Source organism: Miscanthus floridulus, chromosome 9, assembly GCF_019320115.1.
Source record: "Miscanthus floridulus cultivar M001 chromosome 9, ASM1932011v1, whole genome shotgun sequence".
NCBI classification, from domain to species: Eukaryota; Viridiplantae; Streptophyta; class Magnoliopsida; order Poales; family Poaceae; genus Miscanthus; species Miscanthus floridulus.
The window spans coordinates 56,537,532-56,609,620 of record NC_089588.1 but is presented as its reverse complement, the minus strand read 5'-3'; positions in this window follow the sequence as shown (position 1 = coordinate 56,609,620).

Below are 72,089 nucleotides of genomic sequence, written 5' to 3'. Positions count from 1 at the left end.
AGAAGTAGCTCGCCTCACCAAGGACTTGACACAAGTAAAAGGCAAGGCAAAGCAAACCCAACTTCATCAAGATAACACCATCAAGGGAGTGAAGAAGCTTGATGAAGGACAAACTGTGGTTTGTTACGTGTGCCATAAGGAAGGTCACAAGTCCTATGAGTGCAAGGTGAAGAATGGGGGAGGAGCAAAGAAGAAGGAGAAAAAGCAAACAAGCAAGCTCTCCAACACCTACACCAACAAGGTGGACAAGAAGGCCTCCACACCTTATCTCTTGAAGAAGAAGAAAAATGACAAGGTGGTGGCCATCAAGGTGAACAAGCAAGCCAACAATGGGGTCAAACGCTTTTGGGTGCTAAAGGAAATCATTTCCAACATGAAGAGCACCAAGAAGGTTTGGATCCCAAAAGGGAAGTGAGAAGTCCATCAGACTTCGGGGAATTTGGAGACTTGGCAAAGTGTGGGTGCATTTCATGGGGTGCATCATGATGGACAAAATCATTGCCAAGTGGGTTAGTGAATACTATGGACCCAAATTCCCCTTCCCATGTTAGGGTAACTAAATGTTATTACTTTTTAATTGGTACATCTTGCAATTAGATTTTCCTACAATTGGTATCTTTAAGCATCTAGTTACTCTTCATACCTAGGTTTGCTTTTCTATGCTTATATCTTTTGTTATGCATAAACTAGGTATTTCATATGGTAGGCTTGCTCGATTACATTCTTAACCCTTGGAGCAAACCTACATGGTGTTAAAATTGCTTAGAAGCACGACACATAGCTTGTCTTACTATTGTTCATCTAATATGTGCCAAAGTCCAAATTGTAGATAATCTCTCCCGGATATCTTTTTGAAAATGATTCTCACATTCATGAGATGTCATCTTTCAAGTGGTATCTTTAATTCTAAAATCAATGTGCATGATTTCTACAAAGTATTCTACATTTGTGTGCACAAATTTAGGGAGGAGTAATTCTACAACTTGGATGCTTTGAGACTAACACTTTTTCAAATGGTATCATTTTTTCAAACCTATGTGTAGTAGTCTCATTGTAAGGAAATTGGAGTCCCCGGAGTTAAGCATCATTCTTTAATTGGCATCATCATGTTGATTTCATTTCATATTTATATGCTTTCTCCATGCATTATATAGATTAAACTCTCTTGTGCAATAAATTGCTATTTATGCATATGCTTTGCTTTCTACCATATGTATGCATACATTTAGGGGGAGCTTAGTCTATATAATGTGAGAGTCAAATTTTGTGATCCATTTCATTCTATACACAAAGGATCACGAAATTTGACCCTCCCTTGTGCTACTAATGTCTTCCTTTTCGGTGTTTGATGCCAAAGGGGGAGAATTTGAAGGACCAAAGGCAAGAATCAAGTTGATGTCTACAAGTGGTAATGGTCCAAGAAAGGGAGGAAAGTGGATTATGGATTAGACTAAGTAATGGTAAAATTTGTAGGAATCCATAATGACACATAGGGATTTTTGTAAGGGCAAGATGGTCTTCGATTGGTATCTAAGTAGGATTTTCTAGCATCATATAACCTTGCCCTTTGTATTGCATCCTAGCAAGTAGGTAGTTTTTTAAATTTCAAAATCTCTATCATTTGCTTGATTTGGTCGTGTTGTCATCAATCACCAAAAAGGGGGAGATTGTAAGGAAAATGGACCCTAAGCCCATTTACTTTGGATTTTGGTGTTTGATGACCAACACAACCAAATTGGACTAATGAATTTGCAAGTGTTTGTTTTGTAGTCCAACAGGGTGCAAGACGTGACTTGGACAAAGGCAACGTGATGATCCGATGATCAACACCTTAAGCAAGACCTTAGGAGCACAAGAAAAGACCCAAGATATCAAGCAAAGTCCAAGCATGAAGGTAGGAACCAAGCCATACGCAAGATCATGAAGAAACGAGCTCGCAGAGGCGACCGGACGCAAGGACCGGACGCTGGAAGCGCGACCGGATGCTGGACCGGTGGCTCGGCAGATAGGCGATCGGACATGAAGACCGGACACTGGCAGCAATCGACCGAACGTTGGAACGCAGCGTCCGATCGAGTACAGAAAGGTTCTAGAGCGGCATATCTGCGACCGGACGCGTCCGGTGGTAGGTGACCGGACGCTAGCCAGCGTCCGATCAGTGTTTTGCCGGCTCAACGGTCGGTACGACCGGACGCGTCCGGTTAGGATGATTCAGCGTCCGGTCAGTAGCAGTTTCGCGGGAATTCGACCCCAATGGCTACTTTCTCAGTGGGGCTTATAAATACAACCCCCAACCGGCCATTTGAGTCAAGTGGAGCTGAGGAAACATACCAAGGGTGTTGATACACCATTTTAGTGATCTCCACATGCATAGTGCTTAGTGTTTTATTAGGTGATTAGCATAAGTGCTTTGCGAAGTGCTTAGGTTGATTAGACCACCGCTTATGCGCTTGCTCTAGGTGTTTGCCTAGTGTTTAGTGAGGTTTGCATACCTCTTGCCACCCCATGCTTGTGAGCACAAGTGTTGTACATCGGAGGGGCTTGAAGTCTTGTGAGATCACACCAACCGCGTTTGTGGTGTGGCCGCCACCGTGTACTGGAGGGAACAAGGCCCACGGCGTTTCGGCCAGAAGCTTGATAGTGAAGACGGCGGAGAGCATCCAGGAGAGGCTTGCCGAGAGGCACGTCGGAGACCCACTTGCGTGTGGGGAAGGCCCGAGGCTATCCACGGAGTTACCTAACCGAGAGCTTGGCCCTTGCGAGGGATTCCTTGCGAGGGGCTCCAACGAGGACTAGGGGGAAGCTTGCGCGCTTCTCGATACCTCGGTAAAAATACCGGAGTCGTCGATGGGAGTTTGCACATCTCTACCTTGCTCTTTAGCTTCCGTATTTACATTGATTACTTTACTATGTTTGCGGTAGAGATAGCAACACACTAGCAAAACCATAGTTGCACATCTAGATAGCTTATCTATTGCATAGGTTTTGCTAGGGTTAGAACAAGAGGCCATAGTTTAGAGTTAGAATTTTAAGTCACCTAATTCACCCCCCCCCCCCCCCGCTCTTAGGCGTCACGGTCCGTACAAGTGGAGAGGTAAGGCACCTTTGGTTTGCTTTGAGCATAGATGGGATGAATCCTTTTGTCCAGGTTAGAAGCAATCATAGCACCTGGCCAGTGATGCTCTGTATATACAACCTTCCACCTTGGGTCTGTATGAAGCGGTCGTACATCCAGATGCCACTACTGATCCAAGGGCCAAGACAACCTAGGAATGACATCGATGTGTTTCTGGAAGCAGTGATTGATGAACTAGTGGAGATGTTTGAAAAGGGTGTGCCGGATGTTTGGGACAAGTACAAAAAGGAACATGTCACGATCAAGGGAGTACCTATCGCTACAATCACTGACCTGCCAGGTCGAGGTTCATTGTCTGGAGAGAAGACAAAAGGCTATACTGGATGTGTCGAGTACTTGGACGACACCGATGCGGTAAATCTGCCAAATAACTCAAAGGCAGTTTATATGGGACACTGTAGGTTCCTACCTAAGGATCACCCTTACCACAGGAACAGAAAAGATTTCAACGGTACTATTGAGAAACACTTAGCTCCAAAATATCGAGACGGGCCTACGATACTTCGAGAACTCAACAAACTAGAGGTTGTCCTTGGGAAGGGGGACAATGTAGTAGTAGTGCCTGATGGGAGCATTTGGAAGAAAAAAATGGTTTTCTAGAAACTACCTTACTGGCCATTTATGAGTGTATGCCACTGTCTTGATCCCATGCACATCACTAAAAACATGTGCGCTAACACTCTTAACACCTTGATGGACACCGGGGGGACATCGAAGGATTCACTAGCCACATGCCTAGACATGCAACACTTGGGAATCAGGAAGGAGCTGCATCCCGTGGAGCTAGAGAATGGCTAGTTCAAACTTCCGGTTGCGTCATGGACATTGAAGAAGGAAGAAAAGCGTGCGCTTATTTCTTTCTTCAATGAACTCAAAGTCCCAATGGGCTACTGTGCGAACCCAAAGAGGCTAGTGAACATGAGAGAACTCAAGTTCAACTATGGCCCTATGAAGGCCCATGACTGTCATGTCATTATGACTCAGTTGCTCCCTGTTGCCCTACATGGTATCCTCCCCCTAAAAGTCCGCGCCCCAATCATAAAGCTTTGCTCGTTCTTCAACGTGATCTCAAAAAAGGTCATTGATGTGTCCACACTAGAGTAGCTATAGCGGGACATAGCCAAAACTCTCGTTAGGCTTGAGATGCATTTCCCGCTGACTTACTTTGATATCTCATTGCATCTACTCATTCATCTTGTTGACCAAATTATAGCCCTTGGCCCAATGTACCTACATCAGATGTTCCCTTTCAAAAGATTGATGAAAGTTTTTAGGAGGTATGTTAGGAACAGATTTAGGCCAGAAGGGGGCATGGTTGAAGGATGGTCAACGGAGGAGGCCAATGAGTTCTACACATATTATCTGGACATCAAAAGGGTTGGAGTTCTAAAATCTCATCATGAGGGAAGACTACGTGGCAAAGGAACGATTGGGGAGAAATCTGTTATAGTAGATGACCCTGTTTCTTTCAGACAGGCATAGTTCACTTTCTCTAGCAAGCCGAGAGTGTGATGCCATACATTGACAAGCACAGGCAATCGCTGCAAACTCCGTATTCGAGCAGGTCATAGGCTTGGCTGGATAAAAAACATAAGGAGGAATTCGTCAACTGGTTGCGACATCGCTTGCTTGGAATAAAGTTGGGTAATCAACTGGATGCCTTAGCCCAGGGACCTTTGAGTACATATCTTAAGTACCAAGGGTATGAGATCAATGGATTCACATTTTACACAAAAAAGCAAGATGGAAAAAGAACATACCAAAATTGTGGTGTTCGTTTTGATGCTCACGATGAAAACGGCAACGTGCAGGCGACATACTATGGTTTTATAGAGGAGATATGGGAGCTAGCCTATGGTCCGTTGAAGGCAGCTCTTTTTCGCTGCCAGTGGGTTTGGCTCGAGGAAATCAACACTGATAGCAAAGGGTTCACTACCGTTGATCTCACTAAGACCGCATACAGAGATGACCCCTTCGTCCTTGCAAGAGATGTTATGCAAGTCTTCTATGCAAGGGACAACATGACAAAAGGAAGGCTAAAAGTAGTCCTAGAAGGGAAAAGGAAAATTGTTGGTGTCGATGGAGTGACGGATGAAGAAGACTACAGGGGCTATCAGGAAATGCCTCCATTCAGGGCGAACATACCCCTACCTATCATTCAAGAGGGTGACGAACCTGCTTACGTGCGGCTTGGTCACAATGAGGCCCTCATTGTTGGTGCACCTAAAGATAGTTAGATTATTGTTAACTATGTAATCATTATGCACATAACTGTGAAGGATATTTGATCCTGATGAAACTCTCATCTCCTCTCTCCTCCTCGTTAATACTCTGCTAACTCAGCAAATATGCCGACGTATCATAGCAATTAATGAGAATGAAAGTTATTTAAAACTACCATTGAGACTGACCTTATTACTATTCAAACACTTGATTAGACACTAGACATAACATTTGTAAACTTTACTCTCTGAATTTAAACACCAGCTAAATATAAATATAAATATATATGTCTAGACTTCCTATAGAAGGACATTGGGGCGGCCATTCTCTTCCGAGCTACTACTAGTAGTGAGGGATCCACAGCTCCTCGGTGCCACTGGTCCCCCACCAGTTTGTAGTCCCTGCTCGCAATACTCAAAGGAGCCCAGCCCATAGTAGGCTTTGAGCAAAGGTGTAGTAGCTCCAACCTTCATTGATCATTGATGTATGTGCTCCTGGAGATGTGATTGGGAATGCCTATGGTTTGTGTGTTGACTGTTGAGTGATCCATTTACTTGATGCGTGTACTGTTTCAGTCTCCAGATCAGGCCGAGATGAAGAGGAATGCTAAGAAGGCCACAGAGAAAGAAGGTGCACAGAGAATATTCAATTAATAATTTATAAAATTGAAACAAAAATTTTGGGCTGCCTCGGACTCGAACACGGGTCTCGGGGGCTAAGTTGAGGTGCCTTAACTATTGAGCCAGTCGGAGGAGTTTGAAAGAAAATGAAAAGTTATCCTACTTAACACCTAACTGCTACATTTTCAAAAAAACTGCTACACCACATCACTGCCGGTTTGGGGAATGAACCGGCTGTGATGTGCCCCCATCACTGTCGGTTTATAATGAGAACCAGCAGTGATGAGCTATTTCTCGAAGTAATTAAATAATTTATAAAATTGAACAAAAACAATTTGGGTAGCCTCGGACTCGAACACGGGTCTCGGGGGCTAGGATGAGGGGTCTTAACCGTTGAGCCAGTCGGAGGAGTTCGAAAGAAAATGAAAAGTTATCCTACTTAACACCTAACTGCTACATTTTTCAAAAAAAACTGCTACACCACATCACTGCCGATTTTGGTTTTAAAACCGGCAGTGATAGCTTCTATCACAGTTGGTTGCTCGAACCGACACAGAAGGCTCCATTCACTGTCGGTTTTTAAACTAAAACTAACAGTGATGTGTAGATGCTCCTCACATGCCAACAGTGCTCCCACTGACCACAACAGTTGGAACACTGCTCCCACCTACCCTGACAACTTTAGTTCAGAAATAAAAATGTACCACAACTGCTAGCTTCTATAAAATGGCCCTCGTCCAGGAGCTAGCCTCTCCATGCATGTTGGTTTCAGCTAGGCCTTATCAGCCATGATACAATGCTTTCCTCTCACAACAAACCACAGATATCATTATGCGTCGTAGTCCACCAAAATGGTGCACACAAGAGGTACTAGAAGAATGCTACTGAAGATAGAGCAACGCTGAAGATTGGAGATGCCATGAGCTTTACAGAGCCATCCACTGCGGTGCGCATCTAGAAAAAGGCCATGTATAGACAAGGCGGATTCATCGATGCCACCTTGTCATCTCCCACCGGTATAGCTCATAGACCACCTTGGTGCTGCTGTTTGACCCTAGTTGTGGTGCTAGAAGAATGCTACCAAGGTGGTTACATTATAATGTGGTGATACACATTGATTATAACATTGACCTGTACGCAAATAGGTCTTTGTTATCGTATATGGAATTTTAGTGTAAGGTCTTTGTTATCGTATATGTAATTTATTTCTAATATTTTTGTTATTTTTTGATGTATTTCATTACTATCTAAATAAATACATTGTTGTCATTAAAACTTTCCCACTGTACTATCTAAATAAATATATCCTTTACATATATGCACCTTCACTGTCGGTTCTGTTTAAAAACTGACAGTGATATTAACTTTCACTGTCGGTTCTACTTAAAAACCGGCAGTGATGACCATGCCCCCTTATATAAAACAAATCGCCGGCCACATACATCGATCCCACCCACCCACGAACTCTCACAGTCTCATTTCTCACGTTTCATTCTCACTTCTCAAGAAATCCACTCTCTCTCTCTACGTGATTTGGTCATGGCTCCTGCATTTTTCACTGGTATTGATATGTTGTCTTCTCCAATATTCTATCTATATTCATTTGATCTATATTTATATTCATGTTTCTTTACATTCTACATTTATATATTCTTATTCCTTGCATTCGATCTACATTTAATTATGTTGCCACATTTTACTTGGAAGAATTTTTTGTGCATATATTTTATGTTCATATTTTTTAGCATTTTATTGATAAGGTGGTATGAACAACGGACCTCCACCACCACAAGAACCAGGTTTCCACCCTGGTGATGAGCCATTCGCTCCTAATGTGGCCATTCCACGGTTCCCTGTTCTAACTATTGTATAAAATATTTTCCAACATCTTTTGTTTTTTTATGCTAATAAATAAGTGTAATTAGTTTAATATCATTGTTGCATACATATATGTCACAGACTATATCCCCAATAGATTGGCTGCGAATAGCACTTAGCTGGTTCTTTATCTCGGACATCGTCGAGAACACGGCATCTAATGCAAGTGGTCGGCTATGGACGTGTGAACTCAGTTTTTCCATCCCTTTGTGGGGTGCAAATCATCGGAACCATATCCACGAGACAGGAAGACAGAGCCCAGATATGATAAGTGCCCAATTCAGTGACATGCACATCTGTTTAGAGGCACTTCGATGTGTTTGCTATGATATGCCTGATTTCTCGCACTTCAAGGCACTTGCTTTGAATGCTGGTGATATCCCCGTCCCGCAAGCAAGCGAATGGTTTGCGAGCTACAACCGTGTGGATGTGGTAAAATAGTTACTTATATCTGAGTCATGGTTATTTGTTGTTTATTATTGTAATAACATTCTCTAATTTTTTTTCTTTTTCTCCGCATGTAGATTGGCTCCAGGACCTTACCTATGCTGCATGTGGCTTGTGGGCCGTTCTAGACCAAGCTACGAAGCAACTCGGGTATGATTGGGACTTCTGCAATGGTAACCTCGGCCAGCTCACTGTAGAAGGACACCAGTACTATATAAGGATTACTAACAGGGGCAGTGGTCGTTCAGTAGGTTACATCTATGGCCGACCATTCTTTCGATATTGTGAGGCACGAGGGAGTGCACTCATACGGGTATTGGACTTCATCGATACAAGCGGATACATAATCTGTGACATCATTTACCATATATGGCTACAGAGGCATGTTAGTGTGCGTGGCCCGATTGAACCCGGTAGTGATTCCGATAGTAATTAATGTTTATTAGGTTATTTTCAAGGTTATAGTTTAATTGGGTTCTAATTTTAATTTGTATGACTTTGTGTGTTTAATTATTGTCATGCGTGTAATTCATGTAATATTTGTTGGGCAACTAGAAATATACATTCAAGTGTTGTATTCATCTCAAACTTTTTCTTAGGCTTGCACGTGCCACGTGTGAAGGAAACACCAAGTTTGGGATTTTTCAGAGATGGTTTGCTACTTTCTAAGGTTTAATTGAATTTCCGTGCGACGACACCGTTTAATTATAGGTTGAACTGAGTCTACCCACGAAAAGATCTAGAATGGTGCCAAACGTTTACACAGGCTCTAATGTGCCCTAGGGATAAGAATATTGTGGAGGTGGATGACAAAATCTATTGGGTCCAAGATGAAATTCACCCTCTTTTGTCTCATTCGGCACAGAGAAAAATATAATAAATAAAAAATGATAAAAAAAACCTAAGATCCTGTGTGGGGTCTTGATTTGGGTGTACATGCTTGCCAAAAAAATTTAAGCTATTTCGACATAGGCGGAGTATACATGCTTCATAGAGGTACATGTACCCTTTCATCGAACCATGACCATCCACATAGGTTATCAAGGTTTCTGTGGTTCATACGCATTCCGGTATTGTATTAGTCTCAAACTTTTTGTTAGGCTTGCACGTGCCACATGTGAAGGAAACACCAAGTTTGGGATTTTCTGAAGATGATTTGCTACTTTCTGAGGTTTAATTGAATTTCCGCGCGGCGACACCGATTAATTATAGGTTGAACTGAGTGTACCCACAAAAAGATCCGGATTGGTGCCAAACTTTTACACAGGCTCTAATGTGCCCTAGGGATAAGAATTTTGTGGAGGTGGATGACAAAATCTATTGGGTCCAAGATGAAATTCACCCTCTTTTGTCTCATTCAGCACAGAGAAAAATATAATAAATAAAAAAATGATCAGAAAAACCTAAGATCCTGTGTGGGGTCTTAATTTGTGTGTACATGCTTGCCAAAAACATTTCAAGTCATTTTGACATAGGCGGAGCATACATCCTTCATAGAAGTACATGTGCCCTTTCATCGAACTATGACCATACACATAGGTTATCAAGGTTTCTGTGGTTCATACGCATTCCGGTGTTGTATTGGTCTCAAACTTTTTCTTAGGCTTGCACGTGCCACGTGTGAAGGAAACACCTAGTTTGGGATTTTTCGAAGATGATTTGCTACTTTCTAAGGTTTAATTGAATTTCTGCGCGACGACACCGATTAATTATATGTTGAACTGAGTCTACCCACGAAAAGATCCGGAATAGTGCCAAACTTTTACACAAGCTCTAATGTGCCCTAGGGATAAGAATTTTGTGGAGGTGGATGAAAAAATCTATTGGGTCCAAGATGAAATTCACCATCTTTTGTCTCATTCAGCACACAGAAAAATATAATTAAAAATGATCAGAAAAACCTAAGATCCTGTGTGGGGTATTAATTTAGGTGTACAAGCTTGCCAAAAAAATTTCAAGCCATTTCGACATAGGAATACATATGCCTCTATTTATTCAGTATATAAAAAATATTTTTAATATATATAAACATCACTGTTGGTTTGAAAAAACTGGCATTGATGAGAATAAACCAACAGTGATGCTGGTTATCACTGTTGGTTTATTTTGAAAACCAGTAGTGATATATAAAAAATTAAAAAAAATTGTGCTTGCCCTCGGGTTCGAGCTCGGGTCTCGGGCTGCAGAGTTCAGAAACTTAACCGCTGCGCTAGTATAGTATGTGTGCCAAGGGTTATTTATTTTTTTCCTTTTGACCTTTAGGCCGCTTAATAAATTATAAAATAGAACAAAAAAATTTGGGCCACCTAGGACTCGAACATTGGTCTCGGGGGCTAAGTTGAGGGGTCTTAACCCTTGGGCCAGTAGGAGTTCGAAACAAAACGAAAAGTTATCCTACTTAACACCTAACTTAACACCAACTGTACACCACATCACTGCCAGTTTGGGGAATGACCCGGCAGTGATGTACTCCATCACTGTCGGTTTACAATCAAAACCGGCAATGATGATCTATTTCCCAAAGTATATTAATAATTTATAAAATAGAACAAAAAAATTTAGGCTACCTGGGACTCAAACATGGGTCTTGGGGGCTAAGTTGGGGGGTCTTAACCATTGCGCTAGTAGTAGGAGTTCGAAACAAAATGAAAAGTTATCCCACTTAACACCTAACTGCTACAGTACATCACTGTCGGGATGTACCCATCACTGTCGGTTTACAATCAAAACTGACAGTGATGAGCTACTAGTATAAAAGAGGCGCGGGTTGAAATTATCCAAATTCATTTCAACCCCACACCAATCCCTCCCCCCTCGCCGCCAGAGCACCACCCCATGCCGTCCACCGCCCCACGCCGGAGCACCGCCCCCACGCTGTCCACCGCCCCAAGCCGGAGCACCACGTCATCCGTGCCCTCATTCGTCATCCATGACATTGGTCGTGCCCCTCCTCCTTCATGCCAGCACTCCCACCGCCGAGGCCTTTAGGAGCACGTGGATAGCTGCTTTCCCTCCCCCACGGTGAGTGCGTGGCTCACTGCCTGCTGTGTGTTTGATGAAATGCCCCACGTTGTTGCTGGTTTTTTATGAGCTTTCTAGCATCCTTACTAAGATAGTATTTTCTAGTAGATTTTAGATGATTACTGATGATGATGTATTGTGTGATCTTGATACAATCACTGTAGCTACGTATTTTATGTTCAAGTACAAATTTGTGTGCTGTCGCCTCTCTGTCAGTCAGGAGAAGAAATGATACATTTCAATGGCACAGACATGCACCAGCATCCTAAAAATGCATCTAGTTGATTTTTTAATTTCCTAGAAGATGTGGTTTTCTATTATTTGTTCATCAACCCTTTTCTAGCAAAAGCCCCATTGACATACCAACAAATATTGTTCATTAGAGTAGTGGTATCCATAGCCTCATGTTTCATGTAGATTTTGATATAACAGTGTGTGGATTACCAATGCATCAATGTGAGGTTTTTTAGATACTAATGGCAATGTAAAACATGACATAGATAGGTGACACCTGAATAAGTGGATTTTATTAAGATATGACTATATAAGTCAATTACAGCTTCCTCCAAAATTCATAAACCAATCGGTATAATATGACTATTGGGAGCAATGAAGAATTTGGTTATTCATCTTGCACATGAGCAATACTAACAATGTATTGCTGACCAAAGCTTCCCTAGTTCAGTGAGTTACTATTACCACTTACCACATGCCTAATTTACTTAAATGTATAGGCAACCATGACATGGTATGTAGTGCATGTTGGTCACATGCCTAGGATTTATCGAACCTAGGAAGATTGCTATGCTCAAATCAATCACTACCCTGGTAATTTGCACAAAAAGTACAACACAAAGGCTGAAGCTTTGAGGGCCTACTATAGTTATCCGGCCTATCTTGCAAACCATGGGCAACCGGTCTACTATGGTCCAATGAATGCAAACGATGGCCATCCGCTGGCACTGGAGATTGAAGAGAAGCCACCCACCGGAGATGTGAAGATTAGGAGAATTGCTCCTTGGTCTTGGAAAGATGTCATGCTGTTTACACCAAAATCTAGAAGAAGAGGCACAGGGGCTTGAAAGCTCCCAAGATCATGTCATCGAGCAATCAATTGCGTGCAGATCAGAAATAGCTGATTTGAATGCAAAAAGTGGAATTGGATTTCTTCATATAGCACCAGCAGATAACGACAAAGGCTATGATCGGTGCTAGGGCGAGACATGTTGGACTCTACAAAAAGGGAAAGATTAGAGTCCAAGTTATCCTAAATTAGGAATGTCTTCTCTAGGGTCAAAAATTGTGATGAGTCATGCTTAGACAGGAGTCATGTGCAGGTCCTGGGTATAAATATCAAAGCCCGGCTATTCTAAGACACACAATCAATCAAATACAAGTTACTTACTTTTTTGGCTCCGGCCACCCCTTAGGAGTAGGAGTAGAGTAGATCTCGGCGAGTTCTTCAGCAAGTACGGCTGCATCGATCTGGTCAACCTCCACTGCTTGTCTGTAAGTACCATCATGGCTTATACCTCTGTTCGTACGGCTGCATCGATCTGGTCGACCTCCACTATGACTCTGGTATGAGTTAGTTATCGACTCTTGTCTAGTTCAAGTATGGCTGCATCGATCCGGTCGACCTCCATTGCTCGAACTAGATTAAGGTCAAGTTATCGGCTCTATCTAAGGGTGGCGTTCCTTCGGATAGATTCATTAAGTTACCGATATTGCTTATTGCTTCCATTATTTATTTAATTATAGCAATATCACATCGCCCGATTGAGATTGATTCAGATCAGCCTTATATCTTTTTAACCCATCATTTGTTAATCTAAACTGATCTAATCTGCACTTTAAACGATGAGTTATGCTTTATTGGCTGTTTTGTATCAATCTTAATCGTGCATAGCGTGCGGTTAAGACGTGTTTGATCTTAAGTAGATCTATTGGCTAGCGAAAACTGTTACATGGCTCGTTATCATGGCCTGTGTGATTCTGCCTCACACCCCACTGTTAGCACCGTGGAGTGGGGGTCGTTAGTTGGTAGATCTGTTTCTGAGAGGGCATGATCTTAACTGTGCGCTATGCCTGAATCGGCTATTTTAGCCGATATCGAGTGCTGTCACGAACAGTTCACATCACGAGATCGTTGAAGTAGCGATAGGTTGAAAGATGTGTTAGCCCCATGATCTTTTTATTGTATTATGGCCTGCATGATTCTGCCTCATGCCCCACTGGTATTAGTAATAAGTTAGGGTCATCGAGTCTATTGTTGTTTCTACGACCTACATGATTCTGCCTCATGCCCCATTGGTCATAACGATAGATGAGATCTAATATGTTCATTAGATTTATCTCTATTAAATGGTTGAATGATGATGAACTATTTCTTTTATAAAGGAGTTCGATTACTTGCAGTCATTGGCTTAGCATGAACTAATTACTGTTGATATCTTTTTGCCAGTGACCAATATTTGTACAAAACGATGATATTCATCCAGAATGATAACTGATTCTTTTTACACAACCCCATGAGCTTTAACTGATTTATTCTTACTAATATGCTGGAATCGACTATTTAGTCAATTTCCTTTCATATCGGCTCTCAGAGCCGCACATTCAGGACTATCTGGCAACACCGGCATGTTCCGCCCTTAATTACTGATAAACTTTCTCTCCTTGTCAATTCTAGGGTTAAATTGATTGGCATGTCTCAGAAGGAGTGCGCTGGATCAACCACCCCTGCGCTGAAGCTAGGCGGATCTCTAGCTCTATCGAGCGGACCTTTTTGGCTTGCTACACGTGTCCTCGGCACGGGATGAAATTCTATGTCGATACGCATTTATAGCACGCTCGGTGGGACCCCACAATCGTCATGGCGGCTCACAACAACAATGACATCCTTATGCTGCATTATGAAGAACTACCTAATGGGGATAAGGGTATCATCAGTAAAGCTATAGAAGAGTTTTAGAAGAGGTGTTTGTTGTCCTACATCAAAACATGTGACAACACAATTGTTCAGAAATTTCCACTACCAAGAGTTCTACTACATGGGCAGACGGATACAACTAAAGATGAAGACAGACGTTTCTTTAAGGAAGTTGTAGACAAATCTGTTCGTGATGCCATATCAAGCCATAACAAAGCTTTCTTGGACATATTCCACAACACCATGAGAGAGGCGATTCATGGACTTCCAGTTGGTCAAGGTGGGCCGGCTTATTACAACATTCTAGATCTGTCGACCGAAGGGACTAATCAAGTCAGTACCAGCCATCAAGAAGCAACACCAACTGATAATGGTGATGTCCAAGCAGTTCAAGGTTCATCTAAACAAACTCAAGGGACTACTACAAATCAGATACAGTACAATCCTGGACCGCCAATACAGCATGTGCAACAGCTGGTGGGGCAAAGTCAGAACCAGGTGATCAATTTTGGCACATCAGGCCACATACCATTGTCGGCTCAAAAAATAGCACCATCAATTCAAAGGATCCATAGAGATATAGATCCTTATGTTTACAATCAGAGACTTCAAGCAGCAAGCTAGCAAAGAACCTAGCAAGTCGAGATTCCACAAGGGTATCACTATGGCATGGATTATAACACCCTTCACATGATGCCAAATCCACGATATCAAGGCACACGGGATTTCAATCCACAGATGGGTCAACAGGTGCAGAGGAATCCAAATCCGCAAGCTGATGAATTATTACTGAGGGTGACCGAGATGATGAAAAATCAGTTCGGTCTGAAGCCAAAAGGGCTGACCTTCTCGTACAAATGCCCGTATCTAGAATGGTATGATTTGGTCACTCTTCCCACAAATTACAGTCTCCCAGAATTCGCTAAGTTCACTGGCCAAGACAGTACAAGCACGATAGAACATATCAGTCGGTATCTTACACAATTGGGCGAAGCATCAGTTGAGGATGCCCATCGAGTTTGTTTATTCTCCTTGTCCTTATCAGGACCAGCCTTCACTTGGTTTTCATCACTACCAGTCAATTCCATTGCCAACTGGGCTGACCTAGAGAAGAAGTTTCATACATATTTTTACATTGGGACTAGAGAAAAGAAGATTACCGATCTAACAACTATAAGACAGAAGACTAATGAATCAGGCACTAAATTTCTTTAGAGGTTCCGAGAAACTAGGAACTTGTGCTTCTCCTTAAATTTGGCTGATGATCAACTAGCTGCTTTAGCTGTTCAATAAATGCTGCCAATGTGGAAAGAAAAGCTGCTGGGACAAGAATTTGACAACTTGGGTCAATTGGCTCAATGAGTGGCGGCGCTCAATAGCCAAATCCAGAGTATGCGTAGAGATACCCGGTTCTAGAAGAGTACCACAGTAGCCGAAGCTTATGATCCATACTCAGTTGATGATAGCTATGAAGATGAAGAAGAAGAGGTTGCTATGGCTAAATGGAATTAGGGCAAGAAGACAGTTATGGTGCCAAATCCTTGGAGAAGAGGAGTCAAGGAGAGCTATGACTTTGATGTCACTAAATCAGATAAGCTCTTTGATTTCTTGCTTGAGAAAGGGCAGATCAAGTTGCCTGATGGTCATGTCATGTTGCCCCCTGATCAGTTGAAGAATAAGAAGTTCTGCAAGTTTCATAATGCTACTTCTCATTCCACTAATGAATGCAGAATCTTCAGGCAGCATATATAGAGGGCTATTCAGCAGGGTAGGCTCAAATTTGATACGCCTCAGAAAATGAAAGTTGATGATAATCCTTTCCCAGGAGAACAAAACCTAGTTGATACTGGGCTACTCAAAGGAAAGACTAAGGTCCTAATGTCAACCAAATCAAAAGAAACTAGAATAGTCAATCCCAAGATGCAAATATCGGCTGACGAGTATAGAGAGATTAGGAGACAACGTGCCGAGAAAAAGAGCCAATACGAGCAGGGGAGACATCAAAAGCAGGGACGACAAAGCCGCGAGTTACATCTTGGATTCTATTGAATAAATGGTAGTGGTAGAAGGAAAAAGATTACCAGCATCAATTGAAAGAAGAGAGGTATGAAAGGAAACAAGCCGAATTACATTGGAATTGTCCTTTCTTCAGACATTGCTGGAATGAAGGTTTGAAGTTGCCTACCAGACATGACTGTCTAGAATGTAGCAATCAGTATTGGGAGTTTAGGCAATCTCAAACCAACCACCGGTTTATCCATGCTCAAGATGCATATCATCATAATAACATGGATCGGCGCTTAAAAAATAAAAGTGTTCATGATCGGCTTGGAAAGCGAGTTATTGACCAAGACTGGGCTGATTATGGAGAAGGCAACGAAAGAGAATATGTTTGGCAGGAAGGCCAATGGTGTCCAGGAGGATTAACAAGAAGCCAGAAGAGAAGGGTGCAACGCCTAAGGAATAAAGAGATGGAACAGGCTCAGGCATCCGGTAAACCTCAAGTATGGCGTACTAAGCAAACAGCCGATAGAAAGCAACCATCGGCTAATATCCAAATGGCTTTTCTATTACCATCAGAGTTTAGAGCTCTGGCAGATCAAGAAGTTTATTCTGATTTTGATGAATTGGAGTACGAGGAGATAGTTGTCAAGTTAACAGTTGTACAACAAGCAATATTTGACAAACTAGTCAAGCATCGGCACTTAAAAGCTTTATATATGAAAGGTCTTGTTGATGGAAAGCCGATGAACAAGATGTTAGTGGACGGAGGTGCTTCTATCAATCTTATGCCTTACGCCACATTTTGTAAACTTGGCAAAGGACCAGGAGATCTAATGGAGACTGACATGATGCTTAAAGATTTTGAAGGTAATACGTCTAAGACCCGGGGGGCAATAAACGTCGAACTAACAATCGGAAGAAAGACTCTGGTCACCACATTCTTCATCACTGATGGAAAAGGGTCGTATAGTTTGCTCCTCGGTCGTGATTGGATTCATGCGAATTACTATATACCATTGACCATGCATTAGTGTTTGATTCAATGACATGAAGATGATGTCGAACTAGTTCGCACTGATGAGTCCGTGAGCATCGCGACAGCCGATCCAGTCTTTTGGGTACTAGGAGACTTTGAATGTTTTTCTGGCAAGTCATGGGAAGGAGGCTTCATTAAGATCAGCAATGGAAGCCAACAACCGATGCAAGCGATCGGCTCTAAGAGTTTGTTTTAGTAAAAAGAAAAGAGTCATGGCTTCACATCGGGCATTGGATTAAAGGAAAAATAAACATTGAGTCCTAGAGATGGGTTTAGGCTGACATATGTGGATGCTGGGTCAAATTGTAAGTGCAATTCAGAGTTAATGGACTTCTTAAAGAGGTTCTATTTCGTTCAATAGGGTGCTTGACCTGGGTTGATTAATCATTTGACCTTTGATGTGAAAAGTTCTACGGTACGCTATCCTAACATCTGGTCAACATTTGATAGCTGATTCATTCTCGGCTCTAATAGCCGGTACCAGGAGGGTATCGCCTCTAGTTCAAAAAATGAAAATCTTCAAAGACAATAAAAGCCGATACGATATGTATCGCCTATAGAGCAAAAACAAAAGATAAAAACAGTTATACACAAGGGCATTGCACTAAGACAATCATGGAAAAGCAGAAGATTTCATTCATCAGTTCGCCCTAAATACAACCTAATCGAAGACCTTGTTCACCACATCCTGAGCAGATGTGATGTCCACGATGGCCTCTGCCGCTACGATGAAGTCTTCTATCAAGTCCTCATGTCCCTCAGGGTTGTCGCCAATCGGGAAGCCAACCTCCATGACGTGGAGGTCATGCTCGGTCTGGACCTGCACCGCAGTTAGCGCCACCGACGTGTCGTGACAAACACCATGGAGGGCAATCTCCTGAATGTAGGCTAGGATGTCTTGGAGATGAGGGTCAATGAGGGAACCTCGAGCATTGATGGCATCCGCGGCCGTGTTTGTAGCCAGTTGGAGTGACTCCAACTGCATCGTTTGAGCTGGCGATTACAGAAGACTATCAAGACAAAGGTAGTGGAAACTAGAATAGAAACATTCATGGAACTCATCTTACCTACTACCGCAACGTCAGACACAGCCAGCCGTGCTCAAACGGTGTTGGCCTCCTCCTCAGCCGCATTAAGGGCCGCTTGGAAGAAACCTAGACGAATCTAAAGCTGGCAGTTGTGCCGAATCGCCTCAGAATAGCAGTCCTCGGCTGCCCTGCATTCTCGGAAGAAGCGCCGGGCATCATCACCATCATAGGAGTTAGAAGAATCTGATGATGAAGCCGGCACGGAAGATGCAGCATCAGCGGGTTTGTCGGTCCTAGGGAAAGGACAAAGGCTATCATTCACAACGAACCTATAGGCGAGTCAGAATAGATCATCATCATGAACAGAGGTTGCCAATCTCACCTCATGCGTCGAAGACGCTGGTTCATCGACATGTCCTCTTCTAGGATCTCCTCCACCACGCGCTTGCCTCAGTTGTCCTCGCCGGCCATGAGAGATGATTGGATCTATGGAAGGAAGAAAGAAAACCGCTACAGGGTTTCGACAGGCAGAAGAGAGCAAAGGAACAGTGGCGGATGGAGATGTGTTTGAGACCAAAGCCCTCGGCTGGTATTTGAAGACATGAAGTGAAGAGGCGGATGCCTCGGAACGCGCAAAAGGCAACCGCAGTTAATAGAAGGTGAAACGCCGCTTCACCAATGCCGAAGAGAATACGGTGCTAGATGACTGAGGACAGAAGATCAAAGGGCTCTCTTAATAAAGGCTGTGTTTTCAGACCTAAGTGGGATTAAGATTGGGAGTCTAGAATCAGCTATTTTAAAAAATTAGCTCTTTAGCCGAAACGGGGGTGATCAATCGATTGTGATGGTTCTTTAGCCTCTTGCCTGTTCGAGCTCCCCTTGGCCAAAAGGGTTTCATGATCAAACAAACTCCTCTAAGCTGTTTCACCTTCAGGTCCTGATCTTCGAAAATGGAAAAGGGAGACAAGACTCTAGGGAAGGCTGGGAATCAATTGCCCTTGATGACCAAGAACAAAAGAGCTGATGTGATCGCCTTATGAACTTGTGCATAGACACGATGCAGTCTTTCCTTGGGAAGTTCAAACTAGATCAAGGCGTGTTATGTTGCAGAGTGATTTATCAGCTGAAGTCTACCAAAATCTTGTGATGGATGACTTAGAAGACTTGTGTTGCCTTTGGCTGCGTGCTCTTTAAAAAACATTGAAGCCAATAAACCGAGGGTTGCAAAATATTACAATAAAAGGTCAAGATTAAGCAATTCTCTAAAGGAGACTTGGTCTGGAAAGTGAAATTGCCGATCGGGTCAAAAGGCAGTAAATTCAGCAAATGGTCACCTAACTGGGAAAGATCTTATCGGATCAAATGTTGCGCACTTGGTAACGCTTATATGTTGGAAACGCTGAGAGAGGAAAAAGAATTCGGTAGGGCAATCAAATGGGGAATATTTGAAGAAATATTGCCCTAACATTTGGATTAATACTTGGCAACCAACTTGCTCAGTTGATGGCTCTAATAGCCGATACCAGAAGGCTATCGCTTCTAGTACAAAAATAAACCCAAAGGTGTAAAAAGCCAATACAATGTGTATCACCCACAGAAGCAAAAGCAAACACGGGCAAGGTGATGCATATGGTATAAAGTACGAGGCAAAAGGAAAATCACTAAATATGGAGAAATTGTTTGCTAATATCACCTATTACAAACAACGGACCGAAAAAAACTTTGGCTACTATATCATCGGCCTAGGAGGTAAAGGCTACAGAGTTAGCAGCGCTGAAGAAATCCTCGATCAGGCATTCGCAATCCTCAGGGTGCGCTACAGCTAGAAAGCCATGGGGAAGGAACCAAAGTTTGTGGCCGGAATGAGCTTGCACAGAAACCAACGCCATGGCAGCACCATGGCAGACGCCATGCAAAGCGATCTCCCTAACGCGATTTGGGGTGTCGTGCAGGCGAACCACTAGGGCAGGGCCTCTGGTGTTGACGAATCCCGCCGCATGCTCGTAGTGAATCGGAGGCTCTCCAGTTGGATAGACAAATCTAAAAAGATTCAAAGGGGGGATGATCAGAATCTTGAGGATAAAATTGAAAGGAAGCAAAGGTTATGATAGATATCTCACCCATGATTCTAGCCTCGGCCTTGGCCAACCAATCTTCCACTGAATCGGCCTCGGGAGGTGATCGACATCGAACCGTGGACACAGTCGATTCTGCAAGAGAGAGGCATTCAGCAAGACCCTGGCCATGCTAGTCAATGGAGGCAAGCAGATCGTCATTGTCAATCCGCCTCCTTTGGCAACAAGGGAGTTGACGATGAGCTATCGACAAAGAGGGCCCTAAAGGCCGAACAGAGTCGGCCCTATCCCCCGAGGCAGTGGGGGCATCACGAGTTATACCCTCCTGACGATGAAGGCGCTAACACGATGATGTAGGTCCGATGAGGGCCTTCTCAGGAAACCTCTTGCTGTTCTCCATAACCTCAAGACCTACGGAAAAGTAGGAACTATGCTGAGGATGCGAAAGGTTTGAAACAAAGCGAGCTGTTTTTCGATCCCCAGCCGTGGCCCGTATATATAGCCCAGGAAGGCGAGGAGATAGATTTCTCCAAGGATGTGGGAATGAAACCAGATATAGAAATGGATCGACACTCCAGAAATTCAGGGGACAGATAATGAGGAGGTAACAAATTCAGACTTATTGCTTCCCCAAGTTGTAGAATATCGTGGGATGGATACAAAAGATTTACATTGATCAGTGATCAGCCCAAGATTACTTTGGATTGAAGGGAGTTCGAATCCCCATAGGGCCAAAAGTTATCGTGAAATGAGTCACATTGGCCCATTAGGGAAATTATGATAGAAAAGCCACCTACCCAACAGATACCTAGCTGATTTCTCGGTGACTGGGAAGCCGCTGGAAAGAAGCTTGTGGCTTTCCCGGTGGGCATTTAATTGAGCAAACAAGGGGAAGGTGTCCACACATTTTAGCCCTTGCAAACACTAGAACAGCTCTACAAGCATGGAAAGAAGACCCAGGCAATGTCACAAGTGTTCTTCTAACAGCAGTAGTTGATTCTCTTGCTTGACAAGGTGCCAAGATAATCACCCTATGCACAAGAATTCTTCTAACCGCTCAAGATCTACATAGCAAAAGGATAGACCATGGAGGATCCAGTGGAGTTGGGAGCACTTGAGGAGGCAGATAGAAGGGAAACATGGCTGAATTATTGAGTTTGCTCTCGCTAGGGTCCGATAGACATTTTATAGCCGGCCTGGAAGGATGAATCCAAGTGCCCGTGAAGCAATGATGCTCCCGTAAAAGTTTTGAAGCATGGGCTCATGAGCTGACATAGACGGCGACAAACAATAGACCCCAGATCAAGATTCTTTACCCATGGTTGTGGACCTATTGGCAGCACAGACGTGGTAATTTTGGAATAAAATTACTTTTATCCCAAAATTGGGGGTCATGTGTTTACACCAAAATCTGGAAGAAGAGGCACAGGGGCTCGAAATCTCCCAAGATCATGTCATCAAGGAATCAATTGCGTGCAGATCAGAAACAGCTGATTTGAATGCAAAAAGTGGAATCGGCTTTCTTCAGATAGCGCCAGCAGATAATGACAAAGGCTATGATCGGCGCCAAGGCGAGACATGTTGGACTCTACAAAAAGGGAAAGATTAGAGTCCAAGTTATCTTAAATTAGGAATGTCTTCTCTAGGGTCAAAAATTATGATGAGTTGTGCTTAGATAGGAGTCATGTGTAGGTCCCGGGTATAAATATCAAAGCCCGGCTATTGTAAGAAACACAATCAATCAAATACAAGTTACTTACTTGTTTGGCTCCGAACACCCCTTAGGAGTAGGAGTAGAGTATATCTCGGTGAGTTCTTCAGCAAGTACGGCTGCATCGATCCGGTCGACCTCCGCTGCGACTCTAGTATGAGTTAGTTATTGACTCTTGTCTAGTTCAAGTACGGCTGCATCGATCCGGTCAACCTCCACTGCTTGAACTAGATTAAGGTCAAGTTATCGGCTCTATCTAAGGGTGGCGTTCCTTCGGATAGATTCATTAAGTTACCAATATTGCTTATTGCTTTCATTATTTATTTAATTACAGCAATATCACTTCGCCCGATTGAGATTGATTCAGATCGGCCTTATATCTTTTTTAACCCATCGTTTGTTAATCTAAACTAATCTAATCTGCACTTTAAACGATGAGTTATGCTTTATCGGCTGTTTTGTATCAATCTTGATCGTGCATAGCGTGCGGTTAAGACGTGTTTGATCTTAAGTAGATCTATTGGCTAGCGAAAACCATTCCATGGCCCGTTATCATGGCCTGTGTGATTCTGCCTCACACACCCACTGTTAGCACCGTGGAGTGGGGATCGTTAGTTGGTAGATCTGTTTCTGAGAGGGCATGATCTTAACTATGCGCTATGCCTGAATCGGCTGTTTTAGCCGATATTGAGTGCTTTCACGAACAGTTCACATCATGAGATTGTTGAAGTAGCAATAGGTTGAAAGATGTGTTAGCCCCATGATCTTTTTATTGTATTATGGCCTGCATCATTCTGCCTCATTCCCCACTGGTATTAGTAATAAGTTAGGGTCGTCGAGTCTATTGTTGTTTCTACGGCCTGCATGATTCTGCCTCATGCCCCATTGGTCATAGCGATAGATGAGATCTAATATGTTCATTAGATTTATCTCTATTAAATGGTTGAATGATGATGAACTGTTTCTTTTATAAAGGAGTTCGGTTACTTGCAGTCATTGGCTTAGCTTGAACTAATTACTGTTGATATCTTTTTGCTAGTGACCAATATTTGTATAAAACGATGATATTCATCCAGAATGATAACCAATTCTTCTTACACAATCCCATGAGCTTTAACCGATTTATTCTTACTAATATGCTGGAATCGACTATTTAGTCAATTTCCATTCATATCGGCTCTCAGAGTCACACATTCGGGACTGTCCGGCAACACCGGCATATTCTGCCCTTAATTACTAATAAACTTTCTCTCCTTGTCAATTGCAGGGTCAAATTGACTGGCATGTCTCGGGAGGAGTGCGTAGGATCGACCACCCCTGTGCTGAAGCTAGGCGGATCTCCTGCTCCAACGAGCGGACCCTTCTGGCTTGCTACACGTGTCCTCGGCACGGGACGAAATTCCATGTCGACACATGCTTTTATTTATGGCTATGGTCATTGCTTTTCTTATTTGGAAGTTGATGTAGGGATAGTTTCGTAGAACAGTAGGTGGACTTTGTTGCATGTGGTCAATCAAACAATGAATTTGTTCTAGGTGAACATATGCTATTAGTAGTTGTCCGTAGCTAAAACTAACCATGATCATGTCACAGCCATGATTCATCATCGCCTGTTACCCCGTCGCCGAAGAACAGATCGGCAACAAGAAGCGGCTAATATCGCTAGGACGGGAGAGCCGCATGATTCGACAAACGATGATGGTGTCAATCAGGATGGTGAGAACGAGCAGCCATGGACCCTGTCTGGCCTGCTTGATCTGGGTCAAAATGACCAAGATGGCCAGGTAACTTTGGTATCATGTGACTATGTAGCCACACACGCTAATCAATTGAGAGGGTCATAGCTTACTTGGTGTCTCTAGCAGGAGCCTTCGCTGGCCGAGGAGCCAGAGGGTTCAGGTAGCAAGAAGGCTAGATCCAAGCGAGGCGTGTTAAAGATTCCTGTTGGTAGGAATGCACACTGGCACATTACTGAGTTTGATGAATTCAGGGATCCACTCTCACCGCCTATAGCTTTGACCAAATACAAGACTATCCTCAGGTTACTTGTTAGGGACTTCATCCCAATTAGGTACAGGAAGTGGATTGGGAAAGATGATGACCCGTGGAGGGTTCCTGAAAGTGAGAAGGATTATATATGGGATGTCAAGATACTAGAGTATTTCACTTTCCCAACCGAGTATGATAGGGAGTTAGTCAAGAAAAAAGCAAAAGAAATCATGGGGACATGCTTCAAGAAATTTAAGGGGACATTGTACAAGAATTTTGTCCTCCAAAATAAAGAGCTAGATTTCAATGGTGGATAGTTTAGCAAGCAGAAGGACTTCTGGTAGGATTTCAAGGAATACAGGTTATCCAAGGAGTACTTAGAACTGAGTAGGAAGAATAAGGAGAACTCACAAAAATCGATGAATCCTCATCATCTTGGCTCTCATGGCTACACCAAAAAGATGTCAGAATTTGAAGCAGAACTAGAAAAGATGGATCACCTTGCTGAGGAAGGCGTTCAGGTTGAGACCGCCGATTGGGAGCCCAGATCAGTAATATACTTTATGGGGAGAAATGTATGCCACGCAGAGGATGGGAACTTTAGCTCCACAAATCAACCCATGAGCGAACTCATCCAGACGATCTCCCAGGAAACTAAGGAGGTGAGGCAAGGGACTCGCACTTCTAATAGGGAGAAAGACATGCTCACCCAAGCACTCGGAACCAAGGAGCACCCTAGTCGCACTAGAGGAACCGGTGTTGTTCCTTGGAAACTAGCATTCCCCCAAGAATCTAACACTTACTGGAGCCGCTCGAGGGGTAGAGCGGATCAGGAGGCAGATTATTTGAGGCGACTAAAAGAGATGGAAGAAAGAATGGACGCACGGATTGAGGCGACTGTTGAAGAACGAGTCCAGCAAATTTTGCTATCCAAGGGGTCAGGAGTACCACAAAACCCTACTCCTACTGCCTTTAGCCCACAATTTAGGGGTCGCAGCAGCTGCGGATCGACCCTGCTTGACGAAGAAGATGCAAATGTGCCTCATCCGGTGGATGGCATCACTGAACCCATCAATGTCAAGTTGTACATCCATTAGGAATGGACAAAGGACAAGGTGGCGCTCGCCCAGGCTTGGCCTGCGAGAGATGGGACCATTAATGGCCATCCAATCCCATAGGGGTACGCTCATGTCACCATTGACAGAATACTTGATAAGAAGTATAACAAGATACACATTGAGTACCCCGTAGTGGAAGATAGGCCGAAACTTGGTCATAACAAGGGCTCTCAAGTGGCCTGGCGCAAGCGCTTCATTAAGCTTGACCACCAATTGTCCTCTGATGATGAGGAAAATTGTGAGTCTTCGCCCACCCACGATGACCACTCACCATCTCCCAACAGAGATCACTTGCCATCACCCCCGAGAAGATAGAGGTCTCCTTCTATTCCTCCTCGTCCAACTCCATCTTCATCAGCCCCAAGAAAAGAGAAGACTCCTCCTCCTCCATCTTCATCAGCCCCGGGAAAATAGAATTCTTGTCGTCATCCTCCTCCTCCACCTCAGCCCAAAACAAGATCAAAAGCATCCTCGTAGTCACAGAAAAGGTCCTTGGATTTGGTCGCTAATGCTCCCAAAGTGGACCAACAAAAAAGAAAAAGGTCATTCAGTGGCAGCGTTACAAACTTGATGGAAGGAATATTTACAGCACACATCTCGAAGGAAGATTGCATTAGTTTCTTCAATCGTTGTGCCTCACTGCCTCCGTTTTTGTTGAAGTCCGAATTTGAAAGGCAAACACAGAATCAGTACGCTACAACAAGAGCCGATGAAATACACAATGAAGATTTAAGGAAGATACAGAAGTTCATCGAAGACAACCCCAAATTAACCATGGAAGAGGCCGTGACCATCTATTATGATGTACAAGGGACAACAACACCGACAATGAAGTATGAAAGAGGCAATACTTTGGTCCCCGATGACGAGTATAAAAAATTGACAACATATATGCGCCAGTTGCATGAATATTAGATGGCTCAAACAACAGAGATGGAGGACTTTGGTTTTGAGGTTATTATCTGTTCGCCGCATGTTTTTAATTATCCTAAAGAAGAGAAATTCGATGTCGAGTGGGAGTGCTTGTTCTAGCTATACTAGAAACGCTCTCTCGATACATAAATGTTGACGCTATGGACTATGTAAGTACCCTACACGCACGATATTATAATTAACTACTCTCTCGGGACACAAATTATTAACTTTTGAGCACTTCCCATGATTTTATGTAGGTGTATAGTAAAATTTTGCATTCTAAAAAGCAAATGGGATAACATAGGCTTCTTGGACCCCTTGCGAGTCAATGAGAAGACATGTCTAGGCCTCCATGGATGTGACGTGGAAGACCTAAAACAGAGATTGATTGCTGTTTTTGATGAATTCAAGATGAAGAACAAAACCCACATACTTCTAGCCTACAACTACGAGTATGTGTTCTTGGCTTTTAATTTTATGCTTCTTTTTTTGTTAAGATTATTCGATAATTAGGATTCTATGATTGCAACCACCATTTCATCTTCATTTGCGTTAATCTTGCCAAAAATCTGATCGAGGTGTGGGACTCGAAGAAAAAACTATTTCATCATCTGGATGCACTGGTGGCAGTGCTGAATTAGTAAGCGATCCTAATAACATATTATTTTCTAATCACACATACTGCTTTCTAACATTTCTCCTTTTAATGTTGCTTAGTATCCGAAGAAGATATATCGGTGGGATGCAGGTCCCATTCAAGGTTGTCGAAATGGAGGGGAAGTACCTAAAATAGTCGACGGGAAACAATGAATGCGGGTTTTATGTAATGTGGGCAATGCTTTGCTACATCGGCGGGAAATCAGAAGAAGCCGATAAGTTGGTGTGTATAATCCCCATTTCATTTATGTCTGTTAATCATTCAACAAAATGATTTACTGATTCCTCTTTGTATATCATCTTTTTTGAACAACAGCACAAGAAATATAACCACGAAAGGCTGTTAGACATGGAGATCATCGCGCTGCAATCGAAGCTGGCAAAATTCATCTTAGCCGAGGTATTGGAAAAAGATGGAGTATTTTCCATTGCATAATCCGTGAAGTTCAAGGACCAGTATGGCCTAGAGCGGCTCACCAGATTATTGTAAGAAGTCCGAGAAGCATTGCACAATCTGTGAAGTTCGAGAACATTTCTTTTTTATTTTGAGGGATCGAGATCTTGATAAGAACATTTGAACTATAACCGTAACATTTGTAATGTTTAATATTGATGGACCTGTCGTCTAAGTAGCATATATAAAGCAAAACCCGATTCCATTAAAAAATATAAATTAAAATAAATTATAAAACAATAAAATGCGAACGTGACATCACTACCGGTTAGTAGAAAACCAGCAGTGTTGTCGTAAACATCACTGCCAGTTAGCAACAAACCGGCAGTGATGGCACTGCCGGCTGGAGCCACAACCCAGCAGCATTGGCGTAGCCATCACTGCCGGTTCTTGTCACAAACCGCCAGTGATTCGTACGATAACACTGCGGTTCAAACACAAACCGATAGTGTTGTTGGAAATGAACTCTACCGGGTGGTCTTATGAACCGGCAGTGTTGGTGGAACTGAAATCTACCGGTTGTGTAAAGAACCAACAGTGAAGTTGAAGAACACTGCCGGCTTATAGGAACCGATAGTAATAGCTTACCCTCATCACTGCCGGTATGGTTGTGCCGGTTCAAAATCCACCCGTGATGGGGTATTTTGAACCGGCAGTGAAGTGCAATTCTGACATAGTGATTGCTTCTGGATGCTTGTGTGTTGTTGTGTTGATCGAGTACAGACGGTGAGCAGTACGTGGGTGACCAGGAGTACTTTGTTGACGACCAGGATCAGAAGGAGTTCTCTGATCAATGCAAGTATAGCATGTGATAATCCTTGACACCTATTCACCTTAAATTCACTATCATTTTATGTTCATGTGTCTAATACTGTTGACTCAGGGACTGATCTAGTTTTTGATATCTTGTACCTTGACTCCTATGGGTTACATGCATATGGGTAGTTTTATTTGCTAGCGCTCAATTTAAACAATCATGATCTGAACATTGACTAATGGCTCTATGCAATAAATGATAAAACTTGCTTTTTAGCAACATGGACATAGGGCGAGAGAGCTATTGGCTTTTATACATGATGCTCTTCGCCCTCCCTAAGGACTTATCTATAAGCAAAATCTGGGACTTACAGTACAACCATTAGAGCTACATGGCTCTGGCTTTAGTTTAGTAGAAGAACCTTTTCTAGCTTGTTAGTGGTTACCGAAAGGCACAAAAGGGGCTTGCCAAGCTGGATATAGTGTGGCCTCTGTCCCTATGTGTATAGTCTGCATGGAATGTGCCATTCAGAAGGGGAGCTCTACATTCCCTTGCCATCGAAACCTAGCGGCTACTAACTTGTTAGACGAACCTTTGAAAGACTTCATAGTGTTCCCTTCCTGCACACCTTGGAAGTGTTTTGGGAGTAATTAACCCGGGCATATGGGCAACACGACTCATGGTGAAAGTGTACAACCTCTGCAGAGTGTAAAACTGTTATAACAGCCGTGCTCATGGTCATGAGCGGCCTAAAAACTTATGGAATATTGTTCACTTTATGTTAATGTTTAATTTATGTTGATATTTATTTGATTAATATTGTTCTTATTTATGATCATGTGGTTTAATTAGGGCTTAAGCATAGCTTGTTGCTACTTAATGATTAAAATTGTGATATATTAAAATGCTAACCACAGTTAACCAGTGTCATCCTTTTGAGCTTCATAACCCCATGTTATTCTTGTTGAGTACGAGATGTACTTACGCTTGTCTTTACTTTTTACTTGGATAAAAATCCCAAAAGGGTAACAGATGGTAATGCTTTCGCCAAGTATCCTAAGGATTTTTAGTTTTGATGTCAACCAGTTGGTGTCCATGTGGCTTATGGAGGAGTATACGGAGTGTTTAGTTATAACTCTGATAATATTGTAATGGATGATTAAACATGATGTAATAAAGCTTGGAGCATGATACTCCAGTAATTTTTCTCTATATGTGTGTGATTGATCTCTGGGCACACATATGGTTTATACTTGGTTTTGTTCTTAAAACCGGGTATGACAGGTTTCCTAGCAGCAAAGTGAAAATCTAGAAATGAAAGTTGTGTTCTTCTCTCCATTAGCTGCATTTACATGCTGGTTCTAAAATTACTTTGAACCTACTTCTGAAGATTTTAGATCATTTTAAGTAAAGCATGTTTGAAAAGTTGCTTATGGGCACCAAATGGCAATAGGTGTTTTTATGCAAAGCTAGATAAGAATGAATTGATAGGTGTTTCAGTGTTTATATGCTCATGTCTGTACACATAATACTATGATCACTTTTTGCGATGCACGCTGGCCTTGTCAGCTCATTTTTGATCTACCGGATTGGTTTAGTTGATGAAGGGTGCCAGAGTTGTGAGGCTCCGGTTGCTGATTGAACTACCGCTTATTGCCTGGATAGGCTTCAGCATTTTACATGGATATCATTTCATTGGTTGGTAGCATCAAGGATTAGTAAGGGCAGGTAGGAAATCTCTTTGATTGATATATTGCCAGATTAGTACTTACAGTTATATCAAACAGTACTTCTTACTATAGTTGCTGGCTTGCTACCAAATTAAAAGCATTAGTTTATATTGTTGTCTTGTCAACAATGGTCAAGGATTAGCTTTAGTATTCTTCTTGTGTGAACAAAGGAAATCCCAAGGAACAAAGTACATTGGCCGAAGAAGAGTTGCTTGACCACCCATCATCTGAACCATATAGTTTCTGCCATCTGCAGCCGGCCAGAATCAATGCTTGTGCACCAATCCTATGGACTCATTTGCACCAAAATCCTTGTTTCCACAACCATAACCAGGTTGATGTTGCTGGTCCTATCTGCAGTGATGGTCGATGAACATGTGTTTTTGTTGATGCTGATTAGATCAGGCAGGAACTGCTTAGAGCTAGGTCAGTTTCATGAAAGTAGACTGATAATTTCCATCTTTATATAGTAAAAAACTATTGTCATGTTCAGCTATGGTGATGAGAACAAGAGAGTCGTTCTTGATTATATGACTGTAGTTTCATAATATAGGATAGGCAATGCATATGCTCCTACCTCTATGGAATCTTTTTTCAGTAATATTTTGTTAATGATATTCTGATTTCTTGATGGTTTGCCTCATGTAAGTGCCACTGCCAGCAATCATGTGTAGAAGAGTGTTGAGGTTGTTGAACTGGAAACCAATGAACTACGCCCGCATAATACAGCAGCACCCAGGGTATCTGTTGGAACAAAAGGATGTCCTCTTTTGTTTGATCCAGATTGATGAAAAGCGGCATGTGTCTTCCATCAGCTTTGTGTTCTTTTTATATAGTTGCCTAGCTTATTGGCCTTGGCTTCTCTTGACTTATGGTCATGCTATCTTTGGGTTATTGCAACTTCTCTTGTGTTTTGTGCTGATTCTGAAAAACAAGGGCAAAATGTCAATTGGCACATTGTTATTCTCTGGGGGATATTTCAAGGTGAATGAAATAATGCTTACTGTATTAAGATACACTTACGGTTTCCCATAGAAAACAAAAACCAAATCAAGTGAGGTGATCACATTTTAGTACTTTTGTCTTGGAGGACAGTAGACCATTAATATAATAAACATACATTATCAGTTGTCGTAGTATTATGAGACATTTGTGGTTAATTTTTCTCGGCTTGTGTTTGCCTTCTGTGCTCTATTTTTGTGGTGATTTTTGGTTAACCCGTGATTTTTTTCTATCCTAGGACTATTTCGTGTAAAATTATGTACTATTTGAACATCTACCATTGCGGTGTGGGACTGTTTCATGAAAGATATAAGTACTATTTTGACACCTTCTATGTCTCATGTAATATATGTAGTGTATCCAGCTTGACCTTTGGCACATGTGTTGCCGTGTTGTTGTCCTAACTGGTCTGAGTGGTAGAAACCAATACCTCCTATGATATGTTCAGTTCGTATCAACATTATTCCATTTCCCAGATAGAACCTGTCATATTCATTCTGTGTCAATATTATTCAATTTCTTAGACAGCTGTGGCCATGACTCGCGCCCATGGGCGCGCACAAATCACTACAACAACAACAACAACAACAAAGCCTGTAAGTCCCAAACAAGTTGGGGTAGGCTAGAGTACAAACCCAGCAGAAGCAATCAAGGTTCAGGCACGTGAATAGCTGTCTTCCAAGCACTCCTATCTAAGGCTAAGTCTTTGGGTATATTCCATCCTTTCAAGTCTCTTTTTATTGCCTCTAGCCAAGTCAACTTCGGTCTTCCTCTGCCTCTCTTCACGTTACTATCCTGGCCTAGGATTCCACTACGCACCGGTGCCTCTGGAGGTGATGTGGTAACTCCTGCTTCCTGGACTTCTATGAGAAATCTGGTTCGAGGATTGATAATTGTGCTGGTAGCAGCATCCCTTCTGGCCATCTCCTGTCAGGGGCCTCCTCACTAGATTCATACACATTATTTTGGGTTCTGAGTGCACAGAAACTACAAGTTGAACAAACATGAATATTGTGTGCTGCTACGACTGGCTGCTCAATTGTTAATTTACATGAAGGTAAAATTATGCCTAAAAAAAAGTCATAACTTGCACTCTTTGGCGATGGAAGGGCTTGCTGCATGCATATTAGTGTTCATATAACCTTGAAAAGTTCAATACTACATTTGACCTCTGTATTTTCTGCCTTCATGTAGTATTTTTTGCTAGGGATTACATGCAAATGTATTGCCAGTTCTTGATATGTGTAAGCAATATGGCTAGCACTTTTGTTCTAATTTGAATTTTGTTTGCAATGCAGGTTGCCAAGTCTGTTGTCACAGGAACCGAAGCATTAGACTTGTGTTTTGTCAAGGGGCCTGATGCTGCTCATGGTACCAGCTTATATTATTTACTAGACAGATCTAGAGTAAATATGTGCAGTTTCATGTGCAAATCTTCTGGGAGTACTATACATTTTTTAACTCTGATGAGTTTCATGTAAAGCACAAGAGATTCTACTTTTGGCCCGTTCTGAACAGAGAGCTATCTAGTACCTGCACGGGATTAATCGAACTGGTTTTCGGGCCAGGGATTAAAACCTAGGGCTAATTTGGAAGAAAGGGGAAGGCACACCCAGGGATGAAAAACCCTTCATGAATAACTAAATTGGTATTCAAATAATATCCCCATGGATTTCCCCCCAGAAAAAGTCATGTATTTTAAGGGGATTTGAGTTTCCAATAAAGGGATTAAACCCCAAAAGGAATTAAGTGACATGGGAGGGATCCACTCAATCCCTCCTTGGATACGGTGTTTAAACCATGTCAACCGAACAAAGCTTTAAGAAGCTCGGATCCATTCAATCGCTCCTTGAATACGATCCCTCCAGAGGTTTAACCTTGTCAACCGAACAAAGCCCTAAGGAGCTGAGGTCAACTAGAAACCTCTCAGTTAGGTTGTTATGCCTTTGGCGAAGGCTATGTATTTAGTCAGATGTCGATCGTTGTCTGCCTCTTTGCATTTGGACTAGTGCACTGGGATAGGATATCTGTAGACGTCACAAAATCGTGCGGCATACCGTACACTGGGATCAGCCCAGAACGCAGAGAAGCGGAATTCAATTTTCTGCTATCTTTGTTAAGAACGGAACATGTGACAGGTGCACCCTGATCAATAATAAAGATTATAGGGGGCCCTGTGCTGGCGCCCAGCAGCCTGAGTTTGTACAGGCCTGCAACTGTACAACCGGAGTTTGTTTAGACAAGGGAAATGAATCCTTCACCTCCTGTGTCTAAGACTAATACAAAAGGTATAATAATTAACAAAGACTAATTTTAAACTCAATTCTAGTATTTATGGCCACCCAAAGGAAAAAAAACTGTATTTCAAGACGTGTCTAGCGCTTGACGTTCTTTGTTAATTCGCTTCAACTAACTGTATCGATCTGCGTCCATTGAGCAGCCAATGTGTTCCTCGAAAAAGGTTTTACATCGACATTTGTCAAAATAACTTCATTTCTTATAAGCCATGGCCAGCAAATGGTTGTCCCTCCAATCAACCTTTTTTTTCTGTTCAATGCTGTCATTGACAGTTTTGATCTTCGAGAAATTGAGCTGACAGGTTGATAATTCACTTGGGCAAATTCGTTACTAACACTACTACAGAATTGATTTTTAGGGGCGGCTCGTAACCTTTTGTAGATGCGGTTTGGCCAGCCGCCTCTACCGAACCGTCTCTACAAATCATGCATTTGTAGGGGCGGCTGTAGTACCAACCGCCTCTATAATACCTGTTTGTAGGGGCGGTTCAATCTAGAACCACCCCTATAGTACGTTTTCCCGCAAAAAAAATTCAAATTTACAATTCAAATTCGACCAGCACACTGTTTGTTTCCGCGTATTCCATCCAGCGTTCGCGTTGCCGAACACCCCGCGACCAACGTTCCGAACCGTGTTCGCGTTGCCAAATGCCCCGCGACCAGCGTTCCGACCACGACTACAAGCACAATAGTATTATATAAACTACAATTACAAGTCCAATTCACAAGAATATATATAATCCATCATTAAATATACAAATTCCATACACATTGTTATCAACGTCCTAGAGCTAGCCTTTCAGTCTCACGAATGTGTTGGTACTGAGGATTTCTACCTAAGTCAGACTCTCGGTCATGGTAGGCGCCTTTGACGTGTACAATCTGGTCCAATATGAAGTTGCAAAGGTCACCGACGAGCTCTAAGAGTTGGTAATCCTTGTATGGGTCTCTTTTCATTCTTTTCTCTTCTCTCCACTACAAAAAAATAAGTTTCGATTTAGTATTTCATACCATGTACGAAGTTTTTATACTACGGGTGAAGAGGTTCAAACTTACCCTTAAGGGGTATCTCCTGTAGGCACCGGTGTTACTCATCATAGAACATATATAGTATCCACAATGTACACTCCCAGGCTTCTGCTTGGGGCACTGTGTGTTTTTCATATGAAAATGTTAAGTAATGCTTTTGACAGCCATGTAACGGAGTACTGAAGAAGTAAGTTACACTTACCGTACATAGTGTTTTTATAGCCAGCTTTTCCTTCCTTGCTGGATCATGCCTTCCATGATGATTAGTTACATAGAACCTAAATGCCCTGTTCGAATTATTTTAGCAAATACAACTTATTAGTATCCAAAAGTGAACGTTACATGTATGTATACAAACATATAAGCTAATGAGGATTGTCAATATGTATACGTCTTGAGAATCGATATGAAGTCTTTGTATGTCACCGGATCCCTATCTATTGAATCAAAGACCCATGCCATGCTCCTCCTGACATCGACGGCTATACAAATCCAGTGGTTGCTGCATGGATTTAATCATAGAACTAGATAAGCTCTTTTGCATCAAATAAAATATATCGAACAAAGCTTTAAGTATAGAGTTAAACTTACTCGAAGTTGTATGGTAGCCATATAGTAGAGTGTTGTTGGAGAGTTTTAAAAGCCAGAGCAATGTATGTCGCAACCTTAAGAGACTCTTCCCTTAGTTTCGCCGTATGGATGCACTCTTTCTCCCAAAGAGTCTTTGCAGCAGCTAGCTCTTTGGCATCCAGTGTCCATTGTTTAGGGTAATTAAAATTTGTTTGGGCTATAGCTTGAGGGTCTAGATACTCTGCTTTCACACTTAGCATTTGTTTGACAATGTACACTTGCATTCTATAAATCACGGCGTGGTTAGTTACAACAAAATTCAAAGATTACATTCATATCATATTGGAAGGACAAGGACTTACAGGCTCCACGTGCGAATTAGATTCATCTCCATTTCTCCTAGGTGAAAGCATGTGTGCATGTCATTAAAGTCAAAGACAATTTTCCTGGCTGGGCTTCCAAATATGCCAATAGGGAAGCATGCTTGTATGAGATCTATGCTCGATGGAGAACACGCAAGTACCAATCATGGAACCTTCTCATTCCAAGTGGTAGGCGCTGGATGTCCCAGTTTGGTAGGAAGGGCTTGCCTCTTTCATATGTTTTCGGGCAATCCTTTGACCATTTGATGGCATCAACATTTGGATACTGCTTTGCAATTTGGTGGAGTTTGCTAGTGACGGTTCTCAGGCTTGAACTGGTCATGGGAATACCACTTGGACATCGATGAGACGTCTTTCATTGGAACATAAACTGGCCTTATGGTGATTGGATGCTTCTTTTGAAGTTCCCATTCAGGCACGTCCTCATCTTCTTGTGCATCACCTTCTTCAGGAGGCACTCGTTGTTCATGTATTGGCTGTGCTTGTTGAGAAGACTGTGGCATCTCATCATGCACTTGCTCGGTACGAGCTGGAGAAGGTTGTGGCATCTCATCAGGCACATGCTCGCTAGGAGGCGGGGAAGAATGTGGCATCTCAGGAATTTGGTGGTCACAAGACGGTGAAAATATCTCCCCGGCCTCAACAACTCGCTCTAAATTTGGGAGAGGGGGAGGCAGCGAAGAAGCAGTCAATATAATGTCCTGTTTGTGCTAGAGGATGAACTGCCCAATAACGTCTCCGAGTAACACCAGCCCCTTGGGAGTTGCGTAGTCTATCCTCCACTACATGAACTTGGGCTTCATGGTATGCACCTCGACCCTAGTGTAGTCCGGTGGTATCTTATTATTGTGGTGTAAGCCATCGGGAGGATGTGCCACACCCGTTGCCACCTCCATCATAGTGTTCTGCCGGCCGCTGAGAAATACCAAGGTGCAACTAGTTGGTTCCCGTATGCGATCGACGGGGGTTGTGGCTGCAGTGGAACCTTGGCTGCTAGGAACTTTCGAAGGGCTGCCAACTAATGCCAGTTCTCCCGGCGGCATCACTAATATCCGTGGCTCCGTAGATAGTCCTTGCTCCTCCAGCACCTTCGCAACTAGAGCCTTCACTTGGAGCTCAAGACTAGTCTCCTGGTCTCTGCCATGTTTCTTGTACATGTGCCTGTCCTCTTCGAATCCTTGCTTCTAGGTCATCCTTTTCCCTAGCCCCCTAGTACGGCCTATGTGCTCTTTGTTTCCTAAGCCAAGGCTAAGCTCGTCCTTCTCTCTGGAAGGATTGAATGAGCTCTTCTCCTTGTCTTCAGCATATTTTAGTATCCTTGATACTGCCTCTTGGGTCTCCAGCTTATCAAACTTAAGATTACCGCTGGATGATTCTGTACTCCTTACATATATCCAATTCCTTGAGCGTACCTTCAAATTTATGACATCGATATTCCCAGCAGCTGCGGCCTCTTCGTCCATCTTCCTAAACTGCTCTTCCTTGGCATAGTAGCCACTGGGGCCTAGATAATGGTGGTGTTTGTTCCTCTTCGCCAGCTCGGTGTTACGGGCACTGAGCTCCAATGCCTCCGGTGAAGTCTTCTGAGCCACGAGCTCCTCCCATTGACTAGGAGTTATTTTGCCGAACTCGTTGAAGGGAGTTAACCCCTTTTGGATATACTTCGTGTTGACCTCCGATCTCCAATGTTGGAATGACTCTCCCATCATCCTGAAAGCATTTTTTACCAGTTCATGCTTACCCTCCGAAAATCTAAAATTGAGCTTCAGCTGCCTATCCCATAGTTCATTCTTTTTGTTCTCTGATACCTCTTTCCAGTTAGGGATTCTTGGTTTAATTTATCTCTTACTAGGGCCCCAATCGCATTACGGAATCATCCTCTTAATTCCTTCGGCTCAAGGATCTCCCCTGCTGGCCCGACCTCCGTTATCACATAGGATGCCTTATCTGGATATAGATTTCCTTTTCTATCCCCTCGTTTCCTCTTAGGCTTAGTAGTCGTGGTTGTCTCTTGAGGTTGTGGAGCAGAGGCATCGTGATCCATCTCTGTGGCTATTGCCTCTGCTCTCCTTTCCTCTACTCCGTCTTGTCCAGCGAGATGTCACGGACGTCGACGTTGTCTTTTCTAAGTTTCAGGAGGGACCTGTATATACGACACGTCAAAGTGTTAGTAGAGGTAACACAACCAAAGCTTTAGCGAAATTTACAAGCTAAGGCTTTTTCCCTACCTCCTCGTTTGGGTCAAAATCCTTGTCCAAATCTTCCTCCGTTGGCCTCCTTCTAGCTTCACATGGGAAAGGATCCTCCGGACTTACATATCCCTCTTCTGAGTCATCATCAACATCATCCTCTTCTTCTTCGCCTTCAGCAGCCTCTCCTGCTCTTCCTTCTGCTCCCCCTTCCTCCTCGTCACACTACTCCTGAGTAAGCATCACTTCTAGATCCTTTTCTAACTCATTATCGAACTGCTCCTGAGTAAGCTGGTCCTCTAGTGCTTGCTCCTCATAGGTTGGCTGCTCATCATGCTTGGGCATCGGGCTACACTATCTAGTGTCCGTGACATTATTTTGCGCTTTGTTCTAATAGATGCAAGAAAGTGTGCTTTAGGTACGCGAGAAGGTATAAGAAATCAAAAAGGTCTATAAACCAAAGTAGTCCTATAAAACAACAATATATCAAAAAAATGAGTAGTAGCAGTAGTAGAGGCCTCAGAAACATGTCAATCATCATCTGATCTTGAACTTGGAGCATCAAGGCATCATAACAGAGAAGAGAGGAGAAGGTAATGTAGGGGTGGCTGCTAATGATGCCAAGTTCCTCACAAGTTCTTGATCATCAGCTCATATTCCATATAATGTATGGACTTGGACAATTTTATCATCGGCAAAACAAAGGAGATGAGAGGAGAGGGGAGATTTGGCAAAAAAAACAACAATTGCTTAGCAAACATAGAGCAGCAGCTGATGGCAAAAGACAGGACAACAAGTCCTGGGTGAGTCCAAGCAACAGCAGCCAACAGTTAGTAGCTAGAAGTAGCAAGTAGTAGTAGTAAGTAGAAAGTAGTAGAGTAGAGTAAGTGTAGCAGTAGAGTGGTAGTAGTAGAGTAAGAGCAGCAGCCACTTAGGAGTAGTAGTAGGAGCATCACTGAAAGAAGAGCAGCAGTAGGAGTAGCAAGTAAAGTAGGAGTAGCCAGCAAGTAGTAGGAGCAATGGCAGGAGTAAGTGTAGCCGTCCAAGTATAGGACCAGCAACAGTATGATAGGGCTGGGACCATATCAGACCCATGGATAAATTAATTGTGAAATACAACTAATTAAGTTGCTTTAAGATGTGTGTAATTTTTTTTGGCAACTCTTGATAATTTAAGTTATGAAAAACTGCTCATATATAATTACTAATTTATAATGCAATTCATCTTTCCTAATTGTATCACCCAACTGAAAATTAAATGAAATTCTTGTAGAACCCTGTGGTGCTCTCGTGCATACCAACTGCATACAAGAAGATTGTCATCGCTAATAGGATGAAGAGTCTGAGAAAAGAGCTGAGCAAAATCAATACGGAATTTGCTGCTTTTAAGTTCATCACCACACAAGGCACTAACACTATTAATGTTCAGCGTTATGACAAATCTGAGACAACATCATACTTTTTCCATGAAGTAGAAGGGAAGGAAGGAGAAAAACAGGAAATCATAAAACTGTTACATGCAAGTTCGAACCATGCTGAGAGTGAGACAGTGATTGTTCCTATCTATGGCCTTGGAGGTATGGGCAAGAGTACTTTGGCACAACTAGTTTACAACGATGACCAATTCAAGAAGCTGTATGGTTTTCATATATGGGTTCATGTCTCCCAGGTGATAATGCAGTGCCTTGATAAACTACTCTGTACCAAGAAAGTTCCGATCGTTCTAGATGACTTATGGGAGGAAGATGACACTGAGTTGAGGAAACTGAAAAGTATGCTTCTTGTTGGAAAAAAAGTTAGATGTCATATTAACCACACGGGACGAAGGAATTGCAACGAAAGTTTCCACCAGTAAACCATACAAGCTACAGCCTTTGAAGAATGATACGTGCTGGGAAATAATTAAGAGATCGAGTAAGTGTAACCAAAAGGAATTTGAGCCGATAAGGCTGGATATTGCAAAGAAATGTGGAGGTGTGCCATTCGCAGCTCAAGCACTTGGGGGCATGTTACAATCCAAAGATCTATCTGAGTGGAAAAAAATAAATGACAGTGATATCTGGAATGAAACATCAGATGTTAAAGTGCTTCCATCATTGAGGTTGAGTTATCAAAGGATGCCACAGCAGCTGAAGAAATTTATGCTTTTACTTGTTTTTACCTATAGTACGAGGGTATGCTTTTAATTGTTTCATTTAGTTAAAAAGTCATGGGCCGTGATTTATTCTAGCTCTTACCTTCCTATGGGTAATGGGAGTACCATAGCAATCCCCCACGGGCCAACAAAGGCCTAAAGGGCATAAACTGAAGTTCCTCTGGCTTTTTCAGCAGTCCAAGTTATTAGCATTTCAAAATTTGATACTAAGTAGGTACCAGTGGGGCAGCTCAGCAGGGCTGTAGGGGTGCCCAACATTACCTAGTATTTCCATGATAGATTAAAAAAAAAGAGTATCTCCATGATCAACAGCACAGTGATTAGATAAGTCCCTGCTGCTGCTAACCTGCTAACCCGCTACTGCTAACTGAAAGGCTGCCATTGATTATATTCCTCCTACTCTGATTATCAATTTGGCTACCATTTGCAATGCAAATTAAATTGTTCATGATGATCTCACTACACACCTCTTCTATCCTCTTCGATATCCATCGGATGAATGTATCCACTAGCATTCATAGTCTAGACAAGGATACTATATAAATAAGGAATCTGATGGCATAAATTAGAAAGTTGTAACCAAAAAACATAGAAGATGAATACTATATTGGACGATAAGAGTCCTATACTTGTTAAATAACCATTTTTAAAGAATCTGATACTGCTACATCGTTTTGTTATCCATCCATTTCAATAATGTACTTATATGCTAATTAAACATGAAAGGAAAAACAAACCGTCAGGCTACAAACCAATCAAAGACCACATGTACTGATGGTCAACTACTCCTAGCATCATTCAAACCAACAACACTAAGTTTTAATAAATTCGCTGCACATTAATCCCATTTATTTATACTTGGAATTTGCTTTTAAGTAAATAAATAACCTTATGCTGCATAATCTATCACAAGGGCATTTTGTCTCATGAACTACCCTGGAGATCACAGTTTACTGACTGGGAACTGGCAGCAGCAAAAATGATGGAAGATGAATCTAGTGATTGACACTAGATGCAGATGAGGAGCAGGCAAAGGCAGAGATATCATACCTGTAGGACGACGAAGAAACTTCAGGCTTAGAATCTTGGGGTGCACCCGGCGCGTGACCCATGGCTGGACGAGCGCGCGCGTCCGGCGCGTGAGGTCGTAGAAGGAGGCCGCCCACACCCACCCGGCCAGCGCCGCCGCCTGCCACCTAGTCAGGCCCACACTCGTGCCCGCGCCCAAACCCTAGGCTGCCAACGAGGAGGTGTACGGCGTGCCAGGCCGAGGTGGAGGGCGGCGACCGGCAAGGAGGCGAGGAGGACACTGCACGGAGGCGAGGAGGACACCGCGCGCCAAACCCTAGGCCTCCGTTCGCGCCGCCGCGACCCGCTGCCTTGCGTCGCGAGGAGGAAGGGGACTGGTGGAGGACCAGGAGGAGGAGGAGAAGGAAGAGGAGGAAGACAAGGGTGGCTGCCGCCGCGGGGAGGGCTGGCCACCGCCGAGGTGTCGCCCTGCACTTGGGCAGCCTGACGGCGTCGGGAGGAAGAAGAGAGCGCCAACACATTTTCACCCGAGCGCCCCCCCCCCCCCCCCATTTTATACTCAGGACGATTTGTAGGGGCGGTTCCTGAACCAGCCGCCCCTACAAATGCATTTCTAGGGGCGGTTCCTAATCCAGCCGCCCCTACAAATGCATTTGTAGGGGCGGTTCCTGATCTAGCTGCCGCTATAAATGCATTTCTATTTTATTAAATTATTAATTCTGTATTTTTTAAATCACAAAAACACAAAGTAAATGTATATAATATTTTGTATTATTCTATATATGCACAAATATATATAAAAACAATTGTAGTCATAAAAGTTGTAAACATAACTCAATCCTGTCATGTGACTACAATTTAAATTTTAAAAATTTGAATTTTAAAACTTCGACTACAATTTTAGGACATTAAATGACCTAAAATGAAAATATTGTGAACATAAAAGTTGTATAACTCATTAACATATACAACTTTTATTTTGGTCATCTTGTCATGTGAATTTGTTTAAATGATTCAAAATTTAAAATTTAAACAATTTCAACTTGAAACAATATTTTGAAAGAGTAAATGATTTCAGCTGAAAAACCCATGAATACCAAAGTTGTAGAACTTATCAATATGTACAACTTTTGTTTTGATCATCTTTTCATTTAACCAAATTTGAACAGTTGAAATTTTGAATTTCAATAAATGACAACTTCAAACAAGATTTTAAAACCTTAAATGATTTCAACAATAAAAGTCGTGAACATAAAAGTTGTTGAACTCATCACTATCTATAACTTTTATTTTGGTCACTTTTTCATGTGCCAAAGTATTAGTAAACATTGTTCATAAATTCACATATGACTCATAGTTTCATGAACTATACGAGAGACATGTTGATTTATGAACAATGTTTACTATCACTTTGTCAGATAAAAAAATGACCAAAATAAAAGTTGTAGATCTTGTTGAGTTATACAACTTTGGTATTCATCACTTTCTCAGCTGAAATCATTTAATGGTTAAAAATCTCGTTAGAGCTTGTCATTTTGTTAAATTTGAAATTTTGAATTGCTCAAACTTTGTCAAAAGAAAAGAATGACTAAATCAACATAGTAACTTGATAGGGCATGATTTTAGAAAATTTTAGGAAAAAACTCATTACATTTGGAGCTAGTATGAGGTTGAAAGACTAGTTACAAATTTTATCCAGAGATTAAAAAGAAAAATCACAACAGTTCATGATGATCAATGATGAACACGTGTGATTTCTCTTTTTAATCTGTGGCTAAAACTTATAACTAGTTTTTCTTTCTCATACTAACTCCAAATGTGATGGTTTTTTCCGAAAATTTTCTAAAATCATGCTCTATCATTTTAGTCTAGTCATCTATTTTTGTCACTAATTTTGTACAATTCAAATTTTGAATTTCAGAAAATAAAAACTTCAAACCTGATTAATAACCACTAAATGATTTCTACTGTAAAGGTGATGAATATAAAAAGTTATTGAACACATCACTATCTACAACTTTTATTTTGGTCATCTTTTTATTTGACAAAATTTGAACAGTTCAAATTTTGAATTTCAGAAAATGACAGTTTCAAACCTGATTTTCAACCACTAAATGGTTTCAGCTGTAACGGTGGTGAATATAAAAGTTGTTGAACACATCACTATCTCCTACTTTTATTTTGGTCATTTCTTCATTTCATAAAGTGTTAAGTGATTTCATAAAGTTTTAGTAGTAATAGAGTGAATGTTGAAATAGATTCATCTGGATGTTGCAAAGGGTAATCTCACACACATGCATAAAATGAAGTCTAACATACATACATAAATATATAGTCTTATACACATACATAAATATATAGTCTCACACGCATGCATAAATGAAGTCCTACAAACACACACTTACATAAACACTCCACGTTCAACAACTAGCTAGCCCGCTGTAACGACTTTCCTCTTGACACATTTTCGTTCCCATGGCAATATGTCTTTGGGTAGGTTCTTTTCCACAACATTGATCTTCCTAAGAAAGTCTGTGAATAGCGGCATCTCATCGTAGTTATTGTAAGCTTCAACATCGTCCACGCCATCAACTCCAATAATGTGCAGTTTTCCGAAGACAACTACGTGCTTTGTCTTCTTCTTCAGGAGGGAGGTTATTTTGTGGGTCAGACATATAGAAAACTTGTGCGACACGTGAAGCGAGCACCCAAGGGTCATCTTGGTTGCCTAGATTCTCGAGGTCCAGGACTCTCAATCCGATCTCGTTCAGTTGGTGTTGTTTGATCCAGCGGCATCGAAACAGGGCCACTTATATCCCTTCCATAGTCAAGTTCCCATGTCTCTTCAATGATGCCAAAGTATTAGATCTTTTACCCTAATCCATCGAGAGCCTCTATTCGAACGCCGCTGTTTTGGTTCACATATAGATATAAACATTTGTAGCCAAAACAATATAGAAAACAAAAAAAAATTTGAATTTTCAAACTTCGACTACAATTTTATGATATTAAATGAAATAAAATGAAAATGTTGTAAACATAAAAGTTGTATAACTCATCAACATGTACAACTTTTATTTTGGTCATCTTGTCATGTGACTTTGTTTGAACGATTCAAATTTTGAAATTTAAACAATTTTAACTTGAAACAATATTTTGAAAGAGTAAATGATTTCAGATAAAAAACTCATGAATACCAAAGTTGTAGAACTCATCAATATGTACAACTTTTATTTTGATCATATTTTCATTTGACCAAATTTGAACTGTTGAAATTTTGAATTTCACTAAATGGCAACTTCAAACAAGATTTTGAAACCCTAAATGATTTCAACAATAAAAGTCATGAATATAAAAGTTGTTGAACTCCTCACTATCTATAACTTTTATTTTAGTCACTTCTTCATGTGACAAAGTATTAGTAAACATTGTTCATAAATTCACATATAACTCATAGTTTCATGAACTATACGAGAAACATGTTGATTTGTGAATAATATTTACTATCACTTTGTCAGATGAAGAAATAATCAAAATAAAAGTTGTAGATCTTGATGAGTTATACAACTTTGGTATTCATCACTTTTTCAGCTAAAATCATTTAATAGTTGAAAATCTCGTTCGAACTTATTATTTTTTAAAATTTGAAAATTTGAAGTGCTCAAACTTTGTCAAATGAATAGAATGCCCAAATCAACACACTAACTTGATAGGGCAAGATTTTAGAAAAATTTAGGAAAAAAATCATCACATTTGGAGTTAGTATGAGGGAGAAAGACTAGTAACAAATTTTACTCAGAGATTAAAAAGAAAAATCACAACTGTTCATGACGATCAATGATGAACAAGTGTGATTTCTCTTTTTAATCTATGGCTAAAACTTATAACTAGTTTTTCTCCCTCATACTAACTCCAAATGTGATGGTTTTTTTCCTAAAATTTTCTAAAATCATGCTCTATCATTTTAGTCTAGTCATCTATCTGTGTCACTAATTTTGAACAATTCAAATTTTAAATTTCAGAAAATGACAGCTTTAAACCTGATTTTCAAACACTAAATGATTTCAGTTGTAAAGGTGATAAATATAAAAGTTGTATAACTCGTCAAGATCTCCTACTCTTATTTTGATCATTTCTTCATTTCATAAAGTGTTAAGTGATTTCATAAAGTTTTATTAGTAATAGAGTGGATGTTCAAATAGAGTCATCTGGATGTTGCAAAGGGTAGTCTCACACACATGCATAAATGTAGTCTCACACATATACACACGTACATAAATATATAGTCTCACACGCATGTATAAATGAAGTCTTGCAAACACACACTTACACAAACACTCCACGTTCAACAACTAGCTAGCCCGCCGTAACGACTTTTCTCTTGACACATTTTCGTTCCCATGGCAATATATCTTTGGGGAGGTTCTTTTCTACAACACTAATCTTCTTAGAAAAGTCTGTGAATAGAAGCATCTCATCGTAGTTATTGTAAGCTTCAACATCATCCATGCCATCAACTCCAACAATCTGCTATTTCTCAGAGGCAACCACGTGTTTTATCTTCTTCTTCGGGGGGAGGTTACTTTGTGGGTCAGACATATAGAAAACTTGTGCGACACATGAAGCGAGCACCCAAGGGTCATCTTGGAAGCCTAGATTCTCGAGGTCCAGGACTCTCAATCCGATCTCGTTCAGTTGGTGTTGTTTGATCCAACAGCATCGAAATAGGGCCACCGTTATATCCCTTCCATAGTCAAGTTCCCATATCTCTTCAATGATGCCAAAGTATTGGATCTTTCACCCCAATCCATTGAGAGCCTCTTTTGGAACGCCGCTGTTTTGGTTCACATATTTACTATCCTTTGCGTTGGTATAGTACGTATACCCATTGATGTCATAAGCATTCCAAGATGTCACCAGTCTTGATGGCCCCTCCGCCAACCTATTGATGGTAATAGAGTCTATGGTTTCTCCAGGCGGTATGTTTTGGTCCTTCAACCATGTAGTTAGTCATTGCTTATGTTGTTTCATGACCCAATCATCCGAACGACCATTTCTCTCCACCATAATGATAGCCAAGTGTTCATCAATGTGTGGTTGCATCAGTTGTGTACTCTGCAAGACACTGTAATGCGCTCGACTCACCTCTTTGTAATCATGGTCGATGAACACTTTTCTACCACTGGTGCCCTTCCCAGCCAGCCTACCCTTGTGACGAGAATTGGGTTTACCAATCTCTTTCTATACTTTTAGGTACTCTTGACAGCACTCGACGACTTCTTCAGTACTGTAACCCTCTATCATGGAGCCCTCTGGATATGCTCGATTATGCACGTATCGACTTAGAACCAACATGAACCGCTCGTAGGACCACATTTCATGCAAGTAGCAAGGGCCCAACACCTATATCTGATGAACCATGTGAATCATGAGATGTGGCATTATATCAAAAAAAGCAGGAGGTAAACACATCTCTAGTTGGTTTTGTCTCTCCACCACAAATTCATATAGGTCACTCAGCTCTTGCTTGCCAATCGTCTTCTGTGAGATCTTCGAAAAGAAGTAGCACATGCGGGTGATGGCCATTTTTAAGAACTCTGAATTTATAGCCCTGATTGTAATAGGTAGAAACACTGTCAGCTTCACATGACAATCATGAGCCTTGCAGTGTGTATTGACAAGTCCTTCATCGATACTAGCTTCTTCACATTTGCTGAAAACCCAGTCGGGACTTTGACCCCCCTAAGGAAAGTGCATATAGCTCTCTTCTCATCTGGCGTTAGGTTGAAGCACGCCACGGGCAGAGTGTATTTTCCATTAGCCTCGGGTACCGGGTGAAGCTGTGGCATCACGTTTAGCTGTACCATGTCTTTTCATGCTTTCAGACCATCCTTGGACTTGCCTGTGTCCATCAAGGTAGCAATGAGACTCTCAAAGACATTCTTCTGCACGTGCATAGCATCAATGGCATTGGGGACCTCTAAGTCAGGCTAATAAGGCAGATACTGAAAGAAGATCGACTGTTTCTTGAAAGGTATGCCTTCGATAGGAGGTGTGCTTCTATCTCTGTTCGTCCCATCTAGATTCTTCTTTCCATACACGACGCGTATGTTTTTCACCATTCTGTACACATGTTCTCCGTTTTGACGTCTCTCCGGAGGGGGTTCAATCTGTGGGGTGTTGTCATAAAATCTAAAGAATAATTTGCTGTGGTACTTGTGACTTGTCTTTAAGAAGCGTCAGTTCCTTAGGTAAACTATCTTCTTAGATGCATCTAGGTACACCCATGTAGTACCATCCAAGCAAACCAAGCATCCCGTCTTCCCTTTGATCTGTCTAGACAAAGCAAACAGCGTGGGGTAATTATTGGTAGTAACAAATATTATTGCTCTACATATGAAGTCTTTCTTTCAGAACGCATCGTACATCGGCTCCCCATGCCTCCATAGCCTCTCCATTTCTTGCATCAAAGGCTCGAGGAACACATCTATATCAATGCCTGGTTGTTTAGGGCCAGAAATAAGAATAGTGAGGAGAAGGTACTTTCTCTTCTGACACAACCACATTGGGATGTTGTACATGGTCAAGATCATTGGCCAAGTGTTGTGGTCGCTCATCCTTTCATTGAAGGGATTCATTCCATCTGTGCTCAAGCCAAACCGTACATTCCTTGGGTCATCACTGAATTCTTTGTGCTTCTCATCGAACCTTTGCCATTGACTACAATCAGCCGGGTGTGCAATCTTATCATCATCCACCTTGCGCTCATCATCCCACCATGTCATGAGTGCGACTTCTTTAGGGTTTAGGAAGATACGTCTCAAGCGGTCGATCACTGGTAGGTACCACATTACCAAGGCAGGAATTCTTCTCTGCTTTGCATCGTTGCCTAATGGAGTGTCCTCTAGGGACTGAGATTCTTATATCACCTTTTTTGTATCCTTCCTATTCCTCTTTTTCCCCGTGGAGGCTTCGTCCCCACCATAAAGGTCATTGTTCTTGTACCGGCTGGCCCCACACCAGGGACATTTATCCAGTGACTTGAACGTTTTGCCACGAAAAAGTATACAATGGTTGGGGCATGCATGGATTTTTTCAACCCCCATTGTCAATGGACTTATGACCTTCTTCGCTTGGTATGTGTTGGTGGGAACTGAGTTTGTTGTGGCAGCACCCATGACAGGAGATGCAATAGATCATTGAAACTATAGTCTGACCAGCCGTACTTAGCCTTCAGGATGAGTAGCTCAAGCACAAAATGTATTAATGTCCAATGTATTGGACAACTCTTTTCAACACCATACATAGTCTCCTTCGATGCTTTTGTCACCCTTTCCAAATTTTCTAGACCTTTCGGGCTATTTAGTAAAATCTCTGGTCCAAGGGCTCGAATCATGTCCTCCAAATCATCTTCATCCCCGACACGTGCTCCACCATCATTATTGGCACCACCTTCATCGTTACCATCCCAACCACCAGCATCACCACCTTGTTCATTGCCAAACTCGAAATCCATTCGTGCAACAAGCTCTACTGAATATTGGGACAGGGATTCTATGGTTTCGTCGTCGTATTCCTCCTCATTCTCGTCGTTAACAATAACCGTTTCACCATGATGAATCCACACTGTGTAGTCCTCAACAAATCCTCGCATAATCAAATGTGATTTGATGATAGTCACATCTATCCATGCCATACGGTTCTTGCAATCTTTACAGGGACAAATAATTGTATCCTTATTCTTTGTCAATGTCATTGTATGCTTCTTTAGGGCTTCAATAAATTTATCCACCTCTTCACGGAAACCTGCCTTGAACCTTAATGAACCATACATCCAAGAGTTCCTGTACTCCATCTTTTACAACAACAAAATAAACATTAAAGGACTACTTATTCAGATATATATAAAATGAATAAAATTAATAATTACTTGAGAATAATTGTATATACTTCAGATATATATGAATATAAATCTAATATAATTGCATGAAGCATACAAACACACTATGGTAGAGGAAAATTAATTAATGGCTCATTTATCTATAAATAATTAAAATACATATTTGTTGATTATAATAAACAATTTCAAAGACAACAATTAGCAACAATTATATTTTACCCAATATCTTTCATCCAAACCCTAGTCCAATTCCATCAAACAAAAATTTACAAAAACAAAATTAATAAAAAACCAAACCCTAGATCTAGATCCACATGCACATGAAACATCCATAAAACTAACTAATTGTTCACTAAATTCAAGAAACATGGACCAAATAAGGGTATGATCTTGTTCCCCTTGCTAATTTACCCTAGTACATTCAAAACTTGGGTCTAATTTCCTTCATAAGTAGCTCAAGCACCATAGAAGAGAGAGAAAAAACAAAACTCTAATTACTCACTAACCAACCATAAAAACTTCAAAGAAAAGTGTGGAATAGCATTTTCTTACATTCTACAACCTCTCCACCAAAGGATTTGAGACCAAAATCTCCCCCCCTTAGTAGAGCAATTTTTGGGAGGTGCCCAAGGACTCCCCACCTTTCTTTCACGGGTTGGAGTGAGTGACCCGAGGAGGAAGAAGGTGCTGCAGTTTACTTTATATGTGGGTGATTTGTAGGGGAGGTTGGTGATTGAGCCGCCCCTACAAATAGCAGGTATTTATAAGCCAGGCATTTGTGGGTGATTTGTAGGGGCAGCTGGTGATTGAGCGCCCGAGCACGCCACTATAGGGGCGGCTCCATCACCAGCCGCCCCTATAAAAAATTCCTCCCATTGCTACAAACCGTTTTTCTCGTAGTGTAACCCGACCTATGAGAAATTGTATAGGATTCTCATGTCGACGGAATGGGAGTTTAAATATCCACTTGTGTCTGTGCACGCACTTGATAGGGGGCTTTTGGACCACACGCCATTACTCCTAGATACAGGAACTCCGGCTTTCACAGGAAATGGAAAACAATTCAAAATTGAACTTGCTTGGTTCACTTATGATAATTTCCATGATCGTGTGGTAGAAATTTGGAATAAGCCAGTCAAGGGACAAAATTCAGTCCAACATTGGAATAACAAGCTGAGCGCCCTTAGAAGACATCTTCGAGGGTGGGTAGCCCATAATGGTGGTGTGTATAGACAACAGAAGGCGGAGCTTTAGTCCACTGTTACTGAACTAGACACGACTGCTGAGGTTAGAGATTTGACTGATTTTGAGCGAGAACAGCTTGCTCAATCTCAGGATCACCTAACTATACTCCTGGGAGAGGAAGAAATTAAATACTGTCAGCAAGCCAAGGCGAAAGATGTTTTGTTGGGGGATTGCAACACTAGATTCATTATAAGAAATTGAGAAATTCTGATTGGAAGCGTAAGGAGGAGCGCTTTGAGAAGCGACTCAGTAGTTGGAAAGGTAAACACCTCTCTATAGGAGGTCGGCTGACAATGATAACTTCAGTGCTCAGTAGCCTTCCAATGTATATGATGTCATTCTTTCCCATACCACGAGGTGTGCTAAAAAATTGGATTATTTTCAGTCCAGATTTTATTGGCAAGGTGATGAACAAAGAAAGAAATATCGCCTAGCTAAATGGAGTGTTTTATGCCAACCTAAAGGCCAACGCGGTCTGGGTATACACAATCTAGATATCAAAAACATGGCATTGCTTAGCAAATGGTTGTTCAAGCTTCTCACATCAGATGGCACGTGGCAACAAGTGCATTAAATACCTTGGTTCTAAGCCGTTAGCACAGGTTGATTGGAAGCTAGGTGACTCACATTTTTGGTCTAGCCTCATGAGGGCTAAACATGATTTCTTCGCTTTGGGTCGTTCATTGTGAAAGATGGTTCACAGGTTCGATTTTGGGAGGACAAATGGTTGGGTAACCAACCTTTCCTGATCTGTATCCCTACCTCTACAGCATAACTAGACCTAAACATGTTACCATAGCAGAAGTCCTAGGCACATGTCCACCTAATCTTTCTTGGCGCAGGGATTTAATCGGGCCCAAGTTAGTAGCATGGAACAATATGCTGTCACGCATTGCTAACATCAGTTTAGGACATGAGCCTGATGTATTTTGCTGGAACCTAACTCCAAATGGACAATTCTAGGTGAAATCACATTATGAGGCCCTAATCCATTTAGAGGTGCCCAATTTAAATAAACGCTTATGGATAATGAAAGCTCCCTTTGAAGGTCAAGATTTTTTTGTGGTATCTACGTAGAGGAGTAGTTCTTACAAAAGATAACTTAGTGAAACATAACTGGCAAGGTAGCAAAACATGTTGCTTTTGTCACAAAGAAGAGATAATTAGACACTTGTTCTTTGATTGCCGTTTCAATCGAGCAGTATGGTCAATAATTCAGGTGGCCTCAGGTCTAGCTAAATTTTGTAGCGTGTCAAATATGTTTGGCAATTGGGTTCTAGGAAGATTTGAAGCCTTTTGTTCTACTAGGTGCTGCCGCCACCTGTTGGTCGATTTGGTTATATAGGAGTAATATAGTTTTTGAAAAGAAAAAAAATATTCATCTCCTTTGCATGTTATCTTCATGGTCATTCATTGGCTCCGTACATGGGCTATCCTCCAGAAGCCGAATACACAATATTTTGTTGTGGCGGCTTCACAGTACTTGGCACAGGTGGCCAAGGTTATCTTCTCCCAGGCACATGCACTACCGGAAATAGTAGATTTGCCGAGTGCAAAAATGTTTGCCGAGTGCATTCTATCGGGCACTCGGCAAACAAACTCTTTGTCGAGTGCTGCAAAAAAACACACTCGGCAAAATAATGGCACTCGGCAAACAAAACTCGGTAAACTAAGAAAAAACACTCGGCAAAACAAAGACACTCGGCAAAAAATCACCATGTGGACATCCGTCAGTTAGTGTGTCGGCCGTTAGGAGTTTGCTGAGTGTTCGTTAGTGGCACTTTGCAAAAAAATAAGTTTGCCGAGTGTTTTTTTCCAGCACTCGGCAAAAAAATAAGATTGCCGAGTTTTTTTGCACTCGGCAAATAAATAAGTTTTTTTTTTCTCTTCTAGCCTCAAAACTTTTTCTACTCTTCGCATACAACATGTGGTACTCCATGTTAGAATTTGGTATATTTCTGGATCTGTTTGCTTTATTTAATTAATTTATTACATGTCAAGGAATTTTTTGGTATAAGTCAAATTTGAACCGCAAGTGATTTAGATAATAGAATAAAATGAGTAGAAAAATGATATTCATGTTATTGAGTCCTGTGTAAGGCCTCAACCAGAAAATGAAAAGAAATTTTGAACATCTTGTTCAGGAAACACAACCACGAATGTGTGGGCAAATGGTTTTAAATTCTAAAAAAGCAAACGAAGTCTAAAAATCATGACATTGGTCAAGATCTCATGATATCATACGTGGAGGCTGTGGTCAAAAATTGAGAATGTTTTGCACAATCTGTCATGTACGATGTTTACAAACTGAAGTATCTCAGAAGAAGAATCGTAGCATTGAGAAGGATTCAGAAAGATTTGGAGTCAAAGTGACGGTCGAATTGGGGTTTGACTTCAAAACTTTTTGTATAGGCAACAGAGAACATAGATTAGTTCATGTGAAATTTTGGTAATTTTTTTGGATCCGTTTGATAATTTTAATTTATTAAGTGCAATTATAGAATTTTAATTGATATAAATTGAATTTGAGCTATAACTGCATAAAATAATAAGTTTTTTTTTCTCTTCGGACCTTGAAACTTTTTCTACTCTCCACATACAACATGTGGTACTCCATGTTAGGATTTGGTATATTTCTGGATCTGTTTGCTATATTTAATTAATTTATTGCATTTCAAGGAATTTTTTGTATAAGTCAAATTGGAACGGCAAGTGATTCAAATAATAGAATAAAATGAGTAGAAAAATGATATTCATGTTATTGAGTCCGGTGTGAGGCCTTATCTGGGAAATGAAAAGAAATTTTGAAGACTTGTTTAGGAAACACGACCACGAACGTGTGGCCGAATGGTTTTTAAATTCTAAAAAAAGCAAACGAAGTCTGAAAATCATGAGATTTGTCAAGATCTCATGATATCATATGTGGAGGCTGTGGTAAGATTTGGAGTCAAAGTGATGGTCAAATTGGGGTTTGACTTCAAAACTTTTTGTATAGGCAATAGAGAACATAGATTATTTTATGTGAAATTTTGGTAATTTTTTGGATCTGTTTGATAATTTTAGTTTATTAAGTGCAATTATTGAATTTTAATTGATATAAATTGAATTTGAGTTATAACTGCATGAAATAATGGAATAATATTCATAGAAAAATCAAATACATATTGTTGAGTGAATTTGATAAGGTATTTTCAAAGTATATCGGAACAAATTTAGAAAAACATGTTATGGAAAAGAAGGAAAAGAAGGAAAATGAAAAAAAACTAAGTGTGCCGAGTGTCCCTCATCTAGCAAGTGTCAGATCTGGGACACTCGGCAACCCCCCCACCGGCCTGACACACGCACAGTGATAAAATGAAAAAAATGGGTTTGCAGAGTGCCCCTGATCTGGCACTCGCAAATCTAGTGTTTGCCGAGTGTCTTATCAAGGGCACTTGGCAACCCCCCCTAATATGCACCCCACGGCTGGCCACACGCACACACACAGCCACTAGCACACCCAGCGCCCCGCGCCTGCCGTCCTCCCGCTCCGTGCTCCTCCAGCGCCGTGCTTCGCGCCGTGCTCCCGCCGCCGGCGCACGACCTCCGTTGCCCGGTGCCTGGCCCCCGGCAGCCGGCCTCCCGGCCCCGCCTGCTCCTCCACCCTCAGCCCCTGCGCGCCCTCCACCGGCCCCCGCCGCTGCCGGCCACGCGCTCCCTACGCCGGCCCAGTGTCGCGTCGCCGGCCCCGCCTCGTGCCGCCAGCCCGACACGCCCGACCATGCCGCCCCCTCCGCCGTCCTCACGCTGCCGTCCCCGCGCCCCCTCCGCCGGCCTCGCGCTGCCGGCCCCGCGCCCCTCTGCGCGCCCACCCATGACACCGCTGCTGCACCCCGACGCCCAAGCAGGTGAGGGCCCTGGACCATGCATTGAGCTGTTGCTTCTGTGCTTGTAGCCGTGTCATGGTTGCTGTATAAGATCTTGGTAGATGAACAGCGATGAATTTGTTCCTAGAAAAAGATATGGTAGATGAGAGGTTGTTCAAATATTTGTCGCTCACTTTATGCATGAGTCTGTTAATTACAGCCATGAGTAATTTGTTTGATGCAGTGGCTGACTGTAATTGATTTATAGAATCTCTTTTCATATGATGAATGCTATTAATTTATAAATATTGTTATCTTATTGCAGTTCAAACAGGCTATTAGTTCTGCATCACTTTGGCATTCCATTTGCTCAATGTGACAAGCCATAAGTGGATAATGAGTTGGAGTCTAAAAGATCAAATGAAATTAGGGAGGTGATTGAAGAAGGGAACGAATTAGATTTTCCCTAGTTATGACATGATGTATAATTTATGTGGACTATTCCTGTCCAAACAATGCGTACTATTCCAGCACGGCACTTGTGTTGGTTCATCAGTATGTGCAGATCGATTGATTCGCACGGTACTGTATCTGTATGTGCAGTAGCATTGCTTTTGGCACTTGATTGATAGGGCCCTTGGATTACCAGTGTTGGATCGGCTCGAGGGCTTTAAAAAGGCCCTTCATGAGGTCTGCATGCAAATTGAAGAATGAGCTAGTAAGTGTTTGCTGAGCAAATGGCTGTTCAAGTTGCTAAATGAGGAGGGTCTGTGTCAAGAACTGTTGAGAAATAAATTTTTAAAAGACAAACCACTTGGGTGTTGGACAAAAAAACCAACGGATTCTCATTTTTGGAAAGGCCTGATGAAGGTTAAAGATACTTTTTTGAGCCTCGGTACCTTTAAGGTGAAAGATGGATCTCAAACTAGATTTTGGTTTGATATTTGGTTGGGGAACAAACCATTAAAAGATAAATTTCCTGCGTTGTTCAATATTGTGAGAAGGAAACAGGACTATGTAGCATCAGTACTTGCATCAGCCCCGCTTAATATTTCCTTCTGCGTAATCTGGTTGGTAGAAATTTGTGGGATTGGCTTAGAATTGTTGCTTCATTACAAGATTTGAACTTACAGGGGGAAAGGGACAAGTTTATCTGGTCTTTGCATTCATCTGGCATTTTTTCTGTAAAATCTATGTATGCCGCGTTAATTAATAACGGGGTCAGGGTGTCCCAAGATTTATGGCAAATTAAATTACCATCAAGAATAAAAATTTTCTTGTGGTACTTAAAGAGAGGTGTTATTTTGACTAAGGACAATCTTGCTAGACGTAACTGGAATGGTGATAAGAGTTGTTGTTTTTGCCATTATCCAGAAACAATTCAACACCTCTTCTTTCAATGCTATCATGCTAGATTCTTATGGCGCGTTGTACATTTAATGTTTGGCTTATCTCCACCTCTTAGTATTGATGATTTATTTGCAAATTGGTCTAAGGGAGGGAGTAAAAGACATAATTCATTGTTATTAACTGCAGCAACAACATTATGTTGGACAATATGGATAACAAGAAATGAGGTAGTTTTTGACAAATGTAAACCAAAAACCTTTTTGCAGATGTTATTCAGGGGAACTTATTGGCTAAGGCAATGGGCCGGACTGCAGCGGCATGACGACACACGACAACAGCTCCTTCTTGCTGGTCAACGTTTGGAGACAGCCGCTCTGCATTTTTTTAGTTCCAATAGATGGTTGTCAAATAGGTTTATTGGTCTGTCTTAGTCTGGACTTTCTTTTATGGGTTGTTTTCTTAGTTTGTGGCTGTGAGGTGCCAAGAATTGTCCTTTGAATATTGGTTATAAACCAAGATCTTGTAATAATTGGCCTGATTCTACCGCGAGGTAGATGAAGCCGGGTATGAAATATCCTTTATCTAAAAAAAAAGCTAGTGGAGTGCCCTGCCCTGCTTCATATCTGTTCCAGGGTCATGCTTGAAATTAAACATATATTATTATTATGACATCGAAAGTCGAAGTACTGTAACTTTTTTTTGCTGAAAATTAAGGGTGTCTTGATTGTACATATATCTAATTAATTTAAAAATCTACTACTACCCCTGTTTCTAATTAGAAGATTTTTTGACTTTTCTAGATATATATACATTAGTTTTACAATATATCTGGACATAGTGTATATCTAAGTGCATAACAAAAATTACATTGAAAAAATGCAGATTCACAGGTTACGCAGCCGCCGCTTCCTGCCCTGCCCTGCCCTGCCGCCACCGTCCGCCGCTCAGTGCCTCGCCCTCCCGCTGCCCCCCACCTTCTCCATGCCATGGTTTTGCAAGGTATAAGTTGTGCATGTGGCTGTCGGCCATCGTGCCATTGGTTTGCTGTGTATGTGGTTGTCGGCCATCATGCCGTTGGTTTGTTGTAGGTTGTGGTTACCTCACTATGCAGGGGAGGTGCTGCCAAAATTTATAATTGACACTATTATGTTCCTTTGTTATAGGAGAGGCCATTGCAAAGATCGTTCCCCACCGTCCTTGACTCGTCACTTTGCCCTACAGCAAGGTGAGGCATCCTACACCCCTCTTTCCATAAGATGTGAAACATAGGATGTTTGTATATCACGTAACCTATCTAGGCGTCTCCCGTTCGAAAGAGATACGGTTGGAAATATGCAGATCTTTGCATATCTATAACCGTATCTGTTTCAAATTGTCCATGTTTTTTGGACAGCCTGAGGATGTGTAGATGAGGTTAGTTTCCATGCTCTACTCTGATCTGAGACAAAGTTTCGGTAGCATCTCCCTGTTGTTCTCAGGATACACAATCTCTATGCCAGGACATGTATTTGGAGAACAATGGGGAGGTGCTGCCAAAATTCTATCTCGGATAGGAGTAGAGCATGGAAACTAACCCCATCTACACATCCTCGGGTGGGATTAGGACCTATCTTCACCTATTAGAAAATATAGGAACCTGTAGATGCAATTGATTTTTATATTACTTGCTGATATGTTAGAGGATGGATGACCATGAGTGGATGTACACGGGACGCTCTAGTCAGGGTTCGTTCATCGATGAATGGATTGAGAAGACCGATGCTTTCTTGGAACTAGCATTTGCAGGGGTTAAAGGAGCGCGTGCCACTTGGTGTCCCTGCAGCATTTGTGGAAACACGCATCGACAAATAAAGGTGATCATGGGTAAACATCTTTGCAAGAATGGATTTACGGCGGACTATACCCGGTGGATCTACCATGGTGAATCCGATCGTGTGAGAGACGAGGTCGTGAGACAACACATTGAGAATTATGATGCTGATGCCGGGGTAGGAGACATGTTAAATGACTATCATGAAGCATACTTCGATGAAGGACATAGGGAGGAGGAGCCAGAGCCTACCACAAAGGCGTATTACGATATGTTGTCTATGGCACAGCAACCCCTTCACAGACATGCCAAGGTTTCTCAACTAGATGCCATTGCACGCCTAATGGCCGTAAAGTCCCAATTTAGCTTGAGTCGAGAAACCATCGATGTTATGCTAACAATTGTTGGTATCTTGCTCCTGGATGGTCACATCCTGCCAAAGAGCATGTATGAGGCACAGAAACTCCTTCGTGCACTTAAGATGCCATATGAGCAGATACATGCTTGTCCAAAGGGATGCATCTTATTTAGGAAAGAACATGCAGAAGCAAAGTACTGTATGAAGTGTAAATCATCTAGATTCCTGGAGGTAGACTCTGGTGATGGTCTGAAGAGGTAGATCACCATCCCCGTGAAGATCCTACGATACCTTCCATTCATACTGAGGATCCAACGGCTTTATATGACTGAGGAATCCACGAAACATATGACATGGCACAAATACAGACGTCGATACAACCATGAGAAGCTGGTGCATCCATCCAATGGTGAAGCATGGACAAGGTTTGATATGATTCATCATGAGAAAGCTCTAGAGGCTCATAATGTACATGTTGCGCTGGCAACAGATGGGTTCAATCCTTATGGAATGGTAGATGCCTCATACACTTGTTGGCCCATGTTCGTTATCCCTCTCAATCTCCACCTTGGCGTCCTCTTTCAATGACAGAACATATTCTTGTCGTTGATAATTCCTAAACACCTAGGGAATAATATGAGTGTGTACATGGAGCCTCTGATTGATGATTTGGTCCATGCTTGGGAGGAAGGGGTGTGGACATATGACCGAGCTACAAAGACAAACTTCAAAATGCATGTTTGGTACCAGTACTCCCTGCATGACTTTCTGACGTATGGCATATCCTACGGCTGGTGTGTTCACGAGAAGTTCTCATGCCCAATATGCAAGGCGTCTCTGATGTTCATTTGGTTGACAAAGGATGGCAAGTATTCTTCGTTCGACAAACATCGACAATTCCTCCCTCTTGACCATCCATTCAGACGAGACATCAAGAACTTTATGAAAGATGTAGTAGTTGAAGGCCCTACACCCTAGATGATGATTGGTGTCGTAGTTCGTGCTCAGTTCGATGCTCTCAAGGTCAATGACCAAGGAGATCATTTTCTAGGATATGGTGAGCAACTTGCATGGACTCACAAGTCATGCTTGTGGAACCTCCCCTATTTTGATGACCTTCTACTTTGATATAACATTGATGTAATGCACACTGAAAAGAATGTCGCCGAGGCAATTTTTGGTACAATCATGGACATTCCCGATAAGACAAAGGATAATGTTAAGGCTATAGTGGATCAAGCGAGGTTATGCAATAGACCAAAGGTAGACCCAAGGGTCGAGGGAAGGGTGGAGGCAAGAGGAGGCCACCATCGCCCGTACCTTCATCGCCGTCTGAGTTACCTTCCACTCACTCATCCTCTGAGGAGGAGGAGGAGCCAGGGGTGGAGGAGGAGGCAGGGATGGAGGAGGAGACAGGGGGTACCTCTTCCTATACTTTGTCGTGTGTGTGGTTGCGAGGTCCCTCAACCCTCCCGAGGCAACCGATACCTCTTGAGAGACACCCACTGATTCGACCCGATGGAGACAAGTAAGTAACTTTAGATGTTATCACTAATTTTTTGTTTGATATGTCAAAATTACAATAGAAACTAATAATTTATCTTAATCACTTGGGCAGGGGTTGGAGGAAGGTTGGTGGGGGTGATCACGCACGCCATGTGCACGACATCCTTGGTCTTTTGATCAAGGAAAAGTTCCCTGGCCTAGTGCAGTTCGGCGGAACTATCGAGCTGGCCTACATGTGGGCCCACTATACCACCGCCCCTGCACCCCTGATCAGGATGGCAGGGTATTCGTCGACAAGGTGCAGCGTGGCAAGGACGAGCTTTGGGTAAGTCTTTCTCTCACTACATTGCTCAATACATCGCATTGATTGGACATTCTTGAAATAATGACTAGATACATCGCATCTATATGCAGGATTTCTTTAGATGCGAGGAGGGATACAAGGCCAAGGTGGATGCTGTGGCTGACAAAGCCATCAAGAAACTCATCAAGGACATGCACTACGAGGTGCGCATCTAGGCCGTGATCCAATACAACACAGAAATTCTTAGAGTGAGGCCCCTAAAAGTACGACAAGAACCATGAGTCTGACCATGGAACAATACCTGAAGGTAAATATAGAACATTTATACTTATTTTTTCTAAGATTAATTACGCTTAATTTCATCTTCTTATATGTCATATACTTGATGACGTAGGTGCCTCCGTGGTGGTGCGCCTACGATTTGCAGTGTTGGGCCCGAATGGTGGACAAGTGGTGCGACCCCGCGTGGGAGGAGAATCACAATGCTTGTCGGGAGTGGCGTTTGCTGATGCTGGGTGCACCACACCATCAAGGCAATCTCAACCTCTCAGAATATGCGGCTAGATGGGTATGCAAATTCATTTCTTTATTCTAACGCTCAACTCTGCATAATTTCTAATCGTATTGCTTTTTTTGTAGTCGGCGGCACATGGTGGTGAGCCTTGCTCCCAGTTCATGGCATATGATTTGGCCCACAAGGGCAAGGCGATGGTCGATGTCGCCTACAACCCAGAGAACCCACCCTTGGCGTACAGCAACGAGTCTATCCATAGCCGCCTCGATGGATACACATCGATGGCAAGGGTAGTCCATGGCCCAGAGTATGATCCGAACACCCATGACCTTGATGGAGAAGTGGTCATGAGGGCGGGAGGAGGCAAGAAGCATGGCCGGTTCTGGATTGGCGATGGAACAATCGACACGGCCAGTACTCCCACTCTCTCCTAGATTCGAGCACGGAGCACTCATTCTAGCCCGGTGATACACCCACGGCCGGACTCTACATGGTTCTAGATGGACGCACTCTAGGTTATTTCTATTTTATTCATCATTCATTGATTTTTACATACTTTTGCATTGCATTGTAACATTAGGACGAAATATTGTAGGCTCAGCTAGAATAAGAAATGAGGCGCCGGGAGGAGCTAGAGGCAAAGATGGAGGCAGAGGGCGGAGGCAGAGCAGCAGAGGATGGAGGCAGAGCGGCTACAAATGTTTGAATATATGTGGGGTGTTTACGCTACAATTGGTCAACCTCCGCCACTGATGCCTGTCCCTCCTCCTCAACCTGCTCTAAATACTGTTTTAGGCACTGTGAGTCACTTTACAACCTTATAATGACCGTTTCTAGTTTATGCAGAATCAATCTTACAAAAGATGCCCAGACACTAGAAACTTAGTGACTAATGCTATATGTTTGTTACCAAATAGTACATAAGCAATCATACTAGAGCACAATGCAAGTAAGAAGATATTGCTGATAGTTGCAAGGGTTATACTAGTTGGGCAGTAGAGAGACCATATGTGTTGTTCAATCTTGTCTCACACATGCAATCTCTTCTCCTTTATGCAGAATCAATCGACAACATCGAATGAGCCTCATGACCCAGTGTGGTCACAGTGGAACTTGTGGCCTAAGTGACTACTTGTGATTTTATTTGCATTTGCATTTGTGGATTACCTATGACTACTTGTGACTATTTGTGGTTGTGAATGTACCTACTAGTGATTCTGAAGTTTATTTGTATTTATGTGTTGTCGATATATCTAGATGAACTGCATGTGATGCTTATTGTGAACTATGTGTGATGCCTGTAATGTTTATTTGAGTGGGGTACGTTATACGTGACCGAACAATAAAAACAGGGAATATATAGTCGCTTTGCCGAGTGTTACACTCGGCAAAGAGGCATTTTGCCGAGTGCTAGGGTAAAAACACTCAGCAAAGAGGACACGTGGCCAAAATCTGTGCATTCTGGGACTAAAATGGCTTTTTTGCCGAGTGTCTACGCTGTCACACTCGACAAAGAAGCCAACATTTGTACGTTCTGGGCCAGTCTTTGCCGAGTGTCCAGTATTTGACACTCGGCAAAGATGGCAGGTTTGCTGAGTGTCTGGGATTTGACACTCGGCAAAGAAGGCATGTTTGTCAAGTGTCAGATACTAGACACTTGGCAAAGAAGCCAACATTTGTATGTTCTGGGCCAGTCTTTGCCGAGTGTCCAGTATTTGACACTCGGCAAAGAATTTAGGTTTGCCGAGTGCCTAGGATTTGACACTCGGCAAAGATGGCAGGTTTGCCAAGTGTCAGGTCCGTGACACTCAGCAAACGCGCCGTAACCGTCTCCACGCCGTCGCGTTACTTTTTTCGCCGAGCGTCGGTTTCAGCTCTCGGCAAAGTATTTGTTGAGTGCCCGATAGAAAACACTCGGCAAAGAGATGTTTGCCGGCACTGTAGATGTCGTGTGCTTTTTGTGTTTTGTGGGCTTTGCCGAGTGCCTGTGGCATACGGCAAAGCCACTGATTCTGGTAGTGATGGATGGTGTTCTAGTCTGCGGATTGATAGTCACTAGAGTTTGTGGCTCCCTGTTTTATTTGGCTATGTGCTTCTGTCAAGCAGAGGTCGGAAGTTTTATTTTTAAGACTTTGTATTAACCCGATGTAATGCACTTGAAAATTTAATAAAATCTTCCTTTATCAAAAAAAAATGACAACCTACGAGTAGTAGTTATTACTCTGAACAGAACATGTGGTTTCAGGTCGTCCTTCATCAAATTCCACATAGCCAAACTATCAAATAAATACAACACATTAGACGTGGCGGACCATACTGCACCATAAAAAAATATTGCTATTACTAATTAGAGGCCCAACGGAGACGCCAGATTAATAATCACCAGACGCGATAGGAAAAAGATAAATCCTATAAACTCTCACAATAATCAGAAATATCTGTCTTTTAATTGAGTAAACTCTAATCATTATCACTGATAATAGCTTCCGATCTATTGTAATTTATAGAATAATTACTTATCTTTGCCATTATGAAAATACATAAAGTAACCCCCCTAATTTTGCATCCAAATTACCCACCTCTATAGTTACGAAAGATAATTCAAAATAACCCCCAAAATTTATATATAAATTATCCACATTTGTCATTATGAAAAATAATTCAAACCTTCTAAATTTGCATCTAAGTTACCTACTTTACCTTTATGAAACATAATTCAAAATAACCCCCTCACATTGCATCTAAATTACCCATATTTGCTATTATGAAAGATTATTTAAAATAACCATCTAACTTTGTATCTAAATTACCCACATCTTGAATCAAAAAATAAATTACCCACATTTGTCACTATAAAAGGTAATTTGAAATACACCATAATGATTTTATTGATTACACACCTTTGTAATCATGGAAGATAATGCAAAATATCAACCTAAATTTACATTCAATATACCCATATATGTCGTTATGAAAGATATAAAGTATTACCTTTATATTGCATCCACGTCGGCCATTATAAAACATAAGCAAAAATTTCTCTCAAATCTAAATACTAATATATGTTATTAAAAAAATAAATCGATATCCATAAAGTCAGAGACATATATATTTCTAAATTATAAACATCTACAACCATGAAATTAAATAGCAATAATGCTATGTTTCATCATGTATACCAAGTAAAGGTATATACATTAGGATAAATATTTATTTTAATATCTTATGAAGCATGGAAAAATGTTTAATTGACAAAGCACATAGCAATAACATAACACTGCCAACTCACTTTAAATTATATTACTACTACATGATAATCAATTTAATAAGTTGTTATTTTAAATAAGTTTATATATTTTAATGGAAACATTATGTCATATCAGTATTGGTAATTTAATTTTAAGCACCCTAAGATATATAGAACAATATTACACACATATAATCCTGTGATATACCAAATTCAACAATTTTAGTACCAGTGTTCAATGTAAGTTTCAACTTAATTAACATGTGGAAAACAATACTACTAGGACCCGAGCTCTTTTTAATAAAAAAGTCAATTTTGAATAAAAGATGAAAAATAGTAGAGTTTCTACTTAACAGGTGAAAAAAATTGCACAACTGGATTAAAAGTCGAAGGCTAAACTATGACTCATAAAGTCACGTAAAGGGATGTAACTAGAGTTCATACATCTTGGTACTAGATTTCAACTAAATACATATAACGCTAGGAAAAGGATAAGTACTAGAAATTCTAACTAGAGGTCCCTAATGGAGCCTCCATGATAATCCTCACGAGATATGATAGGAAAATAAAAGATATATACTAGAAATTCTCACAAAAATCTAAAACATTTGACCATCAATTCGGTATAACCTAATCACCATTGACAATAATAACTATTGGAGCTCTTCTATTTTCTAAATAATTACCCTCCACTGCTATTGGGTAAAACAACATAAAGTAATATATGACTCTAAATTTAAACTACCCACATATGCATGAAGAAACATGATCTCATGTACACCTATATTTGTGTTTAGTTACCCATGTACTCTTATTGTGATAGATAACTTGCATAACCCAATTTTTATCTTATTATTTGAAAAATTAAATATCCTATCAAATCTGCATCTAAAAATTATCAACATCTTCTATTAAAACCCTCAAATAGAGAAACTATCAAAACAAAAATTGTAGACCTCAAAGAGTTGTGCAACTTTGTAGTTGACAACTTTTTCATTTGAAATCATCTATCCAAGGAAAATTACTTTTAACTTTCTCACATTTGAAATTCAATTTTTTCAACGACCTCAGCCGGAGAAATGACCAAACTAAAGATGTAGATCTTGAAAAGTTATACAACTTTGTAGTTCACATCTTTTTCATTTGAATTTGTTTAGGGTCCAAAATACTTATTTCAAAATCGGATAAAGATAAAACGCGAGAAATGTGGAGTGGATAGGGGAGATAAGCGCGAGCCCCTGCGGCCGCGAATCACTCATTTTTTCGTGTGAAAAATCGCTTGACTTGTGACTGCCTGGTGGCATCTTGTCATGATATGTAGAGGTGGCTCGAAATATAGCCGCCTCTACAAACCGATGATTTCTGGAGGCGGAAGAGTAGAGGCATTCCAGCCACCTCTACAGATCCAGTATGTAGTAGTGGTATCCATCATGCTCAGAAGATGGTTATGGCATTTCCTATTTGGTGCGGGTATTATTTGTATAACCATTGGTTTCATACCTAGGCTAGCTTATCCCGTGCGAGTTATACTACAAGAACGACTTCCCAAGATTTGGTTGTGGTGGTTTATCTACAATTGGCACATATGGTCAAGGAATGTTTTTTCTAGGGATATAGGTGGTGATCTAGTCTACTAATTGATTAATATTAGTGTGCCTGTGTTTATTTAAAATTTGTAGGTTGTGTGCATCATAATATGCAGAGGACGAGAGTGCTTTCAAGCTGATTTTATCGACTCGACGTAATAAATTTCAAACATAATAGAAACTTTCTTATCCAGAAAAAGGTGCTAAAGCAGAAGGACCAATGTACTATACATGTGCAAAATCATATAAGAAGCAACAGTGCCTTCTCTAGCAAGAAATATATGGTGGGAAATTTTAAATTTTAAAAAACACTTCACTGGTGGTTTATGCTACTAAACCGCCTCTGCAAATTGCCTCTGGAAATCAATTTTTAGAGGCGGATGATTTTAGGAACCTAACAAAATTAGTTTCATAATTTTTTTGACACCTACATGATTTTATATTAATTATCAAAGACCAGCTCAAAAATTAAATTAGAAAGCTATTACTAATTCCCTGGGAAAATGAAAAATGAATTCCCTGCGCGGCCCATGACGCGCAGCCCGCGTGGCGTGGCATGCGCGTGCAATGGCCCGTAGACGCGTCCCACGCGAGAGGCGGTGCGCGGTGGGGGAGTCCACGCGCGCTGGCGCTTTTGCAACAAAGTCCTCGGTTTCCTTCTGAATCACACCTAAGTCCTAATACTATTTCCCCATCTCTCAAACACTCTCACTTAACTCCCTGACCTTCCTGGAATCCCCCACGCGCACCCCCAGCAACCCAGCGCACAGTGGCGTGGACGACGCTGACATAGCGCGGCCGCGCCAGCCACCTGGGACCTACACCGACTCACCCATGGGGTCAGTTACCATCCCTGACCATAGTGGCTACACTAGATGGCGGTGAGGGGTGGCGGGACTCACCAGGAAGGTTGTAGTAGCGCGCGGCCATCCGCGACGACGGCGCAACTGCTCTAGTGAGCTCGGGCAACTATAGGCCTAGACGGTTGGCGAGCGAGCATTAGGAGACTACCGTGGGTCTAGCCGAGGTGACGGTTGGAGTGGAGGATGACGAAGGAGGGTTGGCCACATGCGGCTAAGCCAAGCGGCGACGCACCACAGCGGCACGGTCGCTTTAGTGACACCGGGGAAGCGATAAAGGTTCGGCTAAGACGCGTAGGGTGAAGAGAGGATGGAAGCGAAGCTAGCGGTGTACTGGAATTGGTTCGGGATGGATAGGTGGAGGGCGGCTCTCGGCTACGGCGGTGGGGAAGACTCCAAAGTGGAGCTTTGCCATGCACGCTTTAAGGCTAGGTGGGGTCGGGCGGTGAGAGGGCTTGATGACGGAACCACGGACGCGCTAAATTGGATTGAGGTGATGGGGCGTGGCTCCGACGACGGAAGCGGTAGGGAGAGGAGATGGGTCCAAGCTCTGGCCATCCTCGTCTTGGCGGCAAGTGATCGGCCAGACCCGAGGCAGTGTCCACGCACTTACTGCGTGACAACGTAGTCAGACCATGTGCGCGCATGGGGAGGCAGGTGGGGGCGTGACCTTTGCGGCCGCAGTGTCATTAAGGCGAGGCGACGACGTGAGCAGTCAGGACAGCCCACGTGCATGCGGTGGTAAGGCAAGCAACAGTAGCATAGCACGGCATCACGGTGGCAGCAGCATCGCACGGCAGCTGCCGCGGGTGGCACTGACTGTGCCCCGGCAGCTCAACAAGGCGACAGCGGTGTTGACGATGGCATGGTGGTGAGTGGAGCAGCAATGCAGCGGCCCGTAGCGCCTGGCTACAGCCAGGCCATCGCTAGGCCAGAGGTGGCCTTAGCCCACCGCACGCGGCAGCGCGCATGTGCGCGTGGGGCAAGCTAGCATGGCGATGTCGCGCCCCCGGGATGTGGTGACCGCGGCCACCCAACCAACCAACCCGAAATCGTGTGATGCACGAATTTTAAAGCGTCTATAAAAACTAAATGGTTGCTCTTGGAACCAAACCACCTACACCATGCTTAAGAGGGCATATCAGGCTACCAACCTGAGCTAAAATAGGACACCACCTCTTAACTTGATTCCACAAAATAAATTCCCAAACATGGCATTGTCTTGTTGCCTATATACTTACAAATCTTCTAAGTCTTTGAGCTGAATTTTGATTCCAAGTTCTATTTCTAGGCTATTAGAAGTATTGGCTAGCAATGTTATTTTTCTACGGCAAAGGTTGCATTGCCATCTACAAAGTTTATACTTCAAGCTTTATTTAGGTACCACACATATGTTCTATAATATTTGTGCTCAATAAAAATTGGTTTTCAACCGTACTTGATATACATGAGCTATTGAATCAACTTTCATTTAACATTTTTATTATTCATTTTATGTTACAAGAAATTTATCTACATGCTTTATCACATGCATTACCACATAAACATGATGGTCATGACATGGTTAAGTAGGTTGTTATGGTGTAACACCAAGGGTGTTACACTTACCCTCTGGGATATCATGGCTGTGGAACCCGCCACCCCCAAGTATCTGAACTGGTTCGAGTACCATATTCATTTCTCCAGAGATGATCAGTTGACTAGAGTATCCAATGCTGGCCATTACTATTGGTATTTATAAGTGTGAATTAGAAAATGGAAAAAGTCTACTTCACCCCCTCAACTATCGATGGTTATCTACTTTACACCCTCACCTATAAAACTAGGTATTCTACTTCTCAAACTTTTAAAAACCATGTAAATAACCCCCTAAGGCGGTTTTGAAGGTGGTTTCACTGACTTGGCATATTAAAAAGTCTACATAACCCCCTAACATATTAAGTGTCGACTACATAACCCCCTCAACTATAAAATCTGATATTATAGCCCTTAAAGTATCTAATAATATTCAAATGACCCCCTTGGATGGTCTTGTAGGTCCGCTTGGACACCGTATCCCAACACATTGGCCTAAGCACCTATGCTTGTGTGCATGCCACATTTTCTACCTCCACCTCCCAACTCTTTCTAGACTAACCCACCACCCAACAAGAAGCATGTGACATCTTGTCTCTTACTCCACTTCCCGACACTCGTCGATGACATTGAGCATGACCTAAATTGTGCGCTATGCCTGAATCGACTGTTTTAGCCGATATCGAGTGTTTTCACATATGCAGTTCATGTCACGATACCATTGAAGTAAGGATATATTGAAAGATGTGTTAGCCCCATGATCTTATTATTGTATTATGGCCTACATGATTCTGCCTCATGCCCCACTGATATTAGTAATAAGTTAGGGTCGTCAAATCTATTATTGTTTCTACGGCCTGCATGATTCTGCCTCATGCCCCACTGGTCATAGCGATAGATGAGATCTAATATGTTCATTAGATTTATCTCTATTAAATGGTTAAATGATGATGGGCTGAATTTTCATATAAAAAGGGACTCAGTTACTTACAGTCATTGGCTTAGCATAAACTGATTAGTGTTGACATCGTGTTGCCATTGACTAACATTTGTCTAAATAACGACGTTCATCCTAAATGATAACTGATTTTTCTTCCATAACTCCATGATACTTAACTGATTTATTCTTATGAGTATGCTAGAATCGGCTATTTAGTCGATCTCCTTCCACATTGGCTCTTAGAGCCACACATTCAGGACTGTCTGGTAACATCGGCATATTCCACCTTAAATTACTTATTAGCTTTCTCTCCCTGTCAATTGTAGGGTTAAATTGACTGGCATGTCTCGAGGGGAGTGCATAGGATCGATAATCCCTACATTGAAGCTAGGTGGATCTCCAGCTCCATCGAGCGGACCCTTCCGGCTTGCTCGTGTGCCTAGGCACGGGACAAAAATTTCGTGCCGATAGATGCCTCGAGATGTGATTGAGCTCTAGACCATCGAACTTGGCCTCTAGCTGGCGGACTTCTCGGCAATACACAACCATCTTAGCGTTGTGGCAGCTTGATTCCTTCATGACTTGGTTGATGACCAGCTGGGAGCCACTCCGGACGTCAAGCCGTTAGATACCTAACTCGATGGCGTTGCGTAGGCCATTGATGAGTGCCTCATACTCAGCCACATTGTTGGAGGAGGGGAAATGCATGCAAACCATGTACCTCATGCATACCTCGAGGGGCGAAACAAAGACTAGCCCCACATCGGCGCCTTTCTTCATCAGCGATCCATTGAAGTACATCGTCCAGTACTCTTGGTCGATGACTGCTAGCGGCATTTGGATCTCGGTCCACTCTGCAATGAAATCAGCCAGCACTTAGGACTTGATGGACATCCGAGGGGCATATGAAATGCCTTGACCCATCAGCTCTAGTGCGCACTTCGTGATTCTTCCTGTGGCATCCTGATTTTGGATGACCTCATCGAGAGGGAAGGATGTCACAATCATCACCGAATGCGACTTGAAGTAGTGACGCAACTTCCTCTTGGCGAAAAGGAGGGCGTGTAGGAGTTTCTGGATTTGGGGGTAGCGAGTCTTGGAATCGAATAAGACCACGCTAATGAAGTACATGGGATGCTGCACTTGCATGGTGGCCATAATGTAGAGCCAAAGCGGTTCCCATTGGTTGGGGGGACTAGGATCGGGGCCTTTGTTAGGAGCTACTTGACCTTGTCAAGTGCCTCCTGGGCCTTGGGGTCCATTTGAAGCGGTTGGCCTTCTTCAGAAGTCGATAGAAGAGGAGACCTCATTCGCCGAGGTGTGATATAAAGTGGCTGAGCACGATGAGGCACCCTATAACTAGTTGTACGACCTTTATGCTCTGAATCGGGCCCATCCTTATGATGGCCGAGATCTTCTCCGGGTTGGTTTCGATGCCGTGCTTGGAGACGATAAAACCTAGCAGCATACCCCTTGGGACCCCAAAAACACACTTCTCAGGGTTGAGTTTGATACCGTTTGCTTGGAGTTTTGCAAAGGTCTGCTCTAGGTCGGCTATGACCTAGTCATTCGGTTTGGATTTGACCACGATGTCATCGATGTAGGACTCGACGGTCTGCCCGATGAGATCCCTAAAACACTTGAGCATGCAGCGTTGGTACATAGCCCCCGTGTTCTTCAGGCCAAACAACATTGTGATGTAGTAGAACGATCCGAATGGGGTGATGAAGGATGTCATGAGCTGGTCGGACTCTTTCATTGCAATTTGATAGTACCCATAGTACGCATCAAGGAAGCAAAGGGTTTCACACCCTAAGGTCGAGTTGACTACTTGGTCTATGCGTGGCAAAGGAAACAGATCCTTTGGACATGCTTTGTTGAGACCCATGTAGTCAACACACATTCTCCATTTTCCACTCTTTTTTCATACAAGAACAGGATTGGCTAACCACTCGGGGTGGTATACTTCCTTGATGAACTTGGCTGCCAAAAGCTTCGCAATCTCCTCGCCGATTTCCCTGTGTTTCTCCTCATCGAAGCGACGTAGGTGCTGCTTCACCAGCTTAGAGCCTGGACTGATCTTCAAGGCATGCTTGGCGACTTCTCTCGGAATGCCTAGCATGTTCGAGGGTCTCCACGCAAAGATGTCTCTATTGGCATGGAGGAAGACGGCGAGCGCGTTTTCTTATTTGGAGGAAAGCGTGGTGCCGATGTGCACCACTTTGCCCTTAGAGCCACTGGGGTCTATGAGGACCTCCTTGGCGCCCTCTATAGGCTTGAAAGACCCGACCGACTATTTAGGGTCGGGCGCTTCTTCAACGACGTCCTCCCTGATGGCTGCAAGCTCTTTGGAGGCGACAATTGCCATGGCGTGTTCGCAGCACTCAAACTCACACTCATAGGTGCGCTGGAAGGAGGTGTCGATGGTGATGACCCCACATGGACCCAACATCTTCAACTTCAGATAGGTGTAGTTGGGGATGGCCATGAACTTCACGTAACATGGACATCCTAGGATGGCATGGTAGGTCTCATCAAGGGTCTCCATCCTATAATTGGTTGGATTCTCGAAGTTGATGGGTAGATCGATCTACCCAAGTGGCACGACCTACTTTCTAGGCATGATGCTGTGGAAAGGTGCCCTGGTTGGCTAGATGCGCGATCGGTCAATGCCCATGGCGTCTAGCATTTCAGCATACATGATGTTGAGGTCACTGCCTCCATCCATCAGCACCTTGATGAGCCGCTTCATGCTGATGATCGGGTTGACCACGAGTGGGTATCTTCCCGGCTACGGGAAGTTTTTTGGGTGGTCGGTCTGATCAAAGGTTATGGTGGACTCCGACCATCGGAGGAAGCAAGCCATGGCCGGCTCGGCTGTACATACCTCACGGCTCGCAAGCTTCTGGCGGCGCTTGGAGTCATAGGTTGTTGACCCTTCGAAGATCATGAGGCATCCATCCAGCATCAAAAATCTACTATCCTTCCCCTCAGCGTCGTCTATGGCCGGCTTGGCCTCTGGACAAGAACTAGTTCATGAGGACGCAGTCCTTGTATAGGTGCTTGACGAGGAAAGCATGGTTCGGGCATGGCCCTTTGAGCAGCTTCTCAAAGTGGTCTGGGGTACCCATGGCGGGCTTTTGACCCCCTTACGGCCGACAGTGGCCATGAGAGAGTCCTCACACTGCTGCTTGTTCTTTTTCTTGTTGGGGTGGTTGGAGGCGCCTTCACCGGCATCCTTGTCCCACTTTGCCTTGCCCTTGGGGCGGTCGAAAATCACCCTGATTGCCTCCTCGCCTGAGGCATGGCTAGTGGCGATGTCGAGAAGCTCCTTGGTGATTCATGGGCCCTTACATCCTACCTTGTGAACTAGGGACTTGTAGGTATTCCCAAATAGGAAAGCTCCTATGATGTCGACATCGGTGATGTCGAGTAGCTCGTTGCACTGCTGGGAGAAGCACCGGATGTACCCATGAAGAGTTTCCCTGCACTTCTGTTGGTAGTTTTTAAGATCCCATGGGTTCTCAAGATGCATGTATGTGCTCTGGAAGTTTCCCACGAAGATCTCTTTTAGGTCTGCCCAACTTTGGATTTGGTTGGGCGGAAGGTGTTCCAACCACGTTCGTGCCAAATCGGCCAGGAACAATGAAAGGTTGTGGATAATGAAATTGTCATTATCCGCTCCATCGGCTTGGCAAGCAAGCCGATAATCCTCGAGCCACAGTCCAGGGTTTGTTTCCCTAGAATATTTTTAGATGTTGGTCGATGGTCGGTACCATAGTGGGAAGACAGCGTTGAGAATATGTTAGCCAAAGGCTTGAGGTCCTGGCAAGTTGGGGCTCGGGCTTCGGTCCTCGCCGCTATCATAGCGTCTGCCATGATGAGGGAGGTAGCTGTGGCTAGCCTCCGCCCTCTCATCTCCGTGGGCACGCCTGTGGGCATCCAAGGTGTTGTTGCATCAAGGTGGAGGCTGAGATGCTCCGGCACCAAGGCCACGACGCGCGGCCTACCGCCTCGCTGCACTTGGTGGACTAACATGTCCCTGTTGGGTCACTCTATGGGCACACGCTGGCTGGCGTCGAGCTTGCATCATCGGGACAGCGAGCTCTTGGCCTGCTGTGCCACCGCACGCTCGAGTAGTGTGCGAATCTCGTGATGGGCCTAATGATCCTTGGGTGTCGTGGGCTCTAGAAGCCCCTGGAGCAAGGCCGCCGCAGCAACAATGTTCTGGCTTGCCCGGGTGAAGTGTGGGAGGGCTTCATCGTCCTCGATGATTCTTCGGTTCATGTTGCGGGCCATGGCACGCGCACACCCACTGTCTCCATGGCGCTTGAGCTCCATGCGTTCATGCTCGAGCTGGAGTCATGCTTCTTCGAGCTCTTGGTGCCATGCCCTCAGCTGCTCTACCCGCAGGTGAGGTAGGACCCTTGCGTCCCCCTCGACCTCGTCATTGAGGACGTCTATTAGGGTAGCCCCTCCCTTGTGGATGCTTTCGATGTGTCCCTCAGGGGTACCTACCATGAAACATTCTCGCAAGGGATGATGGCTCGCCCTACTAGAGTTAGAGTCACAGGGCAACTTTGATTCTCCCATGAGAAGGTCATGGAAAGATTCCATGGCATATTCGGTCATCCCCATGAACTCGTTGTTCATAGGGAATGGGG